Source organism: Alexandromys fortis, unplaced genomic scaffold (assembly GCF_014885135.2).
Source record: "Alexandromys fortis isolate MF-2015 unplaced genomic scaffold, M_Fortis_MF-2015_v1.1 scaffold_0, whole genome shotgun sequence".
Taxonomy (NCBI): Eukaryota; Metazoa; Chordata; class Mammalia; order Rodentia; family Cricetidae; genus Alexandromys; species Alexandromys fortis.
This window is the reverse complement of record NW_026067949.1, coordinates 24,323,075-24,374,538: the sequence shown is the minus strand read 5'-3', so window position 1 is coordinate 24,374,538 and position 51,464 is coordinate 24,323,075. Positions and strand designations below refer to the sequence as shown.

General features: G+C 47.6%; 1 protein-coding gene and 1 long non-coding RNA gene across 6 annotated transcripts; one reads left to right on the top strand and one right to left on the bottom strand.

Moving 5' to 3' along the window:
• Positions 1-14,052: 14,052 nt before the first annotated feature.
• Positions 14,053-20,975, bottom strand: LOC126506550 (uncharacterized). The gene is made up of 3 exons (XR_007593243.1): positions 19,445-20,975; positions 18,947-19,103; positions 14,053-16,162 (listed from the first exon to the last, which is right to left on the bottom strand). It is a non-coding gene; the product is annotated as an uncharacterized lncRNA (long non-coding RNA).
• A 311-nt stretch (positions 20,976-21,286) lies between these two features.
• On the top strand, positions 21,287-49,831 carry Bend4 (BEN domain containing 4). 5 transcript variants are annotated; one of them, XM_050150233.1, is made up of 5 exons: positions 21,287-21,929; positions 29,799-30,365; positions 37,479-37,567; positions 41,784-42,024; positions 43,821-49,831. In XM_050150233.1, the coding sequence occupies exons 1-5, from the start codon at positions 21,422-21,424 to the stop codon at positions 44,036-44,038; spliced, it is 1,623 nt and encodes a 540-aa protein (XP_050006190.1). In that variant the 5' UTR covers positions 21,287-21,421; the 3' UTR covers positions 44,039-49,831. The 5 variants fall into 5 exon arrangements, with proteins under 5 accessions (XP_050006190.1, XP_050006189.1, XP_050006191.1 ...); XM_050150232.1 differs by having other exon boundaries at positions 37,479-37,615; XM_050150234.1 differs by having other exon boundaries at positions 37,479-37,615; positions 41,784-41,953; positions 43,821-43,966.
• The last annotated feature ends 1,633 nt before the right edge of the window (positions 49,832-51,464 follow it).

Here is a 51,464-nt window from a genome sequence, read left to right as displayed (position 1 = left end):
AAGAAAAAAAAAAAAAAAAAAAAACAAGCAATGCTTGTCAGTGCCCAGAGGCACTGGGCCATCTCTCGACCTGTCACCTCTTCCTGGCACCAGGAGAGCCAGAGCCTTGGGAGAATCAAAAGGCAGCAGCACCGACAGAGAAGCTGTCTCCGATGTGTATGGCCACCGATGAGGGTGGTCTCTGTCACAGATCTCAGCAAAGAGCCAAAGCAGCAGAAAGAACATGGCAGCCAGTTAACTGTCTACAGCTGGCATGGAGACCGCCGGACTTCCCTTGGAGGACTCCGAGGAGTGTTTGTTAGGGCTGCTTCAGGGCCAGCGAGGACACAGACATGAAATCTGCATTTCTAATGCTGTGACTTCCCTTGTATCTGCGAGAGAGTGATTGGCAACTTTTAGATAATAGCATACATTAACCCCAAGAAGAAGCAGGAGAATGGGAAGTTCAGAACATAATGAGTATGGAGGGAGGGAGAGAATCTGGACAGTTAAAAAAAAAAAAAAGCCCTCCCTGGAGACAGAGAGCACATGAGAACCACCCCATGGGCACCAAGTGTCAAAAAGAGCAAGAACAGAACAGTGAAAGCCATGACAGCAGGCAACGGGCCTGACGCGGCCAGCAACACCACAGGCTTGGAAACTTGCCCAATCCTTGTTTAATCTCCTGTGAAATTTTTTCTCCACAGAAATACATATTTAAGTCCACAATGAGGATGAAGACTTAAACAGATTTTATGTTACAGCCACTTTACGAAAGGCCATCTATCCCATTAGTAAGCGGACATCTGTATTTATATAGGAAGGGTTCCCTGGTCATGGTCATTTGACCCTGGAGGAAATTGCTTCTGGTTCATTCATTCAACAAATATTTATCAAGTAAGGCACTGTTCTAGGTGCTTGGGCTACTGCAGCAATCAAAACCATGTACTTTCTGGAGTTGCCACACTAGGGAGGACAGGCCAATAGCTCACAAGGATTGTAGGACCGTGGTGAAAGCAGGCAGGAGCTCTGGGCACTTGGGGCTGTGTCGGGGGGGGGGGGGTCTCACTGAGAAGGTGACACCTGATCTCTTTCTGTAGCTGCCCCTGAGAAGCTAACCACAGACTGAACAGAGCTGAAGAGGGGAGTGGTGTGTCTCAAAGGAGAGGCCCGGGCAGAGGGGTCAACAAATGGAGAACATGAATTCCTTGGTTTTTCCAGAAACAGCCACACATGACGGTGCACGGTGAGGACAGAGGGTGAGATCAAGGATGGACAGAAATGTGCACGTGCTGTGTAGGGTGCGGCCTGAGTAAGAAAGGAAAGCACCATACTTGAGCAGAGAAGGGATGAGACCAAAGGCACTTCATTAAACTCTGGTGATGGTTCTATAGGTCTTGGAAGCTGTAAAATGAAGCTCCAGACTTCCAGACTGAGAACCGGGTGTAGTGGCACACACCTTCAATCCCAGCACTCCGGAGGCAGAGGCAGGCGGATCTCTGTGAGCTCGAGAACAATTGGTCTACATAGTGGGCTCCAGGACAGCCAGGGCTACATAATGCTCCTCCACACCCACCAACCCACCTTCAGCATTCCCACTGAAGTTTTCAAAGCTGAGCTGAGAGGTCGTTTTCCAAAACTGCACAAGCAGCATCTCTGTCCCCTAAACATACTACAGAGATGGCTAGACGGCACAGATAAAGAAGAGAATCTCTCTCTTCCCAACATGAGGTTGTACACAGATCTTAGGCGCTACAGACCCTGGGCTGCTGCAGGAATCTTCACACTGTGAACCCCCAAGATTTCGTTATTTACTGGAAAGCCTGTTTCTCAGTTGTGGTGTGGCTCAGCCCTAGCATGCACCTTTAATCCAAGAGTTTTCTGCTTGAAATAAATAAATAAGTAAAGTTAACCATAGGTCAAGAGGTGGAGAAAGCAACCAGTCTACAGGAAGTGAACGTAAGATTATAATAAAAAAATAGAGAGAGAGAAGGAGGGAGTCAGGACAGATAGAAAGACACAGGAAGTAGAGGGGAAGGACACTGGGTTTGAGAGGTTTTGGCGGGGGCTTCTGGGACGTCAGCAGAGGAGGACAGTCAGTTGGATGGTTTCTCTGCTCTCTGAGCTAGCTGGCTATCACCCCAACATCTGGTTCCTGAGTCTTTATTGGTAAAATCAAACAATTGAGATTTAGTTAAAAATAACACTGAACCAAATTCAGAAATCAGTTAGTTGTGGTCCAGCTGGAAGCTGGGGGTGGAGTTACACAAAAACATGAAGGGAGAAGAAATAAATGAGGGGAAGAGGCCTAACGATTCCCAGATTGAATCATCCTGTCATGACAGAGGCAGAGCCCAGAGCTCTATAACAAGTCCTTCTCTCAAAAATAAACGAAAGTCCAGGTAAAGCTTCACAAAGCTGTAGACCAAAACCATCGGAGGAATCTGCCAGAGAAAACAAAGGAAAAACAAGGAAGAGAATTTCCATGGACAAAGAGGTTGTCAAAGGGAGCATGGAAGACGTGCCAGGGAGTCTGGCCTCAGACTGTGGCTGCTGGCTTCCTGGGCTGGTGTCCTGAGTGATTGGGCAATGTAAATAAAACGCTCCACACTGCTCAACACTCAAAAAGGCCAGTTCCCTGTCCACACCCCTAAGCCACCACTATCATTTTTAGGAAGAAAGGCGAAAAAAGGAGGGGGGGACTTTCCTTAGACAAACTGTATGATAGAATTCCTTACTTGCTAAGCATGTAAACACCATACCAAAAAAAAAAAAAAAGAAGGAAAGAAAAGAAATGGAAAGAAAGAAAGAAAGAAAGAAAGAGAAAAAAGAGCAGCAAGATGAATGTAAGTCTGTGTTGATAGTCACCATCTGTGGGTAGAAGTATTATGGGTAACGCATTCGTTGGTGGCTGTATTTTCTTTTTTGCCTTTTCCACAATGAACCTGGACTATTTAAGGCTTCTTTTTTAAGGCAGGGAAGTGTAACATGGTAGAGAAGTTTCTAGGACAAAATGCTCACTTTCCAGAAAGTTTCTGTGAAGTTGCTTCATGACGTAGACTACGTGCTCCTGGGCACACCTAGAAGCAGCTCCTGGACCACTGTTCGGGCATGCAACCTTCCTGAGGGTTTGGAATATAAAGCAGTTGGCCAGCACATCACTCAAACCCTAAGTGGACCGGTTTGAGTACAGCCCGGGTTTGGAGATCAGAATGTATCTTCTAATCTCCTTAACAAAATATGCTAAGCCCTCTGCTGTTCCATCATAAACTGCCAATAAAACCGTGTCAAATCTGCCTACCTACCTACCAGCTAAGAGACTGTTCTCTTCCTCTGGGAAACCCGACTAACACAGTGGGGTTCACTGAGGACACTTGTTACCAAGTACCCAGTTAGCATCAATTACGAAGCAGTGGGTCCCAATCCACACTGCTCGGTCCTAAAGACGCCTCCCCAGTTTGCTCTTCCTTCAGCGCCATGCTGCTCTCTGTGTAGCAGAGAACTCACTTTTCCTGCCTGCTGGACGGCCTGGCGTATACACCGAGGCATCGAATGACGGTAAACCTATTATCAATCCAGGGTTCCCTTAGACATCATCTCACCCAGTACCGGTTGTTGCTAGACAGGCTCATGGAATTCCCTAGCAACTGAACACAGATAAAGAAATGAGCCCTGGCAAAGGGGCACTGAGCCACTGCAGGGTGGGGAGGGAGGGAGGGAGTCCGCAGCTCCGGGAAAGAGGAGCCTTTTCTGTGCTACCTCAAAGACCCTGGCACCTGACAGAAGAGCAACGTGAAAAATATGCAGAGTGTCGTCTCTCACTGTAGGAATTACCAAAGAAGCTAAAAACGGCGACACGGCCTGCATAATCTCTAACCTCGGGGGACAGGGAAACAGAATCTCTGTGTCAATCTCATCCCCTTGTTAGGCGCATTATCATAAGTGGGGGCCTCTCGTTCCCAACACCACACTTCACTAGCGTTTACTGGGCTCGGCCTTCCGAAATATTCAATTCCATAGTAATTTTATTTTTTGCTTTTGATCTTTACTGTTTTACCCATTTATCCATAAACATGAGCTACTGAACCAATTTTAAATTAAATCGCTGAGGTTAAAGCCTCAGGCCATCCAGAGAGGCTCACACAAGAAGCCCAGAAAGGGACACTGTGGACCTGAGGAATGACAGGTGTCTCCATCTTTTGGATACCTTGGTATGAGATCACCTGCCAGTGACCCATGCTTTCGATTACCTTGCTCCTCCGGTTTATGGAGGGAGGACTTAGGGAAGGTCTGTGTTCTCCTGGAAGGGACGGCAGAGGAGGTCTGATGTTAAGTTTGTAAACCTTATTCCACAGGACACTTCTGTGAAAGGGGCTTGTTAGAACGACCGGGCAAAGCGTCACTTTTCATCACTTGACTAATTTTAAAAGGAGCTCATTCAACCAATTTTGGCAACTGAACTATTTTCTGAAATCCAGAATAGCAAAAAACTTGGGAGCGAGACAGGGACAAAATAGGAGATTCAGAAGTCTCAGTCTCGGGTGGATGTCATTCATTTACTGAAACACTGCCGACCAGCGAGGCAAAGGAAGACGTGGGTGGATCCTGGGTGGCCTCCCCCACCCTCCCTGTGTCTGTTCCCCTTGGGCAGGGTGTCGGGACAGCAGGCGATCATGGACTGTTCTTCCCATACAGGAGTGAGTGGGTCTGGAGAGATCATCCTGGTGCCGTGAGAAAAACGGATGCTGTGGCACACCTAGCCTGTCGAGGGTGATACCACCCACCCAAGATATCACACACAGGGGCGGGAGGAGAATCTGCATCCAGGGAGCTGGGGCCAAAGTTCCAGTTCTTTGTGTGGCTTGTGGAGGAGCCAGCGGCACACGCTGACGTCAGAAGCCCTGTGATACACACTGGGACGTAATCTGAATCCGTCAACGAGGGCAGGGGAGGGAAGAGCTAATCTTTACAAAGTGCTCTGCGTGCTGGGTACTGATCACGTTCCTCAGAACAATGCTGCCAAGTGGACACTAGTATTGTCCCCTTCACTGGGATGGGGAAACCAGCTCAGTGACACAAGAACGCAATCCTGGCAAGAGAAACAGCCGCTGTGGCTCCAGAAGGCCCTGGTCCCTAACCTCTTTGTGGAACGGCTTCTCATGAGAGTGCTTAGCACAGTTCACAGTTGACAACCTCCCAATTCCCAGACTTCCCACTGGACTTCACTCCCCCACAACTTGCAAATGAGATGTCAGGGGCGGGGGGCGGGGCGCTCTCAACATTGCTCCATAGAAAAACAAATTGACAGTAGTTCTGTGACATCCAGAACACCTATGCTAGCTTCAGCTCTGAAGACCTGTGTCTTCGTACATTCAAGGGCCAGGCTCTCTAAGACAGAAGTAATAGCCCCGAGTCTGTCTTTATCCCCTGAGTCCACAGATGACCTTCCCTGAAAAGCCTGGACACCCAAGTGGGGTGAGGTGAAAATGAGGTTTTTCATAAAAGGAAAGGAAAGCTAAGAAAGGCTACTGCCACACGCCCCAGCAAAGGCATGGCCTGGGTGACTGACAGGCCAGAGTGTAGACAGCGCAGTCTGTGCACGCTGCCGCATCTGGACAAACTGGTCTGGACCAATCCCTCCAAACTCCTCCAACTGGAACAAGAGAGAGCAAAACCAGAATTCATCTGGCTGCCACTTTTGACACCCACGGCCTTTGTCCCTTCTTTCTGCCTTACCACAGAAGGCTATCTAGCTTCTTGGCTTAGGGTACATTTTTCTTACCCCCCCTCCCAGAAATGTTTTTTATTCAAGTTTGAAGGAGAAACACTTCATTTCCTTTCTCTCAAAGATACAAGAGTGAGCAGGTGCTTTTATCTACCCAGCATTCCTCGGTGAAGAAATCGTTACCTCCCAATTGCAGTTCCAAAGCTGTCCTGGGGACCCCAGCTCACCCACAAAATGATTTCAGCCAGTAATGAAAGGTTCCAGGACGGCACGGGGCAGCTGGCTTTCTGTTGTGGATTGGAGTTGCTGGGAACATCTACCTGTAGATTGAGAGGTGAGAAAGATGAAGAGAAAGAACTCTGCCATCAGTGAGCCTGTCCTTAATCCCAAGGACGTCTTCCTTCCTTCTGTAGAGACCTTGGGAACCGGAGGACCCAATAAATTCCCTCTGCCTTCGATCTAGTTTGACTGGAATTTTTGTCCCTCGCAACCAAGTGTAATAATATGAGGGACGGAAAGTTTAAATTGCTGCCTTGACCTCCCACGGAAGGGGCCCACCTGTGCCGAATACATAGCCCTCTCATAGGAAGGTCTCCACTTCCTTTATACCAATAAACATGTGGCCTTGGAGCCTCAGTCCTCTGCTTTGAATTCATTTCTTTCTTTTGGACTTTGTCCCTAGCACAGACATGGGGAAAATGTGATTGCTCTCTATCTGCAGGAACTTTGTCCTCAGAGATGTGTATTTGGGCACAAATGACAATGTGCTCAGGTACTCCAAGTGCATCCTGGGCTCCCCGTGATCACCCTATACCATGGCGTGTACAATGCTGCTACTTCAAGCAGTGGTTCTGAAAATAACTCTAGTCAGGCATGGTCGCTCACACCTAAAACCACAGCACTCAGAAGGCTGAGGCAGGGGGCTGGCAATGGCCATGGGTTTGAGGCACTCTAGGCTGTGCAGTGCACACCAGAACAGCCAGTCAGACTAATGAGGTTTTTTGTTTGTTTGTTTGTTTGTAAGATTTATTTATTTACTATGTATACAGTGTTCTGCCTGCATGTATGCCTACACGCCAGAAGAGGGCACCAGATCTCATTACAGATGGTTGTACCCACCATGTGGTTGTTGGGAATTGAACTCAGGTCCTTTGGAAGCGCAGCCAGTGCTCTTAACCCCCGAGCCACCTCTCCAGTCACCAGAGGTTTTTGTTTTGTTTTGTTTTGTTTTGCTGAGACAGGTCTCATTCTGTAGCCCTAGATAACTCAAACTTATGGCAATCCACCTTAACCTTACCAACTATTAGGATTATAGGCGTGAGTCACTATACCTAGCTTTCAGAGAGATTTTTTAAACTATCAATGCCAAGGTCTCATCCCAGAGATTTGATTTTAATCTAGAGAAGAAGTCCAATTATCAATAATAATAATAATAATAATCTCACATTATTATTATTTTGTTTGTTTGTTTGTTTTTTGGTTTTTCGAGACAGGGTTTCTCTGTGGCTTTGGAGCCTGTCCTGGGACTAACTCTGTAGACCAGGCTGGTCTCGAACTCACAGAGATCCGCCTGCCTCTGCCTCCCGAGTGCTGGGATTAAAGGCGTGCGCCACCATCGCCCGGTTCACATTATTATTATTAAATAATAATAATTTCCAAAAATCTTCCCCAGACATTTAGACTGGCTGATTTATATTTTTTTTAATTTATTTTATGTGCATTGGTGTTTTGCCTGCATGCATGTCTGTGTGGAGGTGTCAGATCTTGGAGTTACAGGCAGTTGTGAGCTGCCATGTGGGTGTTGGGACTTGAACCCAGGACCCCTGGAGGAATAGTCAGCGCCCTTAAGCACTGAATCATCTTCCAGCCCCAATTCATTATATTTGAACTTATCTTTAGTGATTTTTCTAAGTGCCAACACTAGAGTAACTTTGCTGCCTGTGAGGTTCGATGGCGAGGCTAGAAAAGAGCAGGAAACTATCGGTCCTTAGCATTCCCTGCAGTGTTGCTGCTGGATGTATGGTGATGTCTGTCTACAGAGCACACACACTGGCCTTGTGATCCGTGGCCTACTGAGAACTCATAGCTGTGCCCACATTGTGTGTGCCTTTGTGTGTGCCCCAAGACCTTGTCACCTCTGTTGTCACAATGGTAAGGAGAGACCTTAAACCTTAAACCCAGAAGTCTGAGTGGCAAGAAACAGTAAATCATTATTTTTTCTAAATATTTATTTATTTGAGTGTGTGAGGACAGCTTGCAACTCATGCAGCCAACATCAGCTGTCCAACAAGGACAGAGAAGAGATTTAAAACAAAACAACATATTCCTAGCCCAGAAGACAGACCCAAAGCATCCAGACAGTGAAAAAAGAATTACTTAGAAAAAAATTAATTTTTTGTAATAAAAACATTTTTCTATTGGTTTCCAAAGCCAAAAGAAATATGATTGTTCATAACAGCTTTGTTAAGAAGCTAAGAAATACCCCCAGGCAACCAGAGAAATCCAGTTGCTTTCTGGGCCAGGGGACAAATGGCACAGATTAATTTATACATTCTATATGTTGCTACAAAACCTAAAGTTGCTAATATCTAGGACTGTATTTCACCATTTCACTTCAGGGCCCTCTCTGTGGAAAGTCAAAGTCCTCTGTTACTGTGAGGTTAAACCTTGGCTTAAACACTAAGACTGAGCATGACCTGGTCATCCAATTACAATATAGTCTTCAGGCAGGCAGAGAGCTAGCAGACGGGATGGAAACCGATCTTGCCGTGGTAACTTAAGAACTGGATCGCACCCATCTTGTCACACTGCTATCTAGCTTCTAAGCGTTCCTTTCTCTTCCCCTCTTGGGCTTCACCATCCCGTTTGCTTTTCTTAAATATCCAAAACATTTAATATTTCTGTACATGGTGATTTCTGCTCTCTGGGGAGGGGGATTTTTCTTTAAGAATTGAAGAGAAAAGTCAGGTGGTGGTGTCATACACCTTTAATTCTAGAACTCGGGAGGCAGAGGCAGGCAGATCTCTGGGAGTTCGAGGCCAGCCTGGTCCACAAGAGCTAGTTCCAGGGCAGGCTCCAAAGCTACAGAAAAACCTTGTCTTGTTTCAAACAAAACAAAACAAAACAAAACATGAAGGGAAGTAAAGAATAAGAGACTAGAAGGTTAAATTTACAAAACTTCACAAGGGACACTGGCTTTTTGGATTAAATAGAAGAATTTTCAGTTAAACTCTTTAAATTTGCTGTGAGTGTGGAGAGATCTCTTCAACTCTTTGCTCGTCAGTCCTCTTTGTTCCAAGGGAAATGATGCTCGCATCGTAATATTGGGAGTGTTCATAGACGAGACAATCCATCACCAAGACTCGATCAGGCAATGGCGGTCAATGCGGACACTTTGGAATCTGGTAGGAAATAGATATCCTGCGCACAGCTGATAGTCTGGGCCATGCGGACTAGCAAGGAACAGGCTCCAGCAGAATGAACGAACACCAAGAACAGAACAGGCAGGAGGAACACTGAGGCAGACTGCTCATAGCATCTTAGGAGCATGCATGTCAACCCTGCATCAGGTTGTCTCCTGTCCTCACGGGAACCTGAGCCATAAGCTCCTTTATATCCACCTCAGTTGGGGTCTTTGACTTATTTATGGGTTCTCATGAGTCTAGAATACTATTTGTGAAAAGAAAGAGTAACTCAATTTTTAAGAATGACTACCCTTATATACTCTTATAAAACTCTTTCAAAGGGTATCACTTTCCTACTAGGCTCCACAGACTTCCTTTACAGAAAGGAAAGGAATCTACCGCAGACCTCCTTTGGAAGAGAGAATGAGGAGAAGATCGAGCCTTCCTGAGGAATCCAAAGGGCCAACAAGCAGGAGAAACAAATGAGAATGTAGATCAGGCTGGCCTCGAACACTCAGAGATACACTTGCCTCTGCCTCCCAAGTGCTGGGTGGGATTAAAGGCATGAGCCACCACCGCCCAGCTAGAGAATATTTAAGTTCAAAACGAAGACCATCTGCTCAGAGCAGTGTGCAGTAGAACACATGCTTCTCGAATATACGCTGCCTGTGTCTTCCCCCTTCCAGCAGGACTACTGCCGCTCTGTCCCAGGTCATCTTACCACTTCCTCCGACTGCTTCCACAGCTCCTACGGTCATTCCCTCGCACAGTGAGTTCACCAGGCCTCCACCACGCGCTGTGGACTCAGCAAGCCTCCCGCAAGGGGATTACAACCTCCTCACAAGAGCATGGTATAGCGTGACAGACAGTGACCGTGCTAGACAGGAAGAGAGATGGGTGTGTGGGTGCGGGGAAGGATTGCAGCTGTAAGCAGGGAGCTTAGTGAAGGCCCCACCAAGCATGGATACCACAGTCTACGGGAAATATGGAAGAGGGCTGCAGACACCCTGGGAAAGAGCATTTCGGGTAAACACCTCTGTCTTATTCAGAAAGACCAGTGAGACTGGCGGGGGGGGGGGGGGGGGGGGGGGGCAGGGGGGGGGGGGGGGGGGGGGGGGGGGGGGGGGGGGGGGGGGGACAGGAACAGAGAGGGGAGAAGGACCGAGCTCTGAGAGGCAAGGGGTGGCAGCCTCGGGTCATAAGGACCTAAGTCAGCAACTGTAGCTCTGAACTTCACCCTGGAGAGGGGAAGACAATGGAGGGGAGACTGGAAGCCGATTAGATATGTAGGGTGTTTATTTTGTTTTGTCTCTGAGACAGGGTCTCACCACAGGGTCTTACTATGTAGCGCTGGTTGTCCTGGAACTCCCTCTGTAGACCAGGCAGGCCTTGAACTCTCAGAGATCTGGCTGCCTCTGCCTCTCCTCTCCAGTGCTGGGATCAAAGGCGAGCACCAATACACTGGGCAGAAGCACGGTTATATTTGAAAGAATCCATGGCGTCTGGTTTGGAAACAAACTGTCTCTTCTGACCATCAGATCCTGTAAAAGTAAGAAGGCACAGTGAAGCCCCCAACAACCCACTCTTAGCCACTTGGCCCCAGAGAATAAAATTTACCTCCATGTAAAAGTCCCACATGACTGTTCAGAGCAGCCGTACGTGCCGTTGCCTCAAACTGCTAACCGTCATAACATCCTTCAAAAGAGGACTGACTAAAAGCCTGGGCTACATCCACACCACAGCCTACTACTCAGCCGTAAAAAGGAGCAAACTATCGGTGCACACAAAAAACACGGGTGGGTCGCAGGATGTTAAACTAAGTGACAAACTTCGAAAGGGCATATATATCATGCAAAGTACATAGCTAGAGGAACACAAGGTGTGCTCCTTGCAAAAAGTAGATGAAAGGTATTACTTTCTGGGATTTCTTTATACCATTTTTTTCAACCTCCTGTGAATCTAAAATAATCTTAAAAATACTTCTTTTTCTTTTTTCTTTTTTTTTTATTTTATTGAGAATAAGAAAAAAAAAGTTTCCGCCTCCTCCCAGCCTCCCATTTCCCTCCCCCTCCCCCCAATCTTCTCCCCTCCCCCCTCCCTTCTCCCCCTCCCCCCACTCCTCTCACCCTCCCTCTCCTATCCAAAGAGCAGTCATGGTTCCCTGCCCTGTGGAAAGTCCAAGGTCCTCCCCCCTCCGTCCATGTCTAGGAAGGTGAACATCCAAACTGGCTAGGCTCCCATCAAGCCAGAACATGAAGTAGGATCAAAACCCCTTGCCATTGACCTTGGCTTCTCATCAGTCCTCATTGTTCGCCATGATCAGAGAGTCCGGTTTTATCCCATGCTGTTTCAGTCACAGTCCAGCTGGCTTTGGTGAGCTCCCAATAGATCAGCCCCACTGTCTCAGTGGGTGGGTGCACCCCCCGTGGTCCTGACATCCTTGCTCATGTTCTCCCTCCATCTGCTTCTCATTGGGACCTTGGGAGCTCAGTCCAGTGCTCCAGTGTGGGTCTCTGTCTCTATCTCCATCCATCACCAGATGAAGGTTCTATGGTGATATGAAAGATATTCGTCAGTATTGCTATAGGATAGGGTCAGTTCAGGTTCCCTATCCTCAGCTTCCCAAGGGACTAACTGGGGACATCGCCTTGGGCTCCTGGGAGCCACTCTAGGTTCAAGTCTCTTGCCAACACTAAGGTGGCTCCCTTAACTAAGATATGTGCTTCCCTGCTCCCCTATCCAACCTTCCTTTATCCCAATCTTCCTGTTTCCCCAAGTTCCCCCAATCCTCCCCTTCTCACTTTTCTCTCCCTGTCCCCCCTTATCCCCAACCCACCCCACCCCCAAGATCCCAATTTTGTCCCCGGCAATTTTATCTACTTCCCTTAGCCAAGAGGATAACTATATGTTTTTTCTTGGGTTCACCTTCTTCTTTAGCTTCTTTAGGTTCACCAGGTATACACTCCGTGACCTTTATTTATGGCTAGAAACCAATTATGAGTGAATACATCCCATGTTCATCTTTTTGGGTCTGGGTTACCTCGCTCAGGATAGTGTTTTCTATTTCCATCCATTTGCATGCAAAATTCGAGAAGTCATTGTTTTTTACCGCAGCATAATACTCTAATGTGTATATATTCCACACTTTCTTCATCCATTCTTCCATTGAAGGGCATCTAGGTTGTTTCCAGGTTCTGGCTATTACAAATAATGCTGCTATGAACATAGTTGAACAAATGCTTTTGTCATATGATAGGGCATCTCTTGGGTATATTCCCAAGAGTGGTATTGCTGGGTCCAGGGGTAGGTTGATCCCGAATTTCCTGAGAAACCGAAACACTGATTTCCAAAGTGGTTGCACAAGATTGCATTCCCACCAGCAATGGATGAGGGTACCCCTTCCTCCACAGCCTCTCCAGCAAAGGCTATCATCGGTGCTTTTGATTTTAGCCATTCTTTTGCTTTTTTTAATCATTGCAGAAAAAATACTGTGTTTCATTGGGACACTGTCGTGTGTAATGACCCTCATTTTTGTAGTTACCTGCTGGTACTCTCTCAATGTCTTTCACTGGTTTGTATTTAACTTTTCAAGCTTGGATAACTGTTAGACAACAGAAAAGGTTCCCTCCTTTGCCCACGTCCCCTGGAAAGTGAATCTTCCTTTATTCTATACAAGTATGTAATTTGCTTTGAAATCATGAGGTGGAATTTGACATAGTCCATGCTACCAAGTCCAAGCCAGATAAAATCTTTAACACGTTCCTTTGTGTGTCTGTATAAGAACTACAGTTGTGGGGGCTGGAGAGATGGCTCAGTGGTTAAGAGCATTGTCTGTTCTTCCAAAGGTCCTGAGTTCAATTCCCAGCAACCACATGGTGGCTCACAACCATCTGCAATGAGGTCTGATGCCCTCTTCTGGCCTTCGGCATACACACAGATAGACTATTGTATAAATAATAAATAAATATTTAAAAAAAAAAAAGAACTACAGTTGTGCCTTTCCTGTAAATAGCTTTTAAAAACATAAACTCGATGGTGATGTCACTCTGTCCTGAGTTCTCAAGGTCCCTCTGCAGTCAGAATGAGCCCTGTATTCTGCTCTCAAGCCCCCTGCATTTGCCTGACCTCCTTCTTTCTGCTCCTCAAAGCACCCCACCCAACGGCTGTTGTACCTGTTGTCCTGGGTTGTTCGTATGAACTGGTTTTCTCCCATGTGAGCTATCAGCCATTTATCAAAGTAACATCAATTGTCTTCGTTAGGGATTCCATTGCTGTGATAACACACCATGACCAAACACAACCTGGAGAGGAAAGGGTTTATTTGGCTTATACTTCTACATCATATTCCATCATTAGAGGAAGTTGACCAGGAATTTCGGGCAGGAATCTGGAGGCAGGAACTGATGTAAAAGCCATGGAAAGATGCTCCTTACTGGTTTGCTCATCCTGCTTTCTTATAGTACCCAGAACCACAAGCCTAGGGATGTGGCAGTTAGATAGGTATTCTTCACATCTTTCAGAGACCTTCAGAATATGGCATGTAAAGTGTTTTAAGAGCTTAAGACTTTTCATGACAATGAAACACACCTGCTCCTGGCAGCACCAAGAGGGTGATGAGCATCTAAGAGGCTTCTTAGCCGTTTGGGCAAGATACTGCTCTTGCCTGGACTGCTTGATGTTCTGCTGTATGAGCTGGACATGCAGGACCCACAGAGAAATGACTGCTAAAGTCCCCTAAAGAAGGTGAGACGGTCCTTCAGGGTTCCTGCTTCATTAAAGAGACTGCCAGACATTCTGCAGGACACAGAAAAAGGTGACTGACAAACTGTCAATATAGGCGGAGCTGTCTTTGAAATTTCCTGCTTCATAGAAAAGTCTGCCAGATACTATGGGCTGGTAGGCTGAAGATGGATATCCAAACATTACAGAAGAACTCTGGGTGGCTGTCCAGGCAGTGAGATGTCTCTGATAATTCTAGAGTTTTGGAAATTGCTTACAATGCACTTCCTGTTTACTTAGGTAATATTATATCCTTCTGTAGTCTTTGATGGAATTGAAGAATAGATAGTTATAATTATACTTTTCCTCACTTATGATAAAAGATAAAGTAGATATAAATATTGTAACTATAATTTTTACTTGATACCTGTTTTGTTATATGTAATTTTACTATGTTAAAGTGAAACCTTCCTTTTTATTTAGACAGAAAAGGGGAAGTGATGTGGGATTTCCCTCTGTATGCTGTGAACACCATTGGCTAATAAAGAAGCTGTTTTGGGCCTGTGATAGGGTAGAGCAGAGCTGGGGTGGGGGTGGGAACTAAGCTGAATGCTGGAAGAAAGAAGGCAGAGTCAGGAGTCATGGAGTCGCTAGAGGAGAAAGACGCAAGTCGCCAGCTGGAACCTTCCTGGTAGGCCACGAGCCTCATGGTAAAATATAAAATAATAGAAATGGGTTAATTTAATACGTAATAGTTTGCTAGGAATATGCTAGAGTCATTGGCCAAGCAGTGTTTTAAATAATATAGTTTCTGTGTGATTATTTTGGGAGTCGGGGCAGCCGGGAAACAAACAAGCAGCCTCCCAACAACAGTGACTAATTTATCATCTGCTCCTTGCTCTCCCAGGATACCCTGGAATCTGTTGCACTATTATATCCCTCAGAACCCATAAAGACACCTAACACATAGTAGACACACAATAAATATTCTGGACTAATACCTGGGTGAATGGCCGATGCATTCAGAGATGCACGTATCCAAGTTGTTAAAAACTGCAGACACGGGTTCAGGCGACTGCGCCACTCCCTTCTAGGCCTGTGCGTCTCTGATTCTACAGCCACCACGCCCTTTGGCTATACGATCAGCAAAGCGAGGGCATATTCCTCAGTCACTTTCCATGGAATGACAGTAGGTGCACTCCTGTGCCTGCTGCAGCATCATCTCAGCATTAAAATGTTGAAGCTAATCAGACATTTAATTTCAAAGTGGAAGGTCATTATCTTGTCACAAAATTTTATTCCAATTACTTTTTTTTTCTATTATACGAAATGAATTAAAAGTAGCACAAAACATTGGGAGATCAAACAGTCAATCAGAAGCTCATTAAATATCATTGAAATTGGTGCAATAAAAAGCATTTCCCATGGCTGGGTTATTATTTAAAAGCTATATTCTGGATGACTCAAGGAATTGAGATGCTGCCAATCAAAATTTTACCCTGTCCATAGATAACCCCTTGGCTTTCACCATCTCTTATTTTTGAGTTAAGAGTAAACATCTAAAAAGATTTAAAGCATAACTATAGTTGTCATCCTATCTGTCTCTGTACAGCCCCCAAGAGCAGACAGCAGCAAAGTCATTGTCTGATGACTTAGACAACAGAGTAGAGCAAGACGTTTACTGAGTGCTCCTTATGAAGGACTTTGCAAGTGCTTGGCTCTGTTATGTTTGTATCAAAGAGCTGTAAAGCAGCAGCTGGGCATTCAAGGGAAAAAGGAAGCAGCTCATTCTTAGCCAAAGACAAGTGGTCATGGCCCAGGACGTAGACTCGGGCTTCTCTGAACAACATGTTCCATGGTAGACGAGGCCGTCTGCACAGCCACAGAACCAGGAAGGTGATAAACAGTTACGTCTTCAAAAGCACTAGACAACTGTGGAGAAGCTACCGCAAGGCCGGAAGTGCTTTCTACAGGTTGAGATGTTAGAATGTTCTTCAGAGTGGGCGGGAGCCAAAGGTCCATGAAGGTCAGTGACGTACTGTGAGAGCTTAACCTGGTCACCGGGATGTTAGGCCAGATACAGAGGTTGAAAGTAAATGGCTGTTAAGGAGCCGAGGAGGCTCAGAGTACTTTCGGCCCTGACTGCCCATCAGTCCACAACCACAGTTCTAATCAGCCAAGGTCAAGCAGCCTGAGGATCTTTAACTCAGTAGATGCTTCTTCCTCTTCAGGGAGCTCTGCTGCACGCGTGCACACACAGTGCTGAGTTCAGCGGGAGGAGTGGTCCAAGGTCTGAAGGAGTGTATAGCTCCACACTTGGGAGTCAGTGTCCGTTCTAAGGGATAATTAACAAGAACGTTACTTTTTTTTTTTTTATTTCCCTCTTTTTCTCCTGATTACTGAGGACTGGACCGGGAGGGCCTGTCACCTCTGTGTGCTAAGCATCTGGATTACAGGTGCTCTCTCTCGGCTGCTAACACCATTTCCTGTTACACAGGGAGCGGCCTGCGCTAGGATAGGAAAGGTGACCACTCCAAATTCCTGGCAGTTTTCTTCTTCAAGACCTTTCACAAGAAGCAAAGCTAAGCCACTGTCTTAATTCATTCCTGTGAGGCTATACTAGGATTCCAAAGATGTGGTAGTTTATAGACACTGTAAGTTTGTTAGGCTTATAGCTCTGGAGGCTGGGGAGCTCAAGGGTGCAGGTCTAATGGTTAGAACCTCCCTCCTATGTTATAACACGGCAGACAGCATGGTGTGGGTAAGGGAGAGCCACAGATGTCCTGGAAGCTTCAAGCCATCCACATTTATGCCATCCACGAGGGGCAGCCCTGAGGACCTTTCATTATGTTCTACTTCTAAACAGCGTCACACTGGGGATTGTTTCCATGACGTGCTATTGGGAGACACACTCACGCCATTAGTATCCTGCCCCTGTCCTCCACAAGGCACGTCATCTTCATATACAAATTACAACTGTCCACCTCAAAAGCCCCCCAGAGTCTAAACTCATTCCAGTGCCAAGCCCAAAGCCCAAGAGTGGCATCTAAATCAGCTACCATATTCCATCCTTGGCTACTTCTCCAGCTTGGAATCAGTGAACTCAAACACGTTATCGACTTCCAAAACACAAGTATGGGCCAAGAATGGTGGCCAATATCTGTAAACCCAGCCCTCAGTAATCCTAGTACTTGGGAGGCTGAGGCAGGGGAATCACTTCAAAGTTTAGCCAAGACGCTGCTACACAGTGACTTTAGAGCCACTCTAGGCTACAGTGAGACCCTATCTCAAAATCACAAATATGATGGGATGGGGCTTGGTAAATCCAAACCCAAAGGGGTGAACATTTAAATCTGAAGGCTCCAGAATAGCCACCTACCACCTCCTAGATGTCCTTCAGGGTTCGGGCCCCCAAAGTATCAAGTGGCCACTCCTCAGCCTCTGCTGGGATCAGCTTATTCAGCTTTCCAAGGACACCAACTCTACAGTTTGGGGGGACTTTAAAAGCACCTTATTTCCAGACCTACAATAGGCACTCCCTAGTTAGGGCTCTCTGTGGTAACCCTGCCCCTCTGACCAGTCTCTGCCTGAAGTTCCAAACTGCCCAACATACCTTTGACAGTTGGTCCCATAGCTTGCATTCTGAGTCAGCACACACTGCTACTTGCAAAGCTTACTGCTTCCGCCCTTCTGAGCTAACCTAGTCCAGCTTGAGACACAGCCGGAGTAGCCCGGGAATGCTGCGCCAGAATGCAGAAGCCTTCCAAGGTGGCTCTGGGCAGCACGTGCCTTTCTTTAAACCTTGCCTTCAAAGTCCTGGCTTGTCTCAAAGATCCCAGACAGTTAAGGCCACTGTCTCATTATCCTGATGAATAGATCCCGAGCACCGGAACCTGAATAATCTCCTAAGCAAAGGGCCACTGGCTATCCCCACAGTACTCTCTCCTGGGCATGCTTTTTCACTCTTACCATGCCAGGCTGCAAATCTCCCCATCTTTCCGCTCTGCATCCCCTTTAATTATAAATTCCACCTTTAAATCATTTCTCTAGTCTCTCGGCCAAAAGAAGCTGTGCAGCCCTCTGAAGGCTTTGCAAAGGCGTAGCTATTTATCCTGCCAGACGTCGTACTTCATTGTTCTTTATGGAGAAGTTTTGCCTTCCACACACTCCTAAGGCAGAGTTCTGGAGAGCCGAGACGTCCTTTCCTCCAGCTTCTAAAGCTCTGATCCTCATTCCAACCGGAGACTCATTAGAATGCCCTTAACCATCAACCTGCCCCTCCTTCCTTCTCTCCTACCTCTTTTCTTTTTTAAATGGGGTGTATGGATATGTATTACAGATCAGGCCTCTTGATTGTCCCTCCCAAATGAATGCCAGATTAGGGGGATAGCTCTGGGATTACAGGTGTGAGCCACCAAACCCCATTTTTCTAGCATAAATCAAAACCGCTTAACCACTCTTTCTCTACAGTTCCGAGTTCTCACCAGACTCACCATTAATATCATTCATAGCAACCTAGGCCTTTCACGTTCATTCTCCCAAATTCTTGAGTACTTTGTAATGGAATTGCTGTTGCAATGACCGTCTTCTGCTTACCCATACAAGGTATGACAGAATACCATGCACTCAGGAATTTGTAAAGAATGGAAATTGAGAGGGTTTTTTTTTGTTGTTCCTGTTTTGTTTTGCTTTTGCCATTCCAGAGGCCAAGATGTCCAGGGTTGATGGGCATCCATTGCTTAGAGCCTTTTTGCTGTAACATGCAACACAGTGCGACAGAGGCATCACCCACAGGAGCACCCATGAATCCAAACTCACATTCCTGTGCTCTTGTATAACAGGCATCAACCCAAGCTTGAGGACACAGCCCTCGTGTGGCAAATGCCTGACCGTAGGCCCCCCCCCCCCACTGCTACAGTGGGGACTAAGTTTCCAACGTGGACGTTTAGAGATGATCCCAACCAAAGCAACCTCTCATTTGAGTGTTTGCATTTGTAGGAATGGCCACTTTGGGGGAAAAACTGATGGACGGTCCCTTCAGTCAGGAAAGCAGGGAGTATGGCTGCCCGTCTCTCAAGGTGTTTGAGCAGAAAGGATGACATAAATCTAAAACACATACTTAGGGGCTGGGGAGATGGCTGAGTGGTCAAGAGCGCTTGCTGTTCTTGCAGAGGACTCAGGTTCGAGTCCCAGCACCCACGTGATGACTCACAACCATCGGTGGTACCAGTTCCAGGTCCCCGGGCCACAGGCGTCCAGGCGGGGCACATGCACACCTGCAGGCAACACACGCAGACAAGTAAAATTAATAACTCTAAAGTAAATAAATAAATCTGCGTAGAACAGATAGCTTCACCCTCCCCAGATACAAGAAGTCATTTCTTTACCAGAGGGCCGAAGGTCTTCTCCCCACCAAGCCTCACCCTAATTTCTTTCCAAAAGCTAGGAGTTCCTGGCAAATTATCGGGGAGTAAAGTGGGAGGGAAAGGTTTCAATGCAAAATTCAGAACCGCTCTCTCGCCGGGAACGTGCGGGGAGGCTTGCTATCATTTATTTCCTCGTGTATCATTCAGTTTCATCTGTCTCCCGTCCCAGAAGTCACTCCCCCATTCCTCACTTGTGCGCCTGAGAAACGTCTCCCTGGCATCTCCCTCGGTCTCCTTCACCAGCCTTTCATTATTTCTCAACTGTCCCCCTCATGTTCCTCTCCCTTTCTTCCTGGTGATCCACGTGTCCTCATTTAGCAGTTTTCAGAAGCCAGGGAGAAGAAAACGTTGCAAATAATGTTAAATATGATTAATATCTTGAATTCCTTGAAATATGACATGCATGAGTTACAATGAAACCTCTTTTATTTCCCCATGAAATGCTTTTGCATAATGAGAAAGAAAATGTCCTCTATGCCCTAATCAGCCCTGACAGTTCCTGGACTCCCAAATACTTTTATTTATGGCATTATTTATTTCATCTCTAATAAATGGAGGAGGGGCACAGCACTATCTGAGGAGCTTACAGAGGAGAGGAGGACAGTCTGGGGAGGGGGGGGTCGACACAGGCTCTGAAACAGTAAGGAAGAACTCTTCAGAAGGAAGGGAGACCTGGGAAATGGGAGGTCAAAGACTTGGACCCCAGAAGAAAATGGGTCACTTTGCCAAGACTAAAACGATAGCTCTGAATAAGAAAGTCACTCCGGATGGGAGAGATGAGGGTCATCCATCAAGGACCCGGATAATGATGAACGAGGCTGGAACCCAAGCTTGGGAGGAGGGGATGCTGGGGCTGGAGTAGGCCTATTGAAGGATGCTTCCTTCGAGATAGTAAGGAATGACCGGCAGGCGGCAGACCTCTTCCTTGTGTTTCAAGGACCTTATGGGGTCCTCCTGCAAACTACGGGGGGGGGGTCTTCCTTCATTCAAACAAGTATTGAGACCCCGTGCTCCCCAGAACCCCTAGCTTGGTTGTGCCAGCTGGAATGAACAATGTAGGAAGTGAGATCCCAGGCCACCTTGGTCTTGCAAAGTATACGCGTAAATAATAATGTTCAAAGCAATCATCAGCCCCGAGGGAAGCGTGAGGTCATTTTGTTCCCTTTAATTGCACCGTCTACCAGCTATTTTAAATTCTGAAGACCTGTCTGCATCCGTGCAACTCACTCACAAGCTCCTCTGCGTGAATTTGGATAATGTCCTTTAATCTTGCGGAGCCTCAGTTTTCAAATCTGTAGAATGGAGAGAAGTAATGGCGTCCCTCGGCTCTCTCCCAGCCCCCTATGGAGAACAAGTGAAACGGTGTGCAAGCCCAGGGCCCTGAGCGCTTTCAGGTTCAGCCGCCAAACCTGGGACAGCAAGACCCTAAGGTAGGACAAGCCTCCCAGCAGCCCGTGCCAAGTCCTGCAAGACGTTCTTTTCCGAAGGGGGGGGGGGGGAGTGTGGTATCCTTCTAGAAGAACTTACCGTCCCACCCTTGCACTCCGGCGACCCCGCCCTAACTTCTAGGTACCACCCCCTTCGTGCACTCCGAGAGTTGGGAGGTCACGCAGGAGGGCGCCGGGAACTCATTTGCAAAGCTCGGACCCGGCCGGCAAGCACGGCCGCCTCTCGTCCACAGCAGAGAGACCCGGGAGCCCACCTCTTCCACCTGTCCCCAGCAGGACGCCCTCCAGGTTCCGTCCCCCACCCCATCCCCGTCGTCCCCCCCAACCCCCCGTCCCGCCACCGGGTCCCCAAGGGCCGCGGCCTCCCCTCCCTCCCCTCCCCCCACGACCCTGTCCGAGGCGCCGATCGCGCGGGCCGCCCCGGCGCCAGGCCCCGCCCCGCCCCCATCATCATTAGCAGATATTACCCTAAACACTTGCTCCTTACCTCCTTTCTCCCTCCAGGCATTGGCGAGGCGGGCTGTCAATCAGCGCTGGGCGGCAGCCCCCCGCGCGGGGGCTCGGAGATGCCAGGCTCGGCGACAGGCGGCGGCAGCGGCGGCGGCCACCACGGCGCAGACACACGCCTTCCCGCCGGCGCGCGCCGGGGTAGAGCGGGCGGCCGGGCGGCCGAGCCACCCCTGGAGCCGCGCGCGGGGCGGGCAGGGCCTCCGGCTCGGCATGGAGCCCGAGATGCAGGCGGCGGAGGAGGGGCCCAGCGCGCCCCGCATCTACAAGCAGCGCGGCCCCTACAGCGTCCTCAAGACGTTCCCCAGCCGGCGGCCGGCGCTGGCCAAGCGCTACGACAGACCCACGCTGCTGGAGCTGCCGCCCGCGCGGCCGTCCCCGCTGCCGCCGCCGCCGCCGCCGCCGCCCTTCGCGCCGCTCGCCGCCGTGTCCATCAGCAGCAGCGAGCCGCCGCCGCCGCCGTTCCCGACGCAGCCGTCCTACCCGGCCGGGGCAGGCCGGGCCCCCGCCGCCGCCGCCGCCTCGTCGTCGTCGCCGTCCTGCACGCCCGCCGCGCCCCCCAGCCACCCGAGGACTCCGGCGCCGCCGCCGCCGCCCACGGCCCCCGTCGCCTCGTCGTCGTCGTCCTTCGCCGCCGTCGTCAGGTACGGCCCGGGCCCGGCCAGCGGCGCGGGCAGCAGCAGCGCGGGTAGCGACGGCGTCAGCTTGGAGCTCAGTGCAGGTACCGACTCCCCGGCTGCAACTTTGCGGTGGCGTGGGGACTGGGCGATCGGAGCGGGGCGGAGGGTGGGGGGGGGGATCCCGGGAGGCCGTGCACGCGGGGCCCGGCGGGCCTCGGGAGCGTGCTGCGCTCGGGCAGTAGTAACTTCTGGAAGATTCCCGGCGCCGCCGCGGCCCGGGCTTCCGACGGCGCGCGCGCCTAACAGGTGGCTCCGGGGCGCGGGCTCCGGGCGGGCGAGAAGCTGGGCCGGCTACGGGAGGACGGAGTGGGGGGGGGGGTGCAGGGATTGCAGGCCCTGGGCGGGGTACCGAGGAGGGGACAGTCCCCGGGACAGCGGCCTGAGGTCACTCCAGGAGACGCCCATTTTATTCCCCGCCACTTCACTTTTTCCTCACGCCACGCTTCTCTTTCCCGCCCGCCGCCAGCTCGCCCTCCTAGGAGCTTCTGTGCCTCGGGAGGGCCTGTCCTTCGCCCCTTGAAGGTCCCCGCCACCCTCCGGCGGTCCGGGGCCACTTGGGCTCCTCCGGGGGTCTCTGCGTTTCTTTTTCTCAGTGCGCTCCAGTTTTGATGGCGCGCACCCCTCACTTTATCCGTGGCGCAGACACGTAGGTCTTCCACTCCGAGTCAGCCGTGGACCTGGTGCTCAACTTGGTTGGGAGGGGGTGTAGTTTTTTTTCTTCTGGAGGGGCGGGGGAATCGCTCCTCCAGACGTGGGTTCGAGGGCATCCAAGGCGCAGAGTTACAATCCCCACCCGCCTGGTCCGTGGTTTGTCTGTCGCTGAGTCGCGTGGGGATCGCCCACGCTAAAGATCGAGATTGCTATCTCACCGGGGAGCGGGAGAGCTCTGAGCAAGGCCTGCACCCTCTCTGCCCCCAGAGGAAGGACACGCAGCCACGTTTATGGTTCATCAGAGAGAAAGTCCCTCCCTGCTCAGGCCTCTCAGGGCACTTAGGAGCCTCCCAGCTTCCGAATGTCAGCGAATCTAAGACTCTGTGTGTGTGTGTGTGTGTGTTTTCCTAGTGACAGTAGACGGGCATTGTCTCAGAAGGAGTTATAGATGCTCATGCTAAGAGCCCTGCCGTTTGTCAATATTTTGACATGTGAAGGATTGGTTTGGAGAAAGAAAATCTAATTACAGGTTATAGTGAAGACTTGTACCTGCCATGTCCCCCAATGCCTTGGAGATGTTAGAGATTCTGTGTGTGTTGGGGTTCTTACATGGCTTCCTTACTGTTTGTGAGGTGATTTTTTTCTTTTTACCCCGCTGCCCTTGCCCTTATATCAAACCACTGTGTTTTTATATTCATTGTTAGGCCCTCCCCAGCTTTCGTGTCCTGTTTGGTTTTTGTTTCCCAATCAGGGGCTTGCCTTACCTCAGACGGCTCTCTCTCATGCCTCAGTCTCTGTACTGCTTGAGTGTGCCCTTTACCCCAGCTCACCGTTTTCTCTATGTTGTTTTTCAGCAGTTTGGGTCCTTTCCCCACTGCCCATAGTTGACCTCTTGTATAATGTTGGTTCCAACCTCAGCTTTGGGGCTGAAGCCCTTATCTGCCTGGTCCAGCCCTTGGACAAGCACTTTCTTCAGACTGCTGTGCTCCAGTCTCTGCTTCCTCTAGAACCTCATCCATCTGCTCCTTCCTTACCATTTTCGTCGCTTACTGCTCTTCCCCACCATGATGTCTGTACGCTCTCCTTCAGCCTCCGTCTCTTATCCTCCTTTCCATGGCTGCTTTTGTTCTGGAAGTTTCTCCGTCATCTTCATTTGGAGTTTTTTTGGTTTTGGTTTTTTTCCCCCTCCCCTCAGTATTTTTTTCTAGTATCCTATTTTAAGTTTGTCTCTATCACAAGGTAGAGGCCATTGCCACTGAATCTAAAGATAGGAAGGGGCTTTTTTCTTCTTTCAAATTTTTCCCATATTACCAGTTTCCTCAAGGCTGTTCTGGTCAGGGTTTTGGGGGGGGTGGATTAATTGTTGTTTTTTGTTTGTTAGTGCGGACTCCAGGGTAAGGTCACTAGGATGGTAAGGTCACTGGGTGCCTACCTAGAGGTGTGGGAAAGCTGAGAACTGGATGGTAGGTTTCTTCTGTGTCCCAGAGAACGTTCTGGATGCAGAGGGGGAGCCATAGAATTAAGGTAATAGTCATCACAAGTGGACAGACCATCTCTCAACGGGCACAGTGACGTGTGTGGCCATCAGAGGGACAGCCACATGGAGAGCCGATTGGTTCTTTGAGGGGCTAATGGTGCCACTTGGAGCCAATGAGCTTGTGTGCTCACCAGGGCCTTCTAAACACACGAGGCGGGGCGGGTGGGGCTTTGCCTGTTGCTCTCACAGCCGTGTGGCTGTGGCGAATGTTCAGGGCCACCTTGTCAGCCGAAAGTTGTCAAACCACGGTGTGCTGAGTGAGCTCGGGGTGGAAGAGGTAAAGGCGGTGAAAAGATGGAAGGCTGAAGTGAATCTTATTTGCCACTAGATGCTACACGCCATTGAGAAAAGAAATACGTGATTAAAAATAGATTTCTCGAAATTCTTATAAAATCTCGTGAAGAGTATAATTTTCCTTAAAAGGGGTAATACACCATGGTTTTAAAAGCATATTTTTCCTCTGTGGGAGGCTTAGAGTTAAAAACCCACGTAGATCTTGATATGCAGCCTAAATTTGGCATCAGGAAATGGGAAATTGCATCTTTAAGCAGAGTACAATCAAAAATGAATTACAATAAATCCTATATAATTGCATAGGTCATTCTCTTTAATGAGATTTTATTAACCTGACTGTCAAGCTTTTGAGTCAGGCAGATATTTTATCTTCTTCAACTGATAAAAGTGTCAGCCATAAACCACCATATAAATATTCATAAATCTACACATCTGTGGCAGCCTATCAGCATCATTCTTTTGGACATTAAAAGCATTCTAATTACTTTCTGTCTAGCAGAGCTGAAATGCCGCCTGTTATAGTATGTGCTTGGCAGGCATGATTGCTTTTGTTTGCCATCACAAATAGCAGCATCCTATTTTATATACCGATGGTCCAGAAAATATTCAGGGATTGACTGAGCAGGATGAATATTAGGAAGCGCCACCTGCTTTTGATAGCACCGAGTATATTAACTCATCTGTTAATTTTTGACACATCATTGATTTATTTATTTAGAAAAATTGCATCCTGTTTTGCTGTGTTGACGTTTGCCATTATGGAAAAAAAATTGGCTGGCATTTTTTTTTTAAGGCATCCTTCATTGATTTAAGACGAGGGTGCTGTTTTCCAAGACGCTTTAATTTTCTAACTTCTGTCTCCTGTACCGTACCATGTAGGCCTCTTAAAAAAGAAGTTAATCTTTTAAGGGGAGCCTCTATTTTGAGCTCGTTGGAAGTCCTTTGGTGGATGTAATGGGTGGGTAACATAATAGGTCACTAAAAATTTCCTGCTACATCTTTAATATTAACATAGTTTACCCTTGACTGAGCTGAAATCAAAAGGTTGCCACTAATCTTCAGTGCTGTGATCTCCCTCCCAGAGACGGAATTCTCTTGAGGGGTGGGCTGGGATGGGCACGTGCTGAACACAGCTTGCCCTACACAGAAGGCCATTGGAGTAGAGAAGAGGCAGTGTTTTGAGTGCCTGCTTCCCATCCCGTCTCAGTCACTTACCAAATTGAGGATGGGTTAAAACCACATAGGTGCAGAAGAATTTCAGGAAATGAAAATCTTAATTAAAAAAAATAGTAATAGCCCTGAGTGTAGACTTGAGAAGCAGGGTGGGCACAATATATAGAGCACGCTTTCGTCTCTCAGTAGCGCACAATAAAGCATGCTAAGTTAGTGGTCATTCAGGGGGCTGTGAAAGTGTGGTTTATTAACTTGTGGGGAAGTTAGGGATAGGTAGTTCTACAGTCCCTTTGTAGACTGTAGATTTCTGTATTTCTCTGCTATCCCCTGCGTGCGGGGCACTCTATGACAAGAGGCTTAAAAAAAAAAGTTAAGAAAAATCCATGTTTCTGTTTTGCTCAGTTAAGACAGCCGTATTCATAGGAAACAGAACATTTCTTAGCAGAAGGGGGCTTGCACAGTTCCTGCGTTTCTGACTGTAGTCTGTCCAGAAAGCTAAAGTATTGCTGATTGTGGTGCCTATAAAATGGAAGAGTTGCGCTCTCCCCCCCCCCACCCAGTGCAGCGGGGATATTTTTATCACACTCTTTTGTATTTTGGTGTTAAATATACTGCCCAGATATTTCAAGGTTTTTGAAAAGAGGGAAAATTCAACCTTACACGTTTACAGTTGCCGTTCTTCTATAGATCAGCTCTGAGAGCAAATTCAGCGAGACGCCTTTTCAAGTCAGGCAAGAGCTGTTGGGTGATCATTGCAATTCTCTGATGTTCTGAGTGCACTTTAATAGATTATCTTTATAATGCAGTATATTACATAATGATTTTTTTCTTAGCATGTTATGAGTTTATCCTTCAATTAAGAAAACAAATCACGCTTGTCCCTAAGTCAGATTTTTTTCCTCTTGAAATCCATGCTGTAATGTGATTCATCAATATGATTAAAGCTGCCTGGTGTTTGGTAGGACACTGAACAAATGTCTTTGAGCAGCTCTTTCTGCACTGTTCCATTTAAGCCTTTCCTTCTGCGGCCATCCCTTTTGTCAAGGTTATGTTAGGGGTGCGTGGGCTGTAAGTCGGTGGGCCTGCATGATTAAAATGCACACAGTAAATACAACTTAAGGTCTTGTGTGGATTATAGGATTAAATTGATGGCAGCTGCTCCTGTGCTAGAATGGAGCATTCCCTGTCAATACCATCCTTTGATTTTACTAATGAAAGAACAAAATAATGAAGTAAAATAACAAGAGTGGAACACCTCTCCACTTGTGTGGTTCAGCCGTTCACCTCCTAGTGTGGTGTAGGTCAGTAAAGAAATGGCACCCGGGGATCTGTAGTACCTAGGTACAGATCACGACTCCGCACCCTCATCAGTGACCAGGTTTGTGTTCAGGGTTTTAAACTGACCCGTGGTGTTCCGTCAACTCTCTTGTATCTTCGCTGAGACGGTCCACACTTCTGAGCTCTGGCACCATGGAGTGTATTTGACTGGATAACTCAGGTGTGAGAGGGAACCTTCCCAGAGGTTTGTGGAAGGATTCCTGGGTCTTGACCTTGTCACAGGAGAATCTAAGGAAGGGGAGGGTAGTGCTGCCCTCCGTAACAGGAAGTAGACTGGAGAGATGGTTCATTTGGGTGGCAGCTGGGAGGACCTCAGTTCATATCTGTAGAACCCAGGGAAAGGCAAGTGCTGTAACACACCTGTAATCCCAGCACCCCTATATAACAAGATAGACAGCAACAGGAGAAGTTCCAGGTGGTGTTGGGTGAGGCTGGTATATGCAGCAGTGATGTGTTCAAACAGTTTAAAGCACCTGACATATCCTCTCACCTTTGTGGGGGCAGAGGTCAATGTTGGGTGTCTCCAGTTGTCCCCTCCTGTTTTTATGTTTTGAGAACTCATGGGTGTATACAAATATGATCACATCTACCCCCATTACCTCCTCCCAGCTTCTGCCTATATCCTGATCCCATGTGTATCTCCCCACTAAATGTCTTCTCTTTTCTAATAACCCACTAAGTCCAGTATCACGGTCCATATGTGCATGGCGGTACGGTAGCTCATTGGAGAATGGGCAGTTACTAGTGTCCACCCCCCAAAATCATCCTCTGTCGGCTATCAACTGGCGATAGCTCCTCAGTTAAGGATGGGGCTTTTGAGTCAGGCAGATCCTATACAGACAGCCACCCCATTTTCTAGAGGCCGGGCCCCTCACCTGGCACTGACTGTTTAGTTAATACTGGTTGGTCAGTAAGCTCCAGATAGCTTCTGTCTGTGTGCCCCTGGGGCTGGGATTGTAGGCGTGTGCTGCCCCACTGGCTTTTTACGTAAGTGCTCGAAGTGGAACCCAGCTCCTCATGCTTGTGCAGCAAGCCCTCAGTCGTGAGCTAGCGCACGGTCTCACTGATTAGACCTTAGGCGAGGCTGGCTGGCAGGCCAGGGAGCCCCAGGGCAACCCTCGTCTCAGTCTCCCAGTGCTGGGATTACAAGCACATACCCCCCCCCCATCCATCTTTTTATATGGGTGCTGGAGATGGAACATGGGTCCTTGTGTTTGCATGACAACCCCTTCACCTACTGCTCTGTGTGATGGGTGGGTATATATCGAGCCATTCTTCAGTAGATATATTTGAAGCACTAATAGCCTGACTCTCCAGTCCAGTGTAGTCTGTAATCCTCTCTTGGACAGAAAAGTTTTAGCCCAGAATTCCCCCAGAATGGTAGCATTGTTCAGACTTGGGGGATGGGATACTTCATGTGTCTTCCAATTAAGTAATTGACACAGGACATGTGGACCACCCTTTCCCAGTACCTACCTACTTCATAAAAATGTGCTAAGAAGAAAAGAACATGGTAGAACATTGGCTACTGGACAGAAGTCTGTCTGTCGTCCATGTCTCATGTTGTCTCCCCTCCCTCTCACTGCCCTATTTTTCCTGAGGAGAGACCTCACTGTGCAACCAAGGCTGATCTCTCACTCCTGGGATTAAATGATCCTCCTGCTAGGCCTCCCAAGTAGGTGGGGCAGCATCTGTACCACAGCTCATGGACAACACAGAATTGTGTTTTCATTCACCATACATGGTGAGTTTCTTGAGGCTTTCTACTACACCTGTTGTCTCTACCCCAAAGAAGACCTCAAGCATCTCACTATTTTTCACTTTAAAAAACCTTATTTTTCTTTCCCTGACCAAATAAAACAAAAATATGTAGGCAGTGTCTTCAGAGAAAGTCAGTAACAAGCTACATTTTTATGATAAGAATTTCTAGCCCCTGAATAATTCTCCAGTCAGTGTTTTGTGACCATTAATCTGGGTAATCTGGGGAAGAAGAAATCTGAAGGACCCTCTTCCTGCTGAATAAGGCCTGACCAGTGTCACTCCGTACACTGAGATCTGTCTCTGTGGTGACGAGCAGGAGGAGGAGCCACCTGTTTCCCCATGTGGCGATGCATTGGACAATATTATAATGTTTTCAAGATTTGGGAGAGATTTTTCCTTTCTCTCTAGCAAAGTGGTTGGTTTCTCTTCACTTTTTACTTTCTGCTGCTTGACAGTGTGCCTAGATCAGGTCTGGGGCTTCATGGCACCCACATTTTCTGTCCCTGTAGGGGACATGGTGGTCCAGTGTAAATGGCTCCGAGAAGAGGGAGTCCCTTTTCAGATGGTGCTGCCCCATTACTCTAAACCCTGGCCTTGACAAGAACTCCAGATTAGAAAGACTTGAGTGCGGGTGTCGGGTGACAGTGTGTGCCACACTCATCCTCTGCTGTACGGCCCTCTGTGTTACCTTAGGTTTCTAGGGAGCTCTTCACAAGGACTAATCTCTCCTCTCCAGCTTGCATCCGTGAGCTGCGTGGTTGTAGCAGGGATTGTATCAGCTGATGAATAGCAAGGGCAGGAGGGCACTCCAGAAATAGCAGTAATGATTGCAGGAAGGCCTCGTATCAATGAGGAACCGAGTCTGCAGTGGCTGGCTCAATTCATTAGAGTGAGGATATTAATGAAGCCAAAGGTGTGAGCTCAGCCCTGTGCAGGCCAGAGAGGGACATCTCCATGGGTTCCCGGCCTTTTCTCAGAGTTAGGGGTTGGAGTGGCCCGGGGACCTACTGGTCACAGAACAATAGGGAGCTGTGTGTCCTTTCTGTGGTGGGTTCACTGGGCCTTTTGTGTGGGAAGGTTAAGCCGGAAATGGAGGGCCTTGCTTCTTCCATGCCTGGCTGTGGGTCACTGATGTCTCTTTCTCGTTTCATTCCAGAGAGCCGGATGATCTTGGATGCCTTTGCCCAGCAGTGCAGTCGTGTTCTTAGTCTCTTAAATTGTGGAGGAAAACTCCTGGACTCCAGCCATTCTCAGTCCATGATTTCTTGCGTCAAGCAGGAAGGCTCTAGTTATAACGAAAGACAGGACCAGTGTCACATTGCAAAGGGGGTCCAGAGCCAGACCCCTGACAACATAGACATAGAAATGCAATATATGCAAAGAAAACAACAAACTTCTGCCTTTTTGAGAGTGTTCACTGACTCGCTCCAAAATTACCTGCTCTCGGGGAGCTTCCCGACTCCGAACACCTCAGCAGTCAGTGAGTATGGCCACCTGGCTGATGTGGACCCTCTCTCAACCTCCCCGGTGCATACATTAGGTGGCTGGACCTCCCCGGCAACGTCTGAGTCCCATGGTCACCCATCCTCCTCTACGCTGCCGGAGGAGGAAGAAGAGGAGGAAGAGGAAGGCTACTGTCCTCGATGCCAGGAGCTGGAGCAGGAGGTTATCTCATTGCAGCAAGAAAACGAAGAGCTCAGAAGGAAGTTAGAAAGCATTCCAGGTATGCAGCCACACTTGGAGCAGACAACAGCAGCGCCCGTGTGTGTGTGTGTGTGTGTGTGTGTGTGTGTGTGTGTGTGTGCGCGCGCGTGCGTGCAGCTTCAGTGAAGGGGATTGGGCCAGGATGTTGAAAAGTTGGAAAAGCAAGGTGTGTAAGATGTCCTTGGGTTACCCAGTCCAGGCAGAAATTCCAGGACCAGCGCTAACCTGACCTGTCTGTGTTAGCTGCGCGTTCTTAAGTCAAGCCCTGAGCCCATGGATGTCTCTATCAGTACATAAGTAATTCCTTGGCATGTAGTGCCATGGCCTTGCTGTGCATCAACTGTTGGGAATCCGAGAGTCCTTGGAAAATGGTCTGCATTTAACATGACCTGTGTGTCCCCTGGTGCAGGATGAATGAAACCATCCTTGTGTGAGCAGGACTCAGTCCTGAGGAAAGTATTACCTATACTGAGAGGCGGAGCCAGGAGAATCAGGAGTTCAGGGTCATCCTTGGCTACAGGAATTTGAGGCCAGCATGAGCTACACAAAAACCTGTCTCAAAAACAAACACATACTCACATGCATAGAGTTGCCAAATTAAAAATCCCTTCCCATGTTTCATTCAGAGGTTGGGCTCAGAACATCATAGAATCTGACTCTGTGTGTGTCTCAAAAGGACAGACGAGAAGTAAATCTGCGTGATGTGCTTCAGCCAGGCTGTCAGGCCTTCGGGACACGCTAGGAGAACCTAGAAAGCTGGTTAGACCACACTGTTTCTTGTCTGCCCACGCCAGGGAGAGATTTTACATTCTGCCAGCCCTGCAGATATGGCCCGTTCAGTGTAAGTTTACCTCCCGCATTTATCTTATTCCCATTCCTCCTCAGGGCAGGGAGAGAGATAGGCAGCTGCAGAGATTGACATCAGCCACTCAGAACTGTAGCCGGCAGCTTCTGCTGTTTTCCTAGCCGCTCTTAGCGGCCCTCCTTGGCCTCTTCCTGTGTAACACTTTCCAGAGTGGAAGAAAAGGTGACACAAATGTCCAGAATATTGCTAATTCCGAGTTCTAAATGTGTGGAAGTATTCTTGACATATCATATATTTGGGGTTCAGCCAGGCCAGGTGCTGGTGTCAGGGATAACTCACGGGTGGCCTGATGTAGTCATTGAACTTCCCAGAAAGGTGAAAATGCTGTGCTCTCTTGAGCACTCTCGATCAGATCTTGAATGACACTGATTGAAGTAGTCTAATGATAGTAGAGTTACTGTGGATACCCCGGGCTTATTGACTCTTAGTGACTGAAGTTTTAGGAAAAAGTGCCCCTAGACACCCACAGTAAGGTATAGGCTGTAACTGTATTTGTCCCTGCTCTCTAACGGGTCCAGGGCACCCCACTGTCCTAGAGACAGGGCATTCCCATAGGAAGACCTGGGGCTGTCTTGTAGTGTCTGCCCTATTTGATAGTCAGTTTGTGGCAGCCAGACATCCAGGACAGACAGGTACACAGGAGAAGGCAGCGTCCAGAAGTCAGGAGAGAGAATTTAAGAAGATTGAGATCAGTTGATTAAGTGCTGCAGACCACCCAATGGGAATGAAGTGTCTTCGGGTTCTCCTGAAGGTACTGCCGGGAACATGAATGGAGGGTCCTGCTTCATTTTCTCCCCTGAAGTAAAGCCTGGAGCACGTGTGAACTAAAGGGGGCTAGCCCGTCAGCCACAAGGAAAATGCTTCACTTGGGTGGTCACAAGAGGAAGGGAAGGTGTTAGGGCTAACCTAAAGCAGGTTGGGGAGGGCCTTCTAGTGCTGTGTGTTGCTGGTGAAGGGTCTGCCAGCCTCAAGCTGAGAGGCAGGCTTACTCTCAGAGGTCCTTTCAGAGGTCAGCAGTTCACCTCAAGGAAGTGACATTGGGACTTTTCCTTGTTAATGATCTCTGAGCACCTACCTGTCATTGACTGCATTTTGGATATTTTTAAGTCTTTGGAGAAATATTAATTGTGTCCCCACCTGCCCATCCTCTTTGAAACAGTCTCACTCCTGACCCTCAACCTCCCAATTCCTGAGATAATATATGTATGCATACTGCTGTGCCTGGCTCTTGCCTGTACTGTGTGGAAGGGAGTGAGGGAGGGCCTCTCACTGGCCTGGAGTTGATATTTAGTCTAGGCTGGCCAGTGCCCCAGCCCAGGGATCCTTCTTAGGACACCACATCTAGCCTTTTACATGGGTGCTAGAGCTGGAGCCAGGTCCTCGTGTCTGTAAGGAAAACATTTTATTGGCTGAGCTACCTTCCTCTGGTAGGAATTTTATAGTTTGTGCTCTTATATTTAGGTCTCCTCTGTAGTTTTTAATGTTTATGGTCTTATGATTTAGTGGTTGATTTTTGTTTATGATAATAAGTTTTCAGTCTTAATTTCTTTTGCATGTGAAAATTCAGTTTCCGGGGCTGGAGAGATGGCTCAGAAGTTTTTGCAGAGGACCCAGGTTCAGTTCCCAGCACACTCCATTTCCTGGGACCCAACCCCCTCCCGAGCTGCAGCGCTGGTATAGACATCGCAGCGTGCTCGTCCTTGTTCACCCAGATGCATACACGTGCACAAAATAAAAGTAAATAAATCTTTGAAAAATACAAAAAAATGTATTAGTTTTTCCCAGTATTAATATTGCTAGTATTTTTATAAAAATCTCTACTTCTGCCAGGCATGATGGAACACACCTTTAATTCCAACCCTGGAGAGGCAGAGGCAGATGGACCTCTTTTAGTTCAAGGCCAGCCTGATCTACGTAGAGAGATCCAGGCCAGCCCAGGCTTCATAGTGAGATCCTGTCTTTGTGTGAAAAAAAGAAAAACCTACTTTTCATCTTTTTGAGACAAGGTCTTAGTATATATAGCCCTGAAATTTCTGATCTTTGTGCCTTCCCTTGCCCATGGCCAGGTCTATAGGCATAGGCCATTGCGCCAGGCAGAAGTTCTATCGTTTTGGTTTATCCTAACTGTGTGGCCCCCATCAGCCATTCTTTTCATCTTTCAGACAAGGAAGTTGGGGCACAGTTGGGAGAGCAGCTTGCTTGGTGAAGATTGCGTTGCCCAAGCTTTCTGACTCGGTGTCCAGCCTGCAGAGTCCTCACTGTCAGGGTAGCTTTACTGTCTGACCGCCACGTGATCCTGAATTAGCCAATGGGTTGGTTAGTGAGCATGGTGACGGCTTGACTTCTGGCAGAGACCCGGAGCTTAGGCCTCTGAGAGCTTCAGCTGGCTAGTGAGTGTAGCCTTGTTTCTTCCATGCTCTGGGTGTCAGCACTTCAGCACTACAGTGGAAGGTCATTTTAAAAATGAATTCCCCAACAGAAATACAAGGAACATCCCTAAATAAATCGTGACAGAGACACTTGTTTCCAGCATAAGACCTGAAGCAAGGCGATCGCGGCTGGGACGTTTGTCAGACGACTCAGATTCCAAACTTCTGGTGCGCAAGTCTGCAAATGGCTTGCAAAAGTTCCAGTTTAGGGAGTTCCACGCATACCTTAGCAAGCGCACAGACTTGTGAATACAGAATCCAGGAGGGAGCCAGGAGTCCCTTAGTTGCAGATACAGAGCTAACCCCACTAGTTCCCTGTATCCTTAAACAGCACCACCAGTGAGGATCGCATCCCAAGCTTCTGAGAGTGGCTGCAGCTGACTCCTGCTGCTCGCTAGCTGTGACTCTGACGGCCATTTTCCCGTTCTGAGGCTCGATCTCACCTTCTGTTTGAGGGGCATAGGGTTCTGTGACTACCTGTGTGGCTGAAGGTGATGATGTTGAATTCCTGGCCCTCCTGCCTGCTCCTCACAGGAGTTGAGATTACAGGCTAGGCACCACTGTGTTTGGCTTCCTTCCTTCCTGAACAGCTTTGGAGACTTTTCAACCCTCAGTGCCCACAGTACACCAAGTGTCCAACCTCACTAAACAGTTGTGACTTTTGGGCAACCAGACACTTTATCTGACCCCTGTTCTGCCTACCCCCAAAATATAGCTGCCCTCTTGAGAAGCCTCTACGCATTCTTCAGTATGCAGTTGAAGCAAGACACTCCTATGAGAGAGCCTTCCTAACCTCCCAGCAGGCACACGCACAGCAAACCTCTGCTCAGGTTGTTCTCAAGCCTATGTTTACCAAGAGTAGTTGCCTGATGTCCTGATAAAGGTGAACAGGACGCTTTAGGGCAGGGACAAAGCCTGTCGTCTTAAAGTCGCGGTTCCTGTTGAAACAGGGCCTTGTCTTTATCAGAAGTCCAACCGGGCAACTGGAGGGGATTGATGCTGATCATTTGGTTTGAGGTATATTCTCTTCGGGAGCTTATTATATGTTACTGAAACAGATACAGTTAGGCTACTGAAGATTATTAAACAGATTGCTGGGATTGTCAGTAACAAAAGAATTCAACTTTCCTATAAAACTATTGAGTAATATTTTGAGACGTTTGAAGTCTTTGACTAACAAAATAGATTAAACAGTACTTGAGGAAAGGTCTGGGTGTGGTAGCGTGGGGCTATAAACCAGTCATTCAGGAAGCTGAGGCAAGAGGATGGCGAGCTCCAGGCCTACCTGGGCTACATGGCTAAATAATACCGGTATACTAAAATTATTAGCTGGAGACCCACTCAGCCTTAATATGGGAAAACCAAAACTGCGGCAGTTTCTTTAGAAAAGGCCCGCGTGGGAGTGGCTTACTCAGTATGGGCACTGAAGTAGCAGCCAACTTGTGATGCCTCTGAGGAGGTCATTGGACTGCTACTCCTAAAACGCTGGGGGCTCCCAGTAGGCTTTGCATCTGTTTCCCTTGCGGTGATTCAGTCGGTCCTCACAGGAACTGTGTAGTAGGTAATTATTGCAGTTTCACAGGCGTGAGTACAGGAGCTCAGAGGTAGTGTAGCTTGCTCAGGATCTCATTGGCAATGTCGGCACATTTGAAACAGTTGTACCCAACAGTTACTGTAGGAGTGTAGTCTGCTTTGGTCTTCCACTGTGGTAAGGACCCTGAGTGGGTATTTGACTCTTTCCCCCATGTAGATGAAGCAGCCTTAGAAATTAGGGGTGGGGCAGGGGTCTCTTTCCTGTTACGCCATCCCATTTCCACATTTTTTGATTATGTGACGAGCGTTGTAATCCCATGTAGAGGGAGGAACACCAGAAACGCCAGTGTTGGAATGGATACTAGGTACATCTTGGTTTCTTTTGTAAGCACCTTTTTTCCCTCTGGTTTTATGAGACAGGATGCTGCTGTGCAGCTCAGCCTGGCCTTTTAAGCTTGTGAATTTGTAAAACTCCTCATTTTCCAAGTGCTGGCATTGAAGACGTGCCCTGCTACACACAGTCTCTCCTTTCAGTAGAAGCTTCTGTGTTTCTAGTCCTCGTTTATTTTCTCAGTGAATCTGCAGACTGCCCAAGGGAACAAAGGAAACCTGCCCAGGGGGCCACAGTTTCTCCACTAATCAGAGTGGTTTGCTTAAATTCTTAATTGGCCCAAGGATGCAATTCCGTTTACAGCCTCTGGGGGAGTAATTGGCTCCTTAGGACCCTGTTGATACCTCCATAACTATGAGCCCCGACCTCTCTCTCCACTTTTTAGAGGCCGTAGGAACCCAAGGCAGCCCTGAATGCACAGAACCTTCCAGAGCACACTGGTTCCCATCTGCATGTGCTCTGTCCTCGGATGGGAATTCCGCTGTTCCTATGTGCTGTATACTGTCAGACTGAGAGTGGCTTTGCATAGTTTCCTGACTGGCCTGAGGGTGTAGCTGTGGGGCAGGCTGCTTTAATTCAGGCTTTAGTTCACCAGCCTCCAAAGTCGAGATTGACTGATAAGGGCTTGGGTGGCTTGGTTTGGTTTAGAGGGGGTTGTTTTGTTTTACAGTTTCGGTTTTGGTTTGGTTTCCCACAGAAAAAAAACATTTCACTTGTTTCTGCAGTTTCTGTGTGTAAGTCTAGGCAAGTGTCCAAAAAGGTACTAGCCAAGACATCTGGAGGCCTCTGTTTTCAGGGAAGATGTCTAGGGAACAGCTGGAAGGTGGGGGGAGGGGACATCCAGAGTCCAGGAAATCTACAGGTGATTTCAAATATTTTAAACTTAAAAATGATTGTGTGTAGGCGTGTAGGCACTCTGCGTAAGCACTGTGTGCATTCATGTGCCTGTAGAGGCCAGAAGAGGACAACTCACCCTGTACCACTTTCAATGAGAACGACAAAGTAATCAACAGGGCTAAGTAGCATAATCCCACAGCTGAAATAAATCGCTGTTAATAACACTTAATTCTTTCCCATTCTTTCAATGTACATATCTTTAACATCATTAAAGTTAGAGTGAATTTTCTGTTTCATGAATTGCTTTGTAAGTATTTTGTGCTTAAATTTGGAATTCCTTAATCACAAAGCATAAATATGGGTCAAAGGATGTTCATTCAAAATCCTACTTAGTGAGAATTACATATTTTACTACAGTTCTCATGCTAATCAAGGGTTGAACTGTATGCACGTCACAGGACATGTCCATTCCTATCTCAACTTTGCTGCCTTTAAAAAACAATAGAAGACCCAGTATATAGCCCGGGCTAGGCTGCACTTCACCTCCTTGTGCATCTGTCCCCAGAATTTGGGTTAAAGGTGTGTGACACCATGGCGGGCTCTTCTGCTCATCATCAGTTGGTACTGAATGCCAGAGGCACGCCCTCTGCACAGCGTGACAAAGTGGGAGTACCTGACATTTTCCCTTAATAATTAATTTTCTTAATAAATTTGTTTTCGTGCGCTCTGTGTTGATCATTTCTCCTCCCCCAACTCCTCCCAGAACCTCTCCAACCTTGTGTTCTCATTCTTTTTCCCCAAAAAGTAAGTAAATAAATATCAGAACAAACAAGCAAAAGACCAGGAAGACAAAAACAAAATGAGATGGAAAATCCATTTAAAAAACATGGAATTCATTTTGTGTTGGTCCTTGCTCCTGGCCATGGGGCTGCCCTGGAGTATGGTTGATATACCCCCTGACACTCATTCTATTGGAGAAAACTGATTTTTCCTTTCGTGGGTATAAATGGTTTCTCCTGGTGTTCGACCCCATGTTGAGAAGTAGCTAACATGTGCCCTCTCTGTTCCTCCCCACAGTGCCCTGCCAGACCGTCCTAGATTACCTAAAGACAGTGCTGCTGCACCACAACCAGCTCCTGCCGCAGCCCACAGACCAGCCCACCGAGGTAGGAGTTGCCTCTGGGAAGAGGGGCATGCAGATGGAATTTCCTCAGGTGAAGCCTGCTTCCAGCTTCCAGTCTCTGTGGAGTGGATAGGCTGGTCAAGCACGTTGCTGACTGGGGGAGTTTGTGGGTCTGTTACTGTGGACACATAGTCTGTGGATTTAATTTACAAAGGTTCATACGCACCTCAAAGGGGAAACAGCACCTTCAGTTGCAAAGGCGAGTCTTCCCCATTCCTTTGGAGCAGAGAAGTGGGAAATGGAGATAACATCCATCATGCCTTCAGGTAGAGCCCTGCTCTCCTTGGCCTGCTCTGGGGCCTCTGGCGTTCATTCCCTGGGGTTTCAGCATTCTGTCCCAGAACGTGCACACAAGTTGTTTTCTTTCTCGGAGCCACAGTAGAAGCACTCCTGACTCTATGGGCTGTTTGAACACACACAGTTTTACAAATTTGCAAAGCTCAGAGTTGATACGTTGCTGCCGTCTCATTTTTAGACTTTTTTTGAGTCCCCCTTTCTTCCTCATTCCTGGGCTTCCTTCCTCCCTTCTTCCATCACAGCAGGCTTCCGAAGCACCCTCTGCAGCCTTCCCATGCCATGCCCCAACACAGCTCGTAAACTCTCCTCGTCCCCATTAGCACCCTAGTGCCTCTGGGATTCTGAGAACCCTAGAATCTCAGATCATGCTTTCCAAATGATGACTCATTTTTAAACGATTAAACACGTCTAAGAACTGTTTGTACGGTCTCCACTGTTTTCATTACCTTCCCACCCTGTAACCTCGCTACCCTCACCATTTCTGAGTGATCTGCAGGAAACCCCGCACCTCACCCACCCCCACCTCCTTGCCTTTCCTGGGTGTCTGGTCCAGGAGCTCTTTCCATGGTCTTTGTGTCAGCGCTGTCTTCTGGCCCCTGCGTTTCGTGCTCATGACTTTCATCCATTGTTCCTGGGTTCTTGCCTTCTGTCTTGTTCTCTACTGTGTCAGTCAGTTTATGGTGCCTTCCTCCTCCACATGCTCGCCTCCCCCTTCCCTGCCATTTGAAGGCTGAAAGGTCCCCAGCATCACTATTCACTGCTCGGGCTGTCTGGGGATGTCCATACCCTCTTCACTCTGCACGGACTGCTCCAGTGCCCAACCTGTCCTCGCACCCAGGCGGAGCGCCAGCCCCGGCACTGGGTTGCTTTCTTATTCCCAACCTTCCATGTTAATTTTCTCCTTTCTGGTTACTCTTGGTGCCTTTTAGCTCTCTCTTTTCGCACAACAAAGTTGTCTTTCTAAATTCAAGATCAAGCCTATATTAAAATCCGTAATTGAAGACCGTGTTTGTCTGAAACACACGTGAAACGTACTTTCTCTAGGAAATGTCTCTGATTGCCCCTCCCTGCCTGTGGCTAACCGAAGTGTGACTGAAATAGAAGAGGGGGTGATGAGGACGGTTTCACTGAGAAAGTGCACGTGGGGCGCCCCAGCACCCACCTAGAAGTCCAGGTGTGTTTTGTGGCATGTGGCTCTAACCGGCCACACAGCAGAGGTGGGGACAGGCTTGCTAACCTGTCAGCCTTGTCAGTCTGTGAGCTCCAGGTTCAAGGAGAGACCCTGTCTCAAAAATAGAAGTGGTGCACATCTGTAAGGCTTTAATCCCAGTGCTCGGGAACCCCAGCATCGAACCCTGCCCTCCATGTTTCTAGGCATGAGTGCATTCATACCCCCCCCCAACAAATGAGTAAAGACAGAGGGAGGATTGCCTGTGTTCCCTTGGAAAGGGCTATTTAAACTTCATTGCCTGTCATCATCATTATTACTATACTGTTTTTATTGTCATTTCAGGCACCTGAGAATTTTCTCATTTTTATTATTTATCACATTTTATTCCTTTTAACTGTGCTAAAGCAGGATTATAACTCTCATCCATAACCCACAGGGCATCCTGAGTTATGTTTGGGGCTATAAATTACTGGTTCTTGATGAAAATTACCTCCTAATGGTAATTCTGCATTTTATGAGACCCATGTTTTATGTTGATCTGCTGTGGTTTGGAATTGCACAGGACTATTCTAAGATTTTCTCAAAGATGTGAAAAAATACCTGTCTTGGATTGTCAGCTACCTAGTCACAGACACCCTCCTCCTGAAATAGACACAGTTTAGGGGCACAACTCAGTATTAAGGGATGAACAGAAAATTAAGCCTTTCCCCATCCCTCCCACCCCACTTAAGAATTGTGACCAGCCATAGCTTTTCCTTAGGTAAGCACTCCAACCCCAGGGAAATACGTATATAGCATGGTGATGATATAGTAGTCTTGAGAAAATAAACAATTCAAGAAGTAGCTGTGCAGTTTTCTTCTAAGGTTGATGATGAATGTGTTCACGGGAACTGAACTGACCGTAAGGGGGGTGTTTTATTTTCGTGTATGTATGTGGACCATGTGTTTACGTAGTCCCCTCAGGCCCTGGAACTGGAATCACAAATGGTTCTGAGCTACCATGTGAATTGAACCCAGCCTTCTGGAAGAGCGATCCGTATTCTTAACATCCTAGCCATCTCTCCAGTGCCAGGCCCCTCCCTGTCCCAACGCCCACTATAATTGCACTACCTGGGGCAATGCCTTAGACTGCTCAGCAGTTGGTCAGTGAAGAGTGCAGCGGTTATTAAAGGACTTGAGCCAGTTTGGAGTCTGCCCACCTCCAGTTCCACCACTGCCTGGGTTGAAAGGTCATTCTGTGGAGATCCACTAAGCCCCTGTCCATGAGAAAGCAGTGAGGTATTTTCCCTCCTGCATCAGCCTTGAAGCTCAGCACCCTTTCAATCAGTGGGAATTTGTGTTGTACAGCCTGGCTAACCAGATTGCTGGCCTGGCTCCTCATTCTTTCCTCCATGCACTGCCCCAGACTGTATTCTGACCACCTCCTACTTAAGGGCAGCTGAAAGAACCTGTGGACCCTGGACTCCTGATTTCTTATCACACACATGCTCAAGGTCCCAGAGCCAAGGCTCTGTATGCTGCCACCTGTTGACCACCTACAGCCACTCCAGCAAGTTCAGGACATAGAACCCAGTGCATTTTAAAGCTAACCTGTCTGTAAATTCAGTGCACAGATCATAACCACAACTGCCTTCCTTAAAGGAAACCAAGTCCCAGCGTCCCCTTCAGGACAATGCTGAAGAAAGGAGTTTCTGTGTACTGTTGAGTGGCTGTGTGCTGGTCCCAATGCAGTCCTCACGGCCCCGCTGGCTTTTATACCATACCTTCTCCACGCTTCACTAAGCAAGCAGGTTTGAAATCAAACCCTGGCAGACCCAAACAGTGCCAAATTTATAACCTGTAGTAAATTTTCAGAGTTGTAAAACTGAATGAGTTTCCCCCCCCTTTTTTTTTAATTCTGTACACCTTAATTACTGGGGAAGAAGTACATTAAAACTGAGATCATGGGTTAATTAATTTTTCCTGGACTGTAGAATTTTATGGACAGACAGAACTAAAAGTAATGGTTACGTGGGTGCAAGTGACTAAACGTGGCTTGTAAATGCTACAGAAGTCCCCGTAATTAGTCCCACTGCAGCTGTTGAGCTTGGGAATTTTACAGCAGACATAAATTATGAAGTGAAAAGTAAGATTTTTGAGTTGACACATTGGTATTTGCAGAAGCTACAATTTGAGAAAAGCGGTTTTGCATTATTATTTTCTTTCTGGTCCCTCCTTTTAAACCCATTCTTTTCATGTTTTCACTGTTACACAATGACAATCAGGTGTTAGGTGCCTTAAGCACAAGTAATGCCTATTAAAATAGACTGTCGGCAGCATTTCTTGAGAACCTAACTGGCAGCCGGAGGATGAAGGGACCTGTTTGATCCCACTCTTCAAAGTCGTTTTTGCATATTTAATAGATTGAAAGGGAAAGTTACGGGTTATATTTAAAGAGTGTTCCCTGTCATTGGATCTTGACACATTTTAACCTACCTGTTAAAATGCGAGTCATAAATAGCTCCTCTTTCAAAGGTGTTCATTATACCTCATTGGCTCTTGTTATAGAAAATGCAAATGTAATTTGAAAAGTGCCCGTTCTGAGTGTGAGCAATTACTTGTGCTCTTCAATGCCCGGTTCATTGTCAGCGTAGCCACTTGGTTTAAAAGCATGTTTGCCTTTGAAATGGAGATCATTTGGCTTCTGGCTGGCTGGCTCAGTAGGTAATGAGAAAATATTTTCCTTTTCCAGGGAAGCAAGCAGCTGTTGAACAACTATCCTGTCTACATAACGAGCAAACAGTGGGACGAAGCTGTAAATTCTTCCAAGAAAGACGGGCGGCGGCTCCTCCGATACCTCATCAGATTTGTTTTCACAACCGATGAGCTTAAGTACTCATGCGGCCTTGGGAAAAGGAAAAGGTCAGTTCAGTCAGGAGAGACAGGTCCTGAAAGACGCCCTCTGGATCCAGTTAAAGTCACGTGCCTCCGAGGTACTGCATCCCTCCCCTCAGTGTCCACCATCCGTGATCCCATTTCACTGCATTGGCTGTGGCTCCCCACACAAGTGTTCAGCCATTACTGTATTTTTATTTTTTTTCAATCTTTGCACCAAGACCTCCTAAGCTTCATGTGGCCCATCTACTTGGCATTGAAAAGCTCTGTGAACGATTCTTTGCTTTTGCCTCGTTTTCACATAGTGGTAAAGGCATCGCATAGCACCTCATGTTTCACGCTTTCAGTTCAGATTTTCTTTGCTGCCAGAGAAGGCCGCATTCAGCAAAACTGGAGCGTAGGGAGATCCATACAGGGAGAGCATTGGTAAAAAGGGGGTCTTGCTTCCGTGGGCCTCATCTGACTTGTTTCTCTAGATGCAAAGCATACCAGAAATAGACGTTACCCATAAACCTTTTCAAGTTTTTTATTTTGTTTTGTTTTGTAGAGGAAGGAAGGAAGGAAGGAAGGAAGGAAGGAAGGAAGGAAGGAAGGAAGGAAGGAAGGAGAGAAGAGAAGAGAAAGGAAAGAAAGAAAGAAAGAAAGAAAGAAAGAAAGAAAGAAAGAAAGAAAGAAGAAGAAAAAAGAAAGAAAGAAAGAAAGCGCTTCCATGTTAAAAATTCTGCTTAGGTGACACAGTTTTGTCAGTATTTTAGGTGATTGCTTTGGTCTCCACGGTTGCAGTCAGGCGAAGGTTGGGGAACTAGCAGTTGATGGAGCAGGTTCCAGCACAGTCAAGTAGAAACATGATAGGGCCACCAGAACACTGTCCTGGAACACAAAGCAAAAAGCAAACCAGAAGACCCTTCATAGTTCAGTACTAATTTCATTGACCAGAAAGACGTTGATTTAGTCTGGATAGGCATCCAAATTTTTCCTATCTGGTGAGAAAGTCACAGTTTATTAGATGGTAGATAGACACACAGACATTCAGTTAGACAGACAGACAGGCAGAGCTACCTAGATGCCGCTTAGAGGCTTTGGTGATTGAAAGCTTGTCTCTGTGCTCGCCCCAGGGTGCAGCCTTCTCTTAGACGTTGGCGCTCTGTAACTCCTGCTGCCGAAGTACACGTGTCCTGTTGGGTAGCAGCTAGAGGTCTTCAGCTCACCCCACAGATTCTGTTCAGCACGAATTGAAGGGCTGGTGCATGCTTGGCTCTCAACCATCCTAGATGATTCTGATGCAAATGCCCCCCATGCTTGGGGAAGCCGCTGCCAGTCATTAACCAGTATCTGTGCTGTAAAGCGATCCTGTGAACCAATCCAAAAATTCCACATACTTTGCATGACCAGCTGGTGGGAGTTTCTAAAATTTAACTTATTTAACGAATCAGTCATAATTCCTTTTATTCCCAACAACATCAAAGGTGGTAGGTAGAATTGCTCACCAAGAGGCAGTGTTGGGCTTGGGCTTCTTATTTGTGGAGCCAAAACTGAACCAGCTGTGTCCCTTCTGGGGAAATGATTCTCAGTAGGTGAAACGCTTGCGGAATAGCTTGAGGGTCTGATTCATCCCCAGGATCCAGATAGAAAGCTGGGCAGAGAGCTGTTGAGGAAGACCTTCACCTTTGTTTTCAACAGCATATAGTCCCTAGAGGGTTCGGGTGGCCTCTGCTCTTGCTGTGGGAGCACTGGTGTGGGGTAGGTGGGTTGGAGTGAACAGCACTGTCATGGCATCGCACTGGTCCTCCATGTAACCTTTCTATAGTGCTCCTGGGACAGAAGAGCCTTTGTGTCGTCATCCACCGAAAGACCAGCTGTTTCCGCTTTCTTACTGTTGTTTGTGTTCCTGCAGAATTCATTAGGATGCACTGTACCTCCAACCCCGACTGGTGGATGCCCTCGGAGGAGCAGATAAACAAAGTGTTCAGCGATGCTGTGGGTCACGCCCGACAGGGCCGGGCAGTGGGAACTTTCCTGCACAACGGCGGCTCGTTTTACGAAGGCATGGATCACCAGGCGTCCCAGGATGAGGTCTTCAACAAGAGTTCACAGGATGGATCTGGGGACTAGCGGACAGGATCTTCACCCTCCCAGTGGTGTTTTTGTGTTTTGGTTTTTGTTTTGTTAAGAGCTCCAGTTGTGAATGTCCATTTCCTGTCACCCTAGAGTCCAAAGCATGTCCTTCTGTCAGACCCCTGCCCCACTGCCACAGTTCCCAAATAGAAATCCACTTTGGGGTTTTCTGGGATGTCTCTGGCACCTGCAGTAGATGTGGGGTGTATTATATCACCAAGGAAAAGGTACAGTTGACATTGAGGGTGTCTCCTATCCCAAGTCTTCAGGTCAGCCTGGCCTCCTGAGCAGAGCTGGTCTCCTGGGAAGGTTCAGTTAGTGTTCCTGCACGTGGGGGAAGGAAAGACACAGACTTTTTTAAAGAGACTAGCAACAAGCATTTTCTTATTTAGTTCAAGTAAGTTTTTGTCTTTTGATTTTCCAAAGACTTGAATTCAGAGTTCTCAGCAAAGACCCAGGATAGGTGACACTGTAAGCGTTCATATAGTAGAAGCCAGAGAACGGAGGCCGCGTCTGTTCAGTTGAGGTCAGCTACTTCTCCGTTATCTTCTAGACAAAACTCACTGTGCCGACCAGAAAGGCAGCCTGATTCTGTGGCTTATGAGCGCGAGGTTTCCCTTGTATCTTTAGGAAACACCCAGAGATTCAGAACCGTTTTCCAATGCCTCATTTCCTAAGTTCCCTGATGCACAGCTTCCATAGCCTTAAGTCAGCACAGTGCCCGTCGTGGGTTCAGTGAGAATTCCCACCAGCTAGCTGTTGGGTAAGACCAAGCCCAGGCTGTGACTGATGGCATCCGCTGCTGACCAGGGGTCTGGCATTGCAGACAGACATGCAGCTTCAAGGCCGTTCTGACAACTGTGCGGTGGCCTGGTGGTGGGTTCTCTGAAATTGGAGGGCCTTTCTGGACTGAGTGGCAGTTTAGAATGTATGAAACCTCTCTTTCCCGTCGTCATGGATGAACACGCCTCATCCAGCCGTGCCTCTGCTTTCCTCGCTAGTCCTCTGCAGCCTGAGCTCTCAGTCAACTGTTCTGCGTGCCTGGTTAACCTGTGGAATCCATATGTGAGAGTGGTGGTGCCCTGGGAGCCACTTCCCAGCAGAGGGTGCAGAGGTGCTGTAATTGTGTCTGATAAGGATTGAACTCTGGACAGGAGAGACTCACCAGACGAGTCACGATTACTGTGTTCTTTGTGGAACCAAGAGCTAAATGGACAGCCTTTGTTGAGGATCGTGAATGTCATCTACGAACACAGTGAAGAGCTTTGAAAATGGGACAGAAATTCGGACTGTCCATTTAGGAAAGGGGCTCTTGGGGAGGCCAGTTTTGTCAAAAATCACAACATGTTCACAATATATTCAATATTTCGTGTCAGAGTTTGAACAAATCAGCTGAGCAGTTTAGAAGCAAAAGAAATTGAGTAAATGAACTGTCATTTACAATAGGGGAGAGCGGTGCCTTTTGCATCCAAGAGAAGGTGTGTTTCTTAATGTGTGATCAAAGGTCTGGGCACTCTGTCCTCGGAAATGTCCGATGCCATAAAACCTTGTGGGGAGCTTGCCACCACCTCCTTCGCCTTTCCATCTTCCCTTGGCGCTGGGCTTCAGTTCCTCTTCCTGCTGGGTACTTTGTCCTTGCTGTAGCAGCCGTGTTTGTCCGCTGCTTTTAAGGAATGCAGACTTGCAGGTTGCATCTTTCCCCTGTAAGTCTGAGGAGTCTGCACACACTTTCCATACATCATCCTGGAGCCTGCTGTGGTGCAGGTCTTCACTGAGGGTGAAGGAGCATTTGGGGCCCCAACTCTCCACAGCTGTGGAGCAGGGACCGGAACCTCCAGACTGGCCTTTGCTTCTGCCACTTGAAAAGGCACCGGTGTTTGCTCCTGAGCCACCTGCTCTCTGCCTCTTGTTCTGTCTCCAAGTGAATGTCTGCTGTCAGCTGTTTCCCACAAGTTACCAGTTCTGAAACAGACGTGATGCTGGCCGTTGTGCACATGAGGATGTGTGCCCTGGGCCTAGGACCTGCAGTCCTCAGCCCCTGTGTGATTGCTGTTTTCTTTAGCTTAGATGACGGCCTGAAACGAGCAGGCAGCTGCTTAGACCTGACTCGGTGCTCTGCTGGCCCTTTGCTCTAGTGTGTGTCCATTTAAGGCTGCTACTGCTCGGTAGTAAAGCTGCTCTTCAGGTCATGGTGGTTTCCTTTGTGGTCACCCAAGTGTTAAATCAGCTGCAAAAGGTGCCATCTCTGGCAGGGATTCAGAGCTCACCGTTCATCAGGCTGCTCCCATTTCCCCACAAGCCTTTGATTTTTATGTTTGGAGGTCTGAGAATGTTGCCCGTCAGCTTGGTTTGATTTTCCACATCATTCTGGCAGTCAGACACATTGCTCCCCAACACGAAACTTCGTCCTCTGTCAACTTGTAGAATTACCCTGAGTCATTTAGTGTTGGTTTGAAGTAGACTTGAGTTAAAAACAGCTCAGATACAGCTGTGCCGCCGTGTCATTGTGAGAAAAATGTGGTTGCCAGGCTGGCGTGACTAACTGTGATGTTTTTGTCAGTGATTAGGTAGGTCCGGTGTCCTGGCTATCAAGCTCCGTGGTGAATAGTGAACGTTGTCCCGGTGTATTTTTCTTTTTCCATATTAAAATGCTTGCTTCTCACAGTGATTAACTCCCCAGGCACGGATCTTGCCAAGATGAGGATGACCCTGGATTTGACCCATCAGGGGACTGGGACCAGGAACCTGCAAAGGGGAGCACTGTTCTATGAGCATTTGATAAGGTCCCATTTCTCACTGGCCCTTTTGTGGGTGCAGTGTTCAGTCTGTCATGGTATCTAGAAAACTGAAACATTTCAAATTGGAGCTTTTTTTGCTTGAAAGCGTTTCTGCCAGGCCTTAATCCTGTTCCTCCTCCGTCACAGCATTTGGGGGACTTTCACCATGTGTTAAAAGGCTTCCCTCCAGGTCGCAAAGAGCACAGGAGTGCAAGAGTGCCGTCATCTCTTGGTCAGGTGTGGAGGGATGCGTGTCACCACTGTAGTCGGTGCGTGGTTCAGGGGTCGTCCCTGACCTTCATCAGTGACCAGCACTGCGAGGAGAGGCCTTCATCGGGAGGACAAGGAGACATGTGCTTACAGTTGTATTTGACACAGCTACTCTCTGTGGCATCAGGTTACGGTCACTGATAGCAATAGGATTTTATTATTTTCAGTCCAGTAGTAATTCTTGAAATAGTAGATGTTTACACAAAATCTAAACAATAACTCAAACTTAGGAATCTGCAGGTCTGTGATTTCTCCATGCCCCTGCCATTTAATGGCTTGTGCCTCACTTCTGCAGCTGAGAAGGAGATGGGGCTCCATGGGAAGATGTGCACCATGTCCAGAACATGGGCACTCATTGCCCTCATATGGGTTCTGTTTCGGTTTGGTTTTTTTGTTGTATTAGGGTTTTTCTTTGTTGTTGGTTTTTGTTTTGCGGTGCAGGGAGTTAAATATTATTCAGTATAAACTCTAGGCTAACCCTGACACCCCTGACTACCTCCTTAGTTTCTGTATAGACCGGTTATCGGTTTTGGTTGAAAGGTCATTTTTTGTTGACTTAGAAGATTTTAAATGTCTAGTTTCTTCGGTCAGTGCTGTACCTGTCACAGCACAGGTCTGTGTTCATCTGGGACAGCTATGACATGCGGATCTGGAGAAATGTGACAGAAAATGGTTTTGCACATACGGTGTGAGTCTTGCTGGTGTGTGTTTAATGTGGCGACACTTGCCAGAGCTGCTTGGCAAACACGTCAAGAGGGATGCTTGAGTCACAACTCTAATGCAAATGTGTTGAAACAGCAGTGTGTGTCGGTGTGGTATATTTTTGTAAACATGGTGGTGGCTTCTTTCAGTCATATAAGTACTGGATAAAAATAGCATTGAGACACTGGAGGAAGATGTCACTTAGCTGTTCACAAAGCTACTTGCATTATCAGCTGTGGTGTGTGTGTGTGTGTGTGTGTGTGTGTGTGTGTGTGTTTGTCTGTCTGTCTCTACAGGAGAGGGACAAATTGACATCAGCAATGTGGAGGACAAAAATAGTACCCATCACCACTTTTTGAAAAGTAAAGTTTAAAGCTTTAGGTGATGCATTTACGCATTAGAGGCCACTTGTACTCTCCATAGTATATTGAACCTTGGGAAATACTGAGAACTGGAATTCTCGCATTTAATGACTGACTTTGTCAGTCTTGACTGTTGAAGGCAGTAAACCACCAAAAACTTGGCTTCTGAGCTTCCATAACTGGCTGTGAGATCTGTGCTCTCATTGGATCACAGCTTCTGAAACTGCAGGAAAAGTACATCTGCTAGCGAGACCCATTTGAAAACCTGGGTCACTCTGAGCACTGGCACCCGTCCAGGCAGCCCGTGTGCCTCGCCATGCTGCAAAACAGTTTGGTCCCGTCGGAGATCACTCCCGTGGCAATAGTTAACTCCAGCTACCCGAGTGTGACTCTCGATTCCCTGTGTGCTAGTTGCTTCCATAAGCACTTTAATGCATCCTTCACAGCTGCCCTAAGCGGTCACTGCCCAGGGTGCTCACTGGAGGTCACTTTGAGCTCAGTAAGCAGAATGGCCCCTTCTGTTTGCCCCAGTCAGGCATGGTTCTCGAAGTCTGCCAACGCTTCAGAGTGAACGTTTTTGTTTTTTCTGATGCTGTCGAGGGAAAGCTGCCGTTTATATCACTAAATCTGCTTTGGGGGTGTGCAGGTGCTTAGATGACAGGTATGTGACACTCGGGCCTCCAGGAGTTCTCAGGGGGCTGGCATGAGTCATGGCCTGTTTGACAACCTGTGAGGGAGACCAGAAACTCAAGGAAATGGATACATCGAAGTCTAGAGTTCCCTTCTACTTGTGTTCTAGGTCCCTGTGCAAAGATGCAGGGGCTTAAAAGAAAACTTGGAGTTTTGTTTTCAGACTAGATCTTCTTGGGGAACACGTGGTGACCGCACTGGGTATTGGCCAGTGTTCCCATCTCTGTGTGGCTGGTTTTGCAGCCTCCTGGTGACACGAGTTTGGTGAAACAGGAGGTTCAGCTGACACCGTCACCATGTGGGCTGTAGAGGAAGCTGTGTAAAGAATATAGTGACCTGTTGATTTTGCCCCTGTAGTTTTAGCTTTAACATCTTTTGAGAGCATGCCAAAGCCACAAGGGGCCCGGCTTGTGCCTCTTGGGAGCAAACGCTGCTGGAGGGAGGCAGGGAACTTGTTCACTGTCCAGCCTGACCCTGCCCAGGCTAAGCCTCGCCTTCATGTCTCTCCTCTGCAGAATGGTGTGTTGCAGCTAACGCTGGGGCCAGTTGCCTTTATTCTATTTTCTATGATGAATACTTGTGGAGAAACTGTGACAAATCCATTGATCCTAATATTTTTATTGTTGGAGTCTTGTGGCTTCTCTGAATAATTTCTATTTGATTGTACTGTGTGGAATTCATACACACTAGGGATATGTTAATAAAGCTAAAATGCATAGTATAATATAGAATAGCAAAAAATTTTGTGAACAATTTATATAGAAGAGTAAGTTGTTTTTTAAGTGTTAGGCCATTTCTTTTAGGAACTTAAAATGTTATAAGAGTTTTTTAAACATTCAATATTTTTAATTATAAGAGACATTTGTTACTAGAGCTAATTATTTCAGGTGTTCTAATTGGAATATTGATTTTCTTACCTCATATACCTCTAGAATGCCACATGTTCTGTTGGGGATAAAATTGCACAATAAATGTCAAGTTATCTGTTAGATGTTTCAGCTTGCCTTATTTTTTCTTTTCGTGTGTGTGTATGGTGGGTATGCATATGTGTCTGCATCCTCATGTGTGGGGTGTACATGTGTGTGCACATTGTATGCATAGTGGAATCCCAAGGTTTATCTCAAGAATCTTCCGCTGTGTCTCTGCTGTATTATTTTTGAGGTGAGGCTTTACAGTCAATCCCAGAGCACATCGATAAGGCTAGTCATACTGGCCAGCTTGCTGTGGGTATCCCCTGGCCCTGCCTTCCAGACCTGGAATTACAGGCAAGCCACCACCCACACAGTATTTATGTTGAGGTCTAGGGCTCTACACTCAGATCCTTTTGCTTGCAATACAAGTGTTTCAGCCACTAAGCCCTCTCCCCAGCCCCTGGCTTGCTGTATTGCCTCCTTTGCCAATTCATTGTTACTGGTTTTTTGTTTTTGTTTTTCTTTTCAGTGTTTCTAGTTTCTTGTCTAGAGTCCTTTCCTCCCAAAGCTAAGGCATTCCTGCTTGTCTCTAAATGCAAGGAAATCTTCACTGCTCAACACCCAAATAAAAGCCAGCAGGATGGCTTGGTGGGTAAAGGTGACTGCTGCCAAGCCTAAAAACAGCCAGAGTCTGATCCTCCAGATCTCCATGGAGGGAGAGAGCTCACTCCCACATGGCATCCTCTGACCTCCATGCATACCGTAGCATATGTATATCCACACACATTGAATAAGTGGAATTTAAAAAAACCCTATCGTCTGTTATGCCAGGGAAATAACCAGAAATCCATCTGACCTAGGTGGGAGAGTGGGGAGGAAGTGACGCGTGATTGAGTAGGTGCCATCAGGACGCCTGTAAAGCTGCAGCTCCCTGCTACTCCGAACCCTTAGGTACTGCCTGTGTGTGGTGTTTGAACAGTGCGCCGAGCACAGAAGGAAATTGACTGGCCAAATAGGGCTGTGGCTGTGGCTCCCCGCTTTGAGTTACTGCAGAAAATATGGCTGACGTAACCATTACAGAAACGCAAATTTGAGCAAATGTTATTTCGTGAGCCAGATTATGGCCCCAGCTAAAGTTTCACTTTCAGGGAAATACAAAGGTGTTTATTTTTGCCCTCAAGACTGAAAATTTTAGCCAATAATTTTGTCCGAAAAACAATGCCTCAGGCAGAATAGTTTAGGTTAGAGCTAGAAGATTGGTTAAAATGGCGGGAGTTACTCTCTAGCACAGGAAGGATAAGCCTGAAGAAAAAAAAAACAGGTTCAAAAATCCAGTATAAATAATCCAGGACTGCATGAGCAATAAGCATTCTAAGAAGAAAATGAAACAATTCTCCTTATCGTAGCAGCAAAAGAATAGTAGACTTGAAATTTTAACAAAATAAATTCCCAACACTGCAAACTATAAAATAGGGACGGACGTTTAAGACATAAATAATGGGAAGTTCAATAAAGGACATTAGAATGCAGTGTTCCAGCCAGCATGATCTACAGAGTGAGTTCCAGGATAGCCAAGGTTACACAGAAACCCTGCCTCGTATACCTCACCCAGGCAGCCTTAGTGATACCATGCCTGGTTTTCAGCCGGCAGCTGCAGAAAACACCTAATTCCAGGACTTGAGTAGAGAGTGGGAACCTGCATATATATATA

Coding starts and splice junctions, on each gene's coding strand:
- Bend4 (XM_050150230.1), top strand. CDS start 21,422: ATGGAGCCCGAGATGCAGGCGGCGGAGGAGGGGCCCAGCGCGCCCCGC. Junction 30,366..37,478: donor GAAGTTAGAAAGCATTCCAG/GTATGCAGCCAC, acceptor TCCTCCCCACAG/TGCCCTGCCAGACCGTCCTA. Junction 37,616..41,783: donor TGCAGATGGAATTTCCTCAG/GTGAAGCCTGCT, acceptor TTCCTTTTCCAG/GGAAGCAAGCAGCTGTTGAA.